This window comes from Abramis brama, assembly GCF_963993115.1.
Source record: "Abramis brama genome assembly, chromosome: 5".
In the NCBI taxonomy this organism is placed as follows: domain Eukaryota; kingdom Metazoa; phylum Chordata; class Actinopteri; order Cypriniformes; family Leuciscidae; genus Abramis; species Abramis brama.
The window spans coordinates 40,880,776-40,944,137 of record NC_139967.1 but is presented as its reverse complement, the minus strand read 5'-3'; the positions used below and the strand labels follow the sequence as shown (position 1 = coordinate 40,944,137).

The 63,362-nt window shown below is 35.2% G+C and overlaps 5 protein-coding genes across 10 annotated transcripts in view; all 5 read right to left on the bottom strand.

The window, feature by feature from the left end:
- The window catches only part of oafb (OAF homolog b), a 17,382-nt gene extending 15,868 nt beyond the window's left edge, over positions 1-1,514 (bottom strand). The window contains exon 1 of the mRNA XM_084115479.1: positions 932-1,514. Within this exon, the coding sequence (XP_083971605.1) occupies positions 932-1,156 (225 nt within the window). The 5' untranslated portion in view covers positions 1,157-1,514. The remainder of the gene's footprint in view (positions 1-931) is intronic.
- A 4,913-nt stretch (positions 1,515-6,427) lies between these two features.
- Positions 6,428-19,010, bottom strand: pde9ab (phosphodiesterase 9ab). 3 transcript variants are annotated; one of them, XM_084113187.1, is made up of 20 exons: positions 17,995-19,010; positions 17,687-17,812; positions 16,177-16,247; positions 15,527-15,604; positions 15,374-15,417; positions 15,178-15,232; positions 14,979-15,049; positions 14,783-14,870; positions 14,460-14,541; positions 14,268-14,342; positions 12,715-12,801; positions 12,530-12,634; positions 12,355-12,437; positions 9,614-9,770; positions 8,224-8,337; positions 8,033-8,137; positions 7,577-7,705; positions 7,396-7,491; positions 7,229-7,298; positions 6,428-6,925 (listed from the first exon to the last, which is right to left on the bottom strand). In XM_084113187.1, the coding sequence occupies exons 1-19, from the start codon at positions 18,007-18,009 to the stop codon at positions 7,248-7,250; spliced, it is 1,632 nt and encodes a 543-aa protein (XP_083969313.1). In that variant the 5' UTR covers positions 18,010-19,010; the 3' UTR covers positions 6,428-6,925; positions 7,229-7,247. The 3 variants fall into 3 exon arrangements, with proteins under 3 accessions (XP_083969313.1, XP_083969314.1, XP_083969315.1); XM_084113188.1 differs by having other exon boundaries at positions 17,687-17,809; XM_084113189.1 differs by having other exon boundaries at positions 17,687-17,760.
- Positions 19,011-19,720: 710 nt separating this feature from the next.
- slc37a2 (solute carrier family 37 member 2) lies at positions 19,721-31,584 on the bottom strand. 2 transcript variants are annotated; one of them, XM_084113191.1, is made up of 18 exons: positions 30,929-31,584; positions 30,119-30,200; positions 29,850-29,940; positions 29,175-29,253; positions 28,960-29,095; positions 28,442-28,518; positions 27,040-27,206; positions 26,898-26,935; positions 25,839-25,976; positions 23,676-23,766; positions 23,526-23,588; positions 23,362-23,447; positions 22,841-22,889; positions 22,598-22,671; positions 22,330-22,408; positions 22,026-22,123; positions 21,775-21,887; positions 19,721-20,091 (listed from the first exon to the last, which is right to left on the bottom strand). In XM_084113191.1, the coding sequence occupies exons 1-17, from the start codon at positions 30,982-30,984 to the stop codon at positions 21,819-21,821; spliced, it is 1,473 nt and encodes a 490-aa protein (XP_083969317.1). In that variant the 5' UTR covers positions 30,985-31,584; the 3' UTR covers positions 19,721-20,091; positions 21,775-21,818. The 2 variants fall into 2 exon arrangements, with proteins under 2 accessions (XP_083969317.1, XP_083969316.1); XM_084113190.1 differs by having other exon boundaries at positions 21,823-21,887.
- Positions 31,585-34,276: 2,692 nt separating this feature from the next.
- ccdc15 (coiled-coil domain containing 15) lies at positions 34,277-46,152 on the bottom strand. Of its 2 annotated transcripts, none has more exons than XM_084114662.1 (10): positions 45,665-46,152; positions 44,673-44,822; positions 43,461-43,643; positions 42,943-43,059; positions 42,678-42,854; positions 41,562-41,666; positions 39,520-39,623; positions 38,172-38,366; positions 36,752-36,900; positions 34,277-34,593 (listed from the first exon to the last, which is right to left on the bottom strand). In XM_084114662.1, exons 1-10 carry the CDS (start codon positions 45,920-45,922, stop codon positions 34,475-34,477), a joined length of 1,557 nt encoding a protein of 518 aa, XP_083970788.1. In that variant the 5' UTR covers positions 45,923-46,152; the 3' UTR covers positions 34,277-34,474. The 2 variants fall into 2 exon arrangements, with proteins under 2 accessions (XP_083970788.1, XP_083970789.1); XM_084114663.1 differs by having other exon boundaries at positions 43,467-43,643.
- Positions 46,153-46,753: 601 nt separating this feature from the next.
- Positions 46,754-59,077, bottom strand: hepacamb (hepatic and glial cell adhesion molecule b). 2 transcript variants are annotated; one of them, XM_084114320.1, is made up of 8 exons: positions 58,765-58,983; positions 54,315-54,656; positions 53,919-54,200; positions 53,689-53,782; positions 53,509-53,594; positions 53,032-53,130; positions 51,005-51,075; positions 46,754-50,676 (listed from the first exon to the last, which is right to left on the bottom strand). In XM_084114320.1, the coding sequence occupies exons 1-8, from the start codon at positions 58,844-58,846 to the stop codon at positions 50,347-50,349; spliced, it is 1,386 nt and encodes a 461-aa protein (XP_083970446.1). In that variant the 5' UTR covers positions 58,847-58,983; the 3' UTR covers positions 46,754-50,346. The 2 variants fall into 2 exon arrangements, with proteins under 2 accessions (XP_083970446.1, XP_083970447.1); XM_084114321.1 differs by lacking the exon at positions 53,032-53,130 and having other exon boundaries at positions 58,765-59,077.
- Between the last annotated feature and the right edge of the window lie 4,285 nt (positions 59,078-63,362).

Sequence of the window (63,362 nt, the reverse complement as noted above, 5' to 3'; positions counted from 1 at the left end):
AATTAGTGTAATTAATGAATGTACCACAAATGGTCAATTAATTTATTTATATTGTTGTATAATATATAATTATGAAGTCTATGATTCCCAGCTCCCACCCAGTTCCCAGCTCTGTGTTTCATTGCCTGCTTTGCATAATGCCTGATGTTGCCCCATACAGCCCACAGCATGCATTTGGCTGCATTACTTTCTGGCAAATAACAGCTTGATATCCTCCAACTTTCCATGGATGAAAAAAATCAAACAGGAAAAAAGTCCTGATAAGTCTCTACATTTAAGTATGTCTAGTGGGGAAAAAAATGCTGTGAGTGATGAAAGTCTAACAACTGTTTTTATTTTATTTTATAAGACTCAATACTCAATACTGCAATACTCCTATATGGAGGTAATCATCTTTATTGTGTTTGTTTGTTGTAGGTTTATACTGTTCTTCATTTACTGTACCTTCTCAAAGTCTATGGTAGTTATGCTATTTATGGTATTGCCTACTTTGATATTGTACCGTCCCATGATAGAGAATTATGCTAAAGATTTTACCCTGATTTTAGATTTTAGAAATTAGTTTACCCTGATACTAAAACAAACAAACTAAAAATGCTTCACTTACAAAAACTACCAAAAAGTATCATGGTACTACCATGTTGTTTAGAATGTATGATGGGTATTTGGAAATACCTTGGTCCTTGCATGGAACAGGCATATCATGATACATACTCTGATATAACATGAAAGTTGTACCATGTATGGTATTTACTCCAAGGTGTTTCCAAAGCACTACAATGGTGCATGTCCCAAAAAACACATAATTGTTACACTCTTGACTTCATGTTTTCTTACCACACAGTGATCCCCTGCACTGGTATTTAAAAGTGCATTATTTCAGTTAATTTACAGCTGTGGTTGAATTCTGTTTAGTTGGATTTGTACTCACGCGCTTGAAATCAGACAGGAATGTGATGAGAGTCCCGTCTGCCTGCTTGAACTCCACTGTTATAATGTCCTTCTCACTATCCGCCTCTAACAGCTCCTCCGTTATTTGACCATCGTTAAGACGAACAAAAACCGTCAACTGTGAGCAAACACTTACCGATAATACCAGAGTAAACACGACAAACGCTATCTGGACTGAAGCCGGTAGAGTCACTCTCGCGTTCATTACAAAAGGCACTAAGGATGCAGACTCATTTAACACAACAATGGGACATAGCGTCAAAGTAAACGACTTTAAACAAAACTGTGGACAGCGAATGCAAACTACTGTTTAATGTCCGTTAATAAAATAAGCGAGATGGTAAACTAGGCTACAGGCTCTGTACAGCTCGATGATGACCGCGAACAAATTGCGCTTCTATCAAAAATTTAATTTTCATCTTTTTTTTTTTGCCTAGATATTCGGAAAACACAATTAATTATACACGAAAAGTTTTCTTCTAGAAATTCTCCACTGCGTATAGTTTTTTTTTTAGTAACTCTTAAAGCTCCTGTATTCCCCGTCACTTCCTCTGAACTTCAGTAATTTGGCTGAAGGCGCCTCGGGCTCCCAACACTACATGGGGCCACTTCTTAAAGACACAGGCTCAGATTTCAAGACTTGCCACCTTTAACTGGATTCACAAATGTGGTGCATGCACATTGTATGCACATTGTTTTATATTGTAATAAAGCACAATTTTAAAAATATTATTCTTTATTTCTTTATTTAGTTTAAATAAAGTAGGTTTTTCATTTCGTTTTTTCATTTTTTGCATTACACACTAAACCGAGTTCAACCAGTTAAAGTAATGTTATTAAGTTTAGCATCCTGTAATAAGGGGACACAATGGGGAAATTTTTATTTTTTTCCTTAGAAGAACCCATTATGTTAAGCTTTTGTTTAATGAACAGTCTCATTTAGTGCCATTATTCAGATTTCATAACCAGTAGAAGCTTGACCCTTACTAATAATAATATCATTATTATTTTTATTATTTTTTATCAAGGTAATTAGCTCTTTTATCTATTAAAATAGCTATTTATTTTCCAATATCTTTTAAAATCATGATAAAAAAAATCTAATTCACAGACTTGCCAACATTAAGACAAAGGACATTATCAATTTCTTTATACCACTTACCACTTGCTCCAAAAACTATTAATTCTGTCTTAATTTACTCACCCTCATGTCGTTCCAAACCCACAAGACTTTGGTTAATCTTTGAAACACAAATTAAGATATTTTAGGTTTCTGTCCCTCCATTAAAAGTCTAGGTAACCAAAACTGAGGCATTTTACACATAAAATGTAGGCTTGTATTCACATATACACACACATACATAGAGTGCATCACATATGGTAAACACAGAAGGCAGTGCGTTTCATATGCGTGCATCATTCACTAGAACAGTTGGTGCTCGTGCATCACACACATGCAGGTTTTAGCTTCCATGTTTACCATATCTGATGTGCTCGATGTATGTGTGTCAGTCATTGTTTAGATGGAAAATAAAAGCCTAAATGAAATCTGTTTGCCATATAAAATAATCATATCTCTTCACAATACTTGGATTAATCCGCTCGATTCATATGGATTCGTTTTATGACGCCTTTATGACCTTTTTGGATCTTCTAATTTTTGGTTATCTGGACTTTCAGTGGAGGGACGGAAACCTCACAGGTTTAATTCAAAATGCTGTAATTTGTATTTTAAAGATTAACCAAAGTCTTCTGGGTTTGGAATGACAATATTTTTTGGGGAACTATCCCTTTAAAGTCACCAAAGTTTTTTTTTTTTTTTTTTGGTAATCTTTAATCAAAATCTGAAAATTTGCTTCCGCTCTGGAACAGCATTCCTTCACTGATGACATAATTTTGACGGCTTGGGTTGAAAAAAGATGAACCGCTCCCCTCCAAACACTCTAGAAGAAAGAAATGTTTTGAAATTAAAGTTGCAGTCCGTAACTTTTTTGGGTTAAAAAATTATCCAAAATAAATGTTTGAGCAAGTACATAACCAGCCAGTGTTCAAAACTATCTGCTTGCTGTAGCTCGATTCAAAATGGTAAGCTTGTAATAATGTTTTTAATTCCAGTGGTACTGGTGGATTTCCGCGGGAAATTCGAGCATGTCTTTGCGTCATTACGTCACATCTGCACACATAAAGAAGGAGTCTCGGCTAGTAGGCTATATTGTGTGTGAGGATGTTGGAGGTGGAGATTTATAGCCTTTTCTCATAGCACTTGATATAATTAAACTTTTCTATTTGATGGCGGATCCAGAAAGGTTTAAACGACAATCACCAGTGACAACTGGAGATTCAACCGTTGTAAATTGCGAAAGACTTCGGAGTGGCTACTGAAAAAAAGAGACTGCAACCGGGCCACTGCAATGCGAAAACAAGGATAATATCGGAAGGGCTTTTGAAAGGTGGCGTGAACTCTGTGTTTTGAAGGGGTTCAAAATGGACACAGAGATGTTTTTTTTTCTGCTGGACAGGTAAGACATTTCAGTTGGTTCAATTATGTTACAGTAGCGCACTTGTTCGCTTAATTCATACAGTTACGGAGTAGGCTACTGAACTACAGGTAGCCCTAATACACATTAAATGTAGTCACGCAATGCTGATGTTGTTAACATTAACAATTTGGAGAACAAAGTAATTTGTACAGTTTGATGTGATATGATAGGCGATCGTTAGATTTAATCGGCGCAATTTACTGCAATGATTTTTTCCCCTTAGTTGGTCAGAACAAAAGTGGATGTCACTTACTTGTTCAGATGACATTTTCCGGTGAAAATTGGTCATACTTCCAAAAAGTAGAATCTGTGATTGCAAATGACAGTATCCACACCGGCGCGGTGACTGACAGCCGCACATTCTCCACAAAACATATTCATCCACGCTGTGCCGAGGCACAACCCACGTAAAGTTGATAATTCTGCGAATAACTGCAATTGCAGATTTTGAACAGAGATGGCGACAAAGAGGAAAAACTACGGACTGCAGCTTTAAATGTTTTTTCACACTAGAAAAATATTTACTTAACTCTAACCTGCACACGGGCAACAAAAAAATATGAATTTCTAGTGTTAAAAAGGCCTGAGCCTCACATCAGATGTGGGTGGCAGCAGGAAGAACACAGACCCTGAACTTTCACCTTTTGATCTTCTCAACACTTCTTGTAAGCTTGCATTAAACACGCATTCCTGGAATGCACTATAATTCACTATAATAATGTGTAAGAAGACAGCAGCACACAACTGATTAAACACAAGATTAGATTAAAGATAAGATTTAAGATAAAACACAGAAAAATGACTAAACTTCAATGGAACCGTTACAACACTAAGATTAAATAATGGCCATATATTTTTTGGGTCCAGTTTTGCAGAAAGCCAACTTTTATGAGCACTATAGCATCAACTCCTTCTGATGATTTTCCACGCACAGGCTCACATATTTAAATCTGATTAATCTACAGCATACCTCTCTATTTATAACATAACATCATGATAACTAGAGCTGTGAAAACATGCCCTGGCTTGTAAAGTGCTCCCACTGAGCCACTTATGACCTGTGACCCCAGCAAACTGTGAGGTTTATGGAGATATTTATCCTCCCTCACTACAGCCTCATGAATTCGTGAATCTCCAGACTCTCTGGAGTCATTCGAAATGAGGTTCCCCTCAGAGCAGAGACCTTAACTGCTGGCAGGGGGTTCAGACAAGTGGCCTGAAACTAAAGGCATGAATCACTCAATGAAGAATGTAATTCTTCAGTTTATCCAATTCAAATGCTGTCTATTCTAAAAAATAAATAAAAAAAATTCCTCTTGAGGTGAGATACGGGTACGGTTAGGGACAGGTTTGGTGATATGGTTAGGTTTAAAGGGGCTATATGCTTTTTTCTGAAATTTAAACTCGCGACTGACACCTGTGGCCAAAAAACGGAACTGCTCTTCCTTTCTGCTCGCTCTCGTACGTGCACACTTCACAAGTCATCCGCTGCAAAGAAGTCAACATTATGTTTACAGAGGTAAGAACAGTCAAATACATATATTGTTTGAGAAACTAAGTTTGTTTGCTGACTAGCGGTGGTGGCAGAGTGATCTGAAACGTTTAACATGAACGCGCTTGACGTCATATCCGCAGACAGCGCGCGAAAAATCCGACCCGACAGAAAATAGGAAAAATAGGATACAGGCTTATAGGTGCACCCACTGTGAGCTGACAAGGTGTCAGTATGCTCATCAGGAGATGTTTGAGTCATACATGGTCAAATAAAAAGGCTATTGTTACGTTTATTTTGGGGAAACAGTTGCATATAGCCCCTTTAAGGGTGGATGAAGGTGTAAGGGATGGTTCAACAGTGTAATTACAGATGTAAATACAGAAATTAATTACAGTTGTAATTACATGCAGGCATTTTTAAATACAAGTAAAATGTAAAACATGTATGTACACAATAAGTGCATTGTATCAATCTTAGTACATAGCCTATAGTCAAAGACACTTAAAGTGGGACCGATATTTCTGATGGTTTTCTAGTTAATTTTTTTCCTAAAATCTAAGGTCTAAAAAACCCTTTTGTATAATCAGGTCTCATCAACTTTGACACGTCTTATATATTTAATTGCATTTCTTGTTTGTTTTTCAAGGCAATAGGAAACATCATAGTGAGTACAGTATTTGAAAAGTATTTAATTGCTTCCTCTGCTGGGCAATTAAGCATTTATTGTGTTGAAAATCAAGCTTTTAATGTTGTTTATGTCTATGTGGTGATTTTAATATGCTTCAAGACAAACCATGTGCAAATTCATAAGTCAACACCATTGCTGAGTATTTTCTCTTTAAAACTGCAGTGATCTAAAGACAGTCCCAAAAACACGGTTTGAAATCGCTGGTGTTTCTGATGTCACAAATAACCTTGTAACCAGTCACGCTAATTAGCATATTCATGTATCTGCGTATATTAAATGGAGCAAGAGTGTATATTCAAGCTATTTTAAGGCATGAAGACATTTTTTTTTCCACAGGAAAAAACTTTTAAATATGTCATTTTGGTGATCAAAGATTTGAAATTTTAAATGAGGTATACATTTATATTGACTACAGGGGGACTTTAAGTAAAGCTGTAAACCTGTGAATGACTCTAGCTGTGTAATAACTGTCACATCCAGATCCAGTGGGGACAGAGAGCAACGGACGTGTCTCTTGCACCTGCAGCCCTCAAAAACACCTGTCTTTAAACAGAAGATGTGCCTTAGTAAAGGCCTTTCTTGAAACATGCCTCACTTTTTTTTACGGATTAATTTCTTTTTAAAGATGCTCATCTAGAAATTAATTTTTAATAGTTATCTAATTTTAATGCTGAACATTTTTACATTCCCATCAAAAAGTAAAACACAACACCAATTTAGACAAGTTTCAAGATTAATGTATATTTTATTGATTTGAAATATTTTTTGTTCATTCTTTTGGAACTTTGGTGAAATCAGTTCCTGCAAAATTCACTCAGTGCCAGAATTAAAAACAATATGTACCAAAGTACAAATCAGTTTGTGTTTTTATATAATGCCATTATTTGACCAAGCATCTTCAAGTTACAAATCTTGACTGCGCCTTCTTAAAGGGATTTATTTTAGTCTAGCCTGTGACAATACATCAATATTTGAGGGTCAAGCACTTCATTTAAAGTGAAAACTTCATACTAAACTTCATTTACTTCATTTAGTACAAACATATCTGTGAAGAATAACTAGACCACCAAAATCAACATAATCAGTCATTTTGACTCCCTCACTACAGGTGACTGCCTTTTCTGGACATTCTTGATGTCTCAATACATAGAAGGTGTCCAACACTCTCCTTCAGAAATAGGGTGCTTGGAGAGCCCAAACAGTTCAAAACCTCAGTTTCAGGAAACTGGGAGCTGGATCAGCCTGAGATCCCTAGAGGAAGAGAATGGGATAGTGAGTCAACAAGGTCTCAGGTTTTTTTTTCCATGCAAACAGTCTGCTTCAGTATATGGACAAAAACAGTTGAAACACTTGTCAAATTATCTTTTTTTGTGTGTTCCAGACAAAATTTTACAGGTTTGGGACACCATGAGGGTAAATGTGCAAATGATGACAGAATTTAAATTTTTGAGTTCCTATCCAATGAAGTTACGCAAAAGCAGGTCAGGAATCTGATGCAAGAAAGACAATTTTCTGTTTTAATAAATGGCGAGATTGAAAGTTTGTCCTGCATACCATTAAAGAAGCAGATTGCCTATTTCTTCTTTCCACCCAAAGACATGCTCTCTGTTTTCTTCTTCTGTGCCTGATGCATCATACAAAGGCAAAATAATAGTTAATCTGCATTGCATTCTGAAGGCTGTTTATAAAGTTTTAGGACTTCCTCTACATGCTCTTGTTACCTCCGACATGGCATCATCTATCTGCTTGAGCTCTTCATAGTGATCACGGGAGTCTCTCAAAGGTTGAACCATGAGCTCCTCAATCTGTGGAAAGAGCTGAACACAGACACAGTTTCCATGTTATATCATTTCAGTTCAAAGATCCAGTTCAAATGTCAGTGGGTATAATGGCTGTGCAAACCTTCATGACAGTCTCAAACATTGGGATGAGGACGAATTTAATGAAGCCAATTTGTGCCGTTGGTTTGGTGACTTTTTCACGATCCATAAACGGAGCCACAGGAAGACCTTCTGACTTTTCTCTGTCACTCTGCCAAAACAAACCAAAAAGCAAACTATAATGAGGCCAAAAAAGGTGAGTTTTGTGATTGTAAAGCAGAATTTTCAGCATCCTTACTCCAGTCTTCAGAAAACAATCTAATATGCTGATTTTAACAATGCTTGTTTTATTTTGTTTTATTTCAGTTATTGTTTATTTTATTTCAATTAATGAACGTTTTTTTATGGTTTTAGTTTTAGTAAACATAAAATCCTTGATAAAGGTATTAATTTCTTTAAAAAAACAAAAGCTTAATAAGCTTTTGACCACATTCATTTTCAAAGCACTTGCATGAAACGGCTCGTATTAAAGAGATACCTGCATGAAGTACTCCTCCAGGAGACAGTCCAGCCACGGCTCTGCCACCTCAGTGGGTCTGACCTCGTTGGAGATGTCACAACACTTGATCAAGACCATCTTCAGCTGGAAAGACACAGAATTGAATATACAGTATAAAGCCAATAAATACTTAGAAAGCTATTTCAATCATAATAGCAAGAAACACATACGCATTTAACATGCTCCTCATTTGTAAAGTCAAAGTTGTCCACTTTCTGTTTGAAGGAGTCCAGTATCTCTCCATGCCTGGCCATATCCGTCGCCAGAATAAGAGTAATGATCGCCTACAGTGGACACAGAAAATACATTCAGGATTGTTTAAAACGGTCAGCAGAATTTTGACTAAACTCTTTAAAATAAAGGTTCCAAAAGCTGGTTCCAAAATATCCATTTCGTAAAGAACATGTAAAGAACATTTGAATAATCTGAAGAACCTTTTTCCACTTTTGTGCAATGGAAATGTTTCATGTATGTTAAAGGTTCTTTAAGGAACTACTGATGCCAATGAAGAACCTTTATTTTAAAGAGTGTACAATGCAAAGAAGCAAATTTCTACAGATTGATTTAAAAGTGCTGTACTGTGAATATACTGTGAATGTAATACTGTAGACTGTCAGCAAATGTCCCATTTGTTATGTCCCACTTCCAAATTTAGAAGAAGTGTTGAAAACGAAGTTGATACTTAAATGAAACATACACTATAGTTTGGGGTCAGTAAGACATTTTACTTATTTTTTTGCTAAATAAAACATAATACCTTTTTACGCATGTGCTTAAAGGCCTTAAAGTGCTTGAACCCCGATAATTGCTGCTCGCAGAATACTTTTGTTCAGTGAGGATGCATTTAACTGATCAGATTTTTAATTTGTTTCTAGAAAAATTATATTTCAAATAAATGCTGCTTGTTTGAACTTTTTATTCTTCAAAGAATCCTGAAAAAAATTAAACATGGTTTGGTATCCACCAAAGTAATTTACAGCACAATGTTTTCAACTGTGATAATAATAAGAAATGTTTCTTGAGTAATAATTTCTGAAGACTGGAGTAATGATGCTGAAAATTCAGCTTAGCCATCACAGGAATAAATTACATAAAAAAAAAATATTGAATTGGAAACTGTTATTTTAAATGGTAATAATATTTCACAAAATGACTATGCTTTCTATATTTTTGATCAAATAAACGCAGCCTTGGTGAGCATCTTTCAAAAACATAAAAAAATCTGCCAACACTTTATTTCGATGGTCCTCCAACAGACATTTGACTGATAAGTAACTGCAATTACATGTCAATTTAACCTGAACCCATACCTAACCAAACAGTCTACTAATACTAATGAGAGTTAGTTGACATGTAGTTGCAAAGTTACTTCTAGTTAGTAGAACGTCTAAAGTGGACCATTTAAATAAAGTGTAACCGAAAATCTTACCAGACTTTTGAATAGTGGCGTAACTGGTTTCATGAAGCTATGAAAAAACAACCTTTGAGCAAAACATTGTTCCTCTGGATAAAAACTGCATCTGCAACATGATGTGGATGTGTGTGTGGGATCAGAGGTACCTGTCGTAACTGTTTGAAGGAGTCAGGCTCTATATTGGCGAATATGTTGCACTCGGGCATGGAGAGGATCTGGAAGGCCACAGCACAATGATGGTTCTCCAGTGGAGAGATGTCATTATAGCGCACAGCCAGCTCAGTGCGAGCATTAATCTGATACCTGATTACAGAACCATAGAGGGCAAAACTTTTATCACTTCCTACTGTATAAAAAAAATGAACACATTAAACTACCAAGCTAACTGGGAATGTTCTCAGAACTTTCGCTAACATTGTGGCAAGGCGCTCTCAAAGTTATGAACAAATGTACTTCCAGTAACGTTAATAAAACAATAGTTCAAAGTTATCTGGTCTATAAATTTTTTTTTTTCTCAAAATGTTTGAAATGTTTCAAAAATGTTTTTTTTCGCCAAACGTTTTTTAAATGCTACTTGTTTCAGAATATTCAGAGAACATTCAAGAGTAACATTCCCCATTTCACTGTAAAAATCTTAACTCATCATATATATTGAGAAAACATTCAAAAGTAACGTTCCCATTAACACTGTAATTGCATGACAAATATTGTATTTAGTAGTTTAATCACATTACATTGCACATTTAAAGCGGTGGTATAAGGCCCTTTTCACAAGATGTAAAATATGTCTTAGATGTCCCAGAGTGTGTCTGAAGTTTTAGCTCAAAATACCCCACAGATATTTTATATAGCATGTTAAAGTTGTCACTTTTTGAGGGTGAGCAAAAACGCACTGTTTTGTGTCTGTTCCTTTAAATGCAAATGAGCTGCTGCTCCCAGCACAGAGGGCGGAGCTACAACAGTTTGTGTCCTTTTACCTCACACAGACATGCACTGGAAATTTCAAAAACTTTTAGCCTTTTATGTTCAAACCAGAGTCAGATGATGTCAACGGAGTCAATGATGGATAGACTCAAGAAGAAGTGACAACATGTAGGATGCAACAGGACATTTCTGAATGGTTAGTTGATGAATTTATGTAGCTGTTCTGATGTGTAGATATCTTCTAGTCATTGATTAGCATAGTCTGTCTTGATAATCTATAAATCGTGTTCCGGGGGCGGGGTTTATGTAAATTCTAGGGTTGTCTTGTAGTCTCCACCAGCCGTTTGTTGTAGTCCTTAAAGTCCGCGTGAACCGGAAGTTGCAAACGACTTTTCTCCAGTGTTGTGACGTATTTCCCAGTGAAAAGGAATATTGAACAGAGGGCAGGGTTTTACTCTAGCGCTCCTCCTCTCCATCTCTCGCTCATAACAGACTAACGGTTTGAGGGGAGTGGTTAAGCGTTTCCCAACCCAAGTCCTCAAACCTACGTCATCAGGGAAGGTCCTCCAATGCAGAGGGGAGGGGCATTTTCAGATTTTGATTAAAGATTACGAAGCCAAAAAAATTTTTTGTGTGGATTGACTTGCATGGATGAATTGTTCACCACAAAACGATCAATTTAGGCAAACAGTAAATATGGTCAATAGTAAATATAGTAAATATGGTCAATTTTGATTTCATGTGGACTTTAAAAAGCGATTTCTTTAAAAGAAAATATTTCCCTTTGCTTTGAACTTTGAGCGTTGTAACTTTGAATTTGTTGTTTATGCTCAAACAGCAACATTACACACTAACTTAAGTTAGAAAAGTGAAATCATAATCAACCACCCCTTTAAGGTAATATAATCTGACTAAATTTTGATTACTTTTAGATTACTTTTGTAATTATCACATTGATTTGAATAGGATAATCTTGAACCATATTGATCTAAAAATACAAAGAGAAAGAAAATATAGTCCATTCTTTGTTATCAACAGTGCATTAAATATTACATTACATGTGGGTTTCATGATGGAACTGCAGGGCGTTTGTGAGTTTAATGAAAAGCTATTAAGTATATTTTTTTTAAATAAAATAATTTAAAAATAAAAACAATCAGAATAAAACGCTTACTAAAGTAAAATATATTTTATTTGTTTGCCTGCATGTCATGTGACCATTAACCAACATCAGAGAGCCGTGAACTTAATTTTTTATTGATTTAATTTTATTACTGACCTAACTTATTAATATATCTACTTCAAGTACCCCCTGAGATTTTATGTCAAAAATGTTCAGGTGACAAAATATTTGGAGATTCCCTGCATTGCATGTAAATATGAAATTACGTAAATTTGTACATTTTAATATGTTTGAAAGACAAAAGCCTTCCAAAGACAGTAATGCATGGTTAAATGACTCACTGAGGGATTATTCAAATAATAATTAATGTGTTTGTCAAGAGCTGATTAGATATGCAAGGTTTCAATGTTGAGAAAACACTTTGAACTGAAATGATTTCTCATTTGAAATGATCAAAAGCTGTCTGGGTCTTAGATTTCAGTGATAAGCACGACTAGTGGCTGAAGTAGGGATAATCAATGAATAATTTACTGCCATTGTGAGAATAACATGCAATCATGTAATCAGTAAAAAAGTAACTGCAGTCTGATTATGAGTATTTTAAAATATAATATAATTACAAGTACTTAATTTTTGGAATCTGATTATGTAATCCAGATTACATGTAATCAGTTACACCCAGCACTGTATGTATGTATGTATTTTTTTTGCATGGGCAAACTTTTTTAAGTTTAACTTCAAAACACAGTAAATTAAGTTTAGTTTACAGTTGGCAAAATACACAGAACAGTGTTGTCAGTGGTATTGTTCTCTGAGAGGGTTCATATGTCAGTGACATACGTGTTGTTGTATCCCGGGTGGTCCAGGTCATGACACACTGCTGCAGTCACCAAAATACACATGTCTGTCATAGTCAGCCTCTCCTAGAGAACAAAAAACAAGTAGCATGTTGATCTGACAAACACACACAAGCACTGTCTCTATAGGACAGATACATGTGTCACCATGACCTCACCTTAAGGTTACACAGATGGATCATTCCATACATCATCTGGCTCACACAAAAACAGTGACGGAAGTTGTGGAAAGGGTTGTCGCGGTAGTTTTCTTGAATTGCCAGCTTTGATTGGGCAGAGACACAGCAGGTGAGTTTTGAGGCCTACTTCAGTTAATAAGCAGGTCACAGAAAGCTCATCTTACCAGCCATCTTTTGAGAGTTATGGGGTTCATGTTAAATTCCTTAACCAGCCCAAGGTCATGATACATATACTCCAGACAGCTAAGCATCTGTAAACAGCCAATGAACAAACAAACAAACAAACAAACACATCACTCCATGTGACCTGTAGGCCTATGTCTGATATAAAAACTAATGCTGATAACCACAAACTTCATTTTTATTACAGAGTATGACAAATTACAAATGAAATCTCATTTATATCTCAGTTGTTTTTACTAGAATGCACCATTGTGATTGCATGTGCACTTGTAGTGTCTTTCTAATCTTAAACTGTAATTGCAGATAATATTAATTCAATGAAAGTGCACTTAAAAAGAGTACACTTTCACAACTATGTTTATTAATACATTTAAGTACACTTAAAATTGCACTTTGTCATAATGCTAAATAAAAAGTTTTAATTTAAATCATTTTCAATAGAAATGACATTAAAGTATGTGGTTACACTTTATTGTAAGGTGTTATTGTTACAGTGTAATTATATATTTAAGTTCTGAGTAATATTAATTAACAACATGTACTGTACTTATAGGATTAGGGTTTGGTTGAGGGTAAGTTGCATGCAATTATGCATACTTACTGTTATTACTATGGTAAGTACGTAGTACAAGGACACTATAAAATAAAGTATGTTCTAGTTTACCATAAATGCTTGTCAGTACATTCAGCAGTACACTTCAACCATATTTAAAGACCAAAGACTAGAAGTAATTATGAGATTATATATAAAGATGTACTTAAGTGGGTCAAAAAACCCTCTAAATTTTAGCTAATTACATTTAATATAAATTTAACTTATAATACAATTTAATTTAATTGCAATAAACATGCAATTCAGTGGCAAAAATATATATTACAATAAGTCTTTATTGTATTAAAGCATATTACGAGTTCAGTCTATGTTTAGTATGTTTACAAAGTGACCGCCAACTACTGGCCTGGCATGCATAATACAACGTTTTTATGTGAACGGAGATTGTTTTGACAACGTTGTCTTCTGTACGCAAAAAAATGGGGCAAAGGAAAAACTTTTCAGTTTCTAGTACATTGTTGTCGTGTAAATGTACCCTAAGTCTGTTTAATTGTGTTTTGGTTTTGTTTCGTTTTCATTCTGTTCCCTGTTCTGCTTCGCCTGAGATCTGTTTGCTAGTTAGTTTCTATGGTTTCTGACTGGATTATGTTCACCTGTTGTTCATTATTTCCCTCATTATTGTCTTGCTTATATTTGATGGTTGCATTCTATGAGTTTCTCCTTGGATTCATTATTAAATACGATTCGTCTCTCTGAATCTCCTGCGTCGTGCGTATTACTGCAACCAAACGTTACATTTGTCCTATTCAGTTTGAATTAAAAAACAAACAAACAAACTGTTACTGCAATGAAACACAACTAAGAACTTCGTTAAGTCTTCTGAGCCATGAAAGAGTAATAAAACGGCAAAAAATATTTCTTGTATAAAAATCAAAACAATGCATGTCTTAAGGTATCTTAACACAAAAATAGATGACAGACCTCATTGTGTTCCCAATGCCATACATCAAAGGTGGGCTTTTTCAGAGCCTCTATGGTTTCCTGAGAAAGAGTGTACTGCACAAACACATAACAGAGTGATAAAACACAACATTGAAACATCATTACAATGATTTTACATGGTTGCACTATGTATGCCAAAATACAAATGGTATTTATTTTGTTTGTTTTTACCTTTGGGTAGTTTGGGACATCTCGTCTGGGAGAGAGTTTCTTCCCATCATCAGTAAAGTTGAATTTGCAATTGCAGTTCACTCTGGTTGCAAGAGATTAACAAACAAATAAAAATTCCTTATGGAATTACTGCAATAAAATAATAAAATAAAATAAAATAAATTAAAATAAAATAAAATAAAATAAAATAAAATAAAATAAAATAAAATAAAATAAAATAAAATAAAATAAAATAAAATAAAATAAAATAAAATAAAATAAAATAAAATAAAATAAAATAAAATAAAATAAAATAAAATAAAATAAAATATAGGCGTCCATACCTTACTCCTCCTCTAGAGGTAATTTCATCTCTTAATTTCTTAAGATCGTTCTTACACTTCTCAATTTCCACCACTTTCAGTCCCTCGACTGTAATAATACAGAGACAATTAGCTTACAACATCAGGTTAGAGACCTTTCCCTCCACATCCAGATAAACAACACAGAGATTGCATTAGATCCCAGAGAATCACTCACGTTCCACTTTCTTCTCCAGCATGGCCAGCCTGTTGGTCACTTCAGTCTTCAGCTCATTGATCCTGAAAGCCCTGAACATTTTTTCACATTCGTGACAGTGCACACGTAATGTAATTTCACACACTGATTTGAATCATCATAGCATTTACTTTACAGCAAATGCAGACAGTTTGACAGAATATGACGTGTCTTACTGTACCTGCTGAACTGCTCAGCCACTTGTGACAGGACGTTCTGGAACATGTCTTCCTTCTCTTTTAAAGGGAATAAAAAGTTGTGTATTTATAGTGTATGCTACTGTCGGTTGCCTCATTTCTAATCTATTTTTAGACACATGTAATAGCCATTGCCTTTGACTAATTATGTAAAATTTCAAGAGTAAAAAGTTTTCTAACCTCCTCCTTGGTTTGTGGAATGGGGCATAACCTTATATAAGTTGCTTGAAACAAACAAAGAAAGTAAAACACAAATTGCTTCTGAGTAACTGTAATATATAATTTTTAGTCTTTATTAAAGTTGTCACCATTATCCCAATTTTGAATTCTTACTTTGGAGTGTTTGCAGGCATGGTAGGGTCAATAGATATCAATGCTCCTTCTGAGTCAATCAGAAGTATAGCTGTGTTTCTGAAGAGACATGAGCACAACATATTCCAGTCACTTTTGGGACAATAATCCGCACAAAAAATTTGATGGAAATTCATACACTGCAACAAAAAAACAAAAAAAGTATGCTTGCTAAGTATTTTTTGTCTTGTTTCCCATTAAAAATGTCTAGAAACTAAAATATTGAATCCAATATTTGGTGATAATATAGCATAACGAGATTTATAAGCTATTTTTGTATACCATTCATTTTTGACTGGGAACAAAAGTGACACAAGGTGAAAAAAGTCCCAAAAAAGCACAAAGATTATCCTAAAATCTTTGGGAAGTAGTTATACGCTGTGTGAGCAAAGCCAATAAGTTTTAGTCCAATGCGATAACATTTTCGGGAAAAAGAAAATGATCCGAACACAACATGAAGGTGAAGAACACACTTGTTTTGATACATTTTTCAGTAAACAAGACGTAATTATCTAAAGTCATTTAGCTTCTCAAGCATCTTGATTTAAGAATGTTTCGATATTTGTACTGGAAAACAAGACAAAAATACTGAGTCTGAAAATCACTTTTTGCAGTGATACAATGATACTGACCTGGCAATATTGGATGATGAACAAAGAAGCTCCTTAATGTCACATGGACTACAGTGTCGACTAAAAATCACCTAAACACATAAGAATTCATATTAAGGAAAAAGTAGAAGAATCAAAGAACATTATTTGTCATAACCCCATCAGTCATGTTAGCTGTGAGGTGATGATATATAATTTGCCCTTGAGTCACCATGTGTCACCCACAGTGACCCTCAATATATATTTTTAACATAAGCAGTTTTAGTCAGTAAAGGTGCATTAAATTGATCAAAAGTGACAGTAAAAGACATTTATAATATCAAAAGATCTCTATTTAAAATAAATGCTGCTTTTTCAACATTGATAACAATAAGAAATGTTTCTTGAGCACCAAATCAGTATATTGGAAATTATTTCTGAAGGATAATGCGACACTGAAGACTGGAGTAATGATGCTGAATATTCAGCTTTGCCATTACAGGAATAAATTACATTATAAAATATATTTAAATATATTAAAATTGCTTATATTTCTCAATATTACTGTTTTGATCAAATAAATGCAGCCTTGGTGAGATTAAGAGACTTTTCAACCCTAAACCTTGAAACGATATACAAACAGAAAACACATTATTTATTCTGGAGAGGTTATTTGTGTCCAAATAAAAAAGTTATTTGGACACTTGAGCCATTTAAATAAAAAAATATTAGATACAAAAATATCAAACCAGTTATCTTAAAGCAGGACAGCAAGAATTCCACACACATTTTTATAGTTTTTAAAGTATAAAACAACAAACAGTGCTCAAAATGAAGACAAAACGTGTTGTGACAATTTCTGGTTGTCAAACATTAGTGGGTCATGTTCATAGTTAATGCAATGAACTACACTTGGTTACTGAAGTTGAGGAGAACTGACTTCATACATCCACTACAAGTCATTGCCACGCTAGTCTATTAAAATAATTGCAAAAACGACTCCAAGAAGTGAAGTTAGCCCTGAGAAGCTCTAGCGTTCAACATTTTTCCATTTTCCATGACCTAATCTAAAGTGAGAATTATTTACAGTTAATAAGTTGTTAACAAAGCATTATCTAAATCTTTACATATGAGCTAATTAAACTATAATAATTTGGTTATACAGTGACAATGAATGAGACTGCAATATATTAACTATGAATTACCTAGTTTGCAAATGATTTATAATACTTTATTGCTGTATAATTATTATAAAGTGTTACCACTTTGGGAAATATATTTTAAAGCATCTTTTTTAATGTTAGATACAATTGTTCATTGTTTGTTCATGTTATTTCACAGTGCATTAACTAATGTTAACAGATAAAACTTTTTATTTTAATAATGCAAATATTAATAAATACTGCAAAAGTATTGTTTAGCGTTAGTTCATCATTTTGACCACACATACAATTAAATATTTGACCATAAAATTAGCAACTGCATTAGCAATTATAATGCATCTCATTATAATAGTATCTTAATCCTTTATGTTGAAAATCTTGAGACTCACCCTTTGCACCTTTCCATCCACATCCAGATAAACAGTTTTAGGGGCATAAGATGAGGAACTCGACCCCATGACCTCTGATGGTGATGATGGTTTTGCAACAGATACACAATCTATAGTTACCTCCTTCTCTGAGCCAGAAACAAAAAAACACTTAGAAACAAAATTTGAACATTAAAATGAACTCAGTGTTCTCTTAATTCACAAGTTACATGCACCAGCTGATTCATAGGATATAAAGTGGATCCATGGCACTTAAACAAGCATTTGCAGAATATTTGACAGCACATAAATGCAAGCTGTTGCCCTACCTCAACATGTGCCATCAGTTTCCTGCAGCCGCTCACTCAGAGATGCTGATGGAGGTGTTGGATGCGGTGGAGTCACAGCTCTGCTCTTTAAGTAGACTATCACTCACTCCCCTGCTCTCCAGCGTTGCCAAGGAACTGTTCCAGCTCTGAGCTGACTATGCACTCCATGTCATCTACTGCTTGGAGGCGACACACGTACCCGTTACAACACTGCTCCTTTTCATGACACATGCAATATCTACCCAAACATACTCAAATAAAGAATGTTATTTTTGATGTTATTTTATAGACACAATTTTCATTTTTCTTTACATTACTGCAAGTGTCTTTAACTATGTGTACTACAAACCTAACCATACCACCAAACCTGCCCCTAATCTTACCTGTATCTTACATCAATAGCAGCTATAGTGTTTTGCAATACAACATGAACATTATAAGTAGATGTACCTAACTAACTTTTTTTATTTTTTTTTATGATGTAAGTACATAGTAATTAAAGACACCTAATATAAAGTGGAATCTAATTTTCTACCTTATGCTTCATCAATTTTTATTTTTTGTTGGCATGAGAAACATACAGGGAAAACCCGGGGCAAGTTGTCACAAGGGCTGTATGTCAGAAACTATAAGGTTTTGGTCACTAGGCTGTCCTTGTTTCAGTGTAATTATACATTTAAGTACTGAGGAATATTAGGGTCAGGGTTAGGATTAGGGTTTGCTCTATAGTGAAAAATAAATATGTTTAAATTAAATGTTTTTGAAATATATTTATTTCTATAAGTATACTACAAATACATTTACATATGTACTTAAATATCCTGCAATTACACTTTTAGAACTAAGCTGGTGTACTTAAAGTCTGCTAAATTGTAACAACTAATTTGAACTTAATGCACTTTCGTAATCCGGAAGTAGTGCTGAGGTCTTACTAGTGCTAAAAACTTATGGACCGCAAATTAATGGTAGTGTAGATTTAAAAAACAAAAAACAAAAAAAGGTTCATTTTCATAAATTATGATTTTATTTTCATACTATTACAAATAATTATTTAATCTATTAATTAATTACAGAAATGATTGCAATTTCTGTTGCCCAAAACAATGGTCTCATACGTTTGTATGTCATCTTGTGCATTTTCGATGTTTAATAATTTTTTTTTTTTTTTTTTACTATTTAAATTTATTAAAAAAAAAAGCCGAACAGGCTGTTTGATGGTAAGGTTGCATTGTGACAAATCACCGCATATAGTGTGAAATGACCTGCACATGAACTTAAAAAAAAACAAAACAAAAAAAACAATGGCATAGTTTACTTTTAAACTAATGTGCAGTCAAGAATCATCAGTGTCCAGAAATGATTTATTACAGAGCATTATTCTGCAGCTATGACTGTTTGCCTTTCACATGTGGTTTCATTTTGACAAAAGCTGATAGTATCTGGACCCTAAAGCAAGAAAGCCAGCTAGCGTTCTTCCGCACATATGGAGCCTCAGGGAATAAAGCCGAGAGGTTCTCTTGGGATGCTCAGATCTACAGTACCTGCTATTTTTATAAAGTTGACTGATTAGGTGTGTACGTACATAGATACGACCTCAGTACCTTCTGCAATACTTATTCAGGTCTTGTTCAAACACACATACTGCAGGAACGATTCAATCGCACGGAGAGCCAGGCCAATAACAAACATGAAGTGAGGTTATGAATAATCACAAACACCGCGCAGATAAAAGGACTGAGCACTGATGGCATATTTTAATGCAAGAAAAAAGGTACATTTGTATTAAGCATCAGTCACTAAAAACATCCTGTATTAAAATGAAGGAGCTTAGTGATTCTCTTGTGTTCATCTCGCTCAGGTGACGTGTGGACGAGGGAGTGTGTAACTCTCCTCCTCCTTCACTGCAGAAGCTGAGCTTTGTTCCATTGTCAGTATAAAAGGATGAAAGTCTCACGTTACAATTTTCATATAAAATAACCCTGGGGCTTAAAAAGGCTTGGCGTGTTGGTTCAATCCTGGGTCCCTTTTTGTCGTTATGCTGCAGGTAATTTTCCGTCGCAGGTGTGATATTCACTTGTTCCTCAGATCTCTTTGAACCTGAAAGAAAAGAACAGATGAGACCACTGCAAACACATGGTGCAAAATTAAACGCTTCCCTAATAATCAGCAGATTCACTCAATGTAATAAAACAAAAACCAGATCAAATAATCACCACCTGTGGATTTGACGAGTGTCAAAAGTGGCTATTGGAGACCATTAGTGGAATGAATGTATGTAGTAAAAAGCACAAAAAAAGGCTTAGTTTAGCCTTTTTTGTTTTAATTGAAAATTCATTACTGGAATTGATAATTACAAGGGTGTTAGAGACATAATGATATGACAGTTGAAGTGCATACATCATTTTCCACCTCAACACACACATTTCTGCTAGTCATTTGGGAAAACAGTAAAAACTAACAACTCCCAAGACGGGTTGCAACCTCTTGGAGTAATTGTGATGGCCTTGCAATCTCCAAAAATAGCCTTCACTGAATTATATTGAAAGCAGGAAGGCCCAATTAGTTCAAGTACAGAATTGCTTTGGTAATGACGATATGTATTTTGGGCAGCCACTAATATCAAGTACATGTAATGGCAATTAGCCCAAGCAGCATCATTCTGCAGATTTAAAGGCCACTAGTTAAAATATTGATGGTTAAAAATAAACCTTAATAAAGTCATCTGCCAATGATGTCATAGCATGGAAGATTTAGCAAAAAAAAAAGTGCTATTAAAGATGATGAACTCCTATTGAAGAATAATCTAAACATTTCTTAATCAGCCTATTAGAATGATCTCTGAAGGATCATGTGACACATGAAATATTCAAATAAAATATTCAATATCTTCATTACAATCTTAAGGTGAAGAGAGAGCAAATGAAAAAATATATATAACAGAGAAATTCATGCATATATACATGCATAAATTTGAATTAGGGCTGTCAACATTACTGCATGCAATTATTTCAAAATCTTTAGCACGTTAAAATAATTTAAAGCAAATAAATTAATGAAGCATGCAAATTTATGACATTAAAGTAATTTACATCACGCAGTTATGATCTTAGAAGTAAGGAGTTTATCACACACATCTACAATGCTGCAAGAACTTTCTATTCTAAACCTTTCGTTTCTCTGTTTCCAATCAGATCATTTTAAGCAGCAAAACTGCAGGAAAGTTTTCAGTCCAGTTCAAAAAAGCACTAATGCAAAGAAAATCAGTCTTAGGCTATAACATCTGAGATGGCAGAGAGAACAGTAACGCAGCCAGTTGTCTGTTTAGCTTTAAAACACGAACATATAGAATACAATGAATTCTGAAAAGTTTTGGTCTGATTTTTTTTTCTTTCATGTGAGCTTTGGTGTGCATAACTGTATGAATTATATGGACTCCTTATATCATTTGGTTATTAGGTGTCATGATTTTGGAGTCTCTAAGGGTCCTTTTTTGGAAAGACATCTAAATTTACTTTGAAAAAAAGCTTGCAGAAAATACCGTTTAGTGAGAATCATCCTTCAATCTGATAGTTTACTTTACTGGATAGCAAATGCTGACAAAATAATCACGTTAAACAAGATAAATGATGTATGCTTAAAATTTACGATAAGTATGTAATTAATAATACTAAAGGGTGCAATTAATCACAATTAAAAATGTTAATCTATTGACAGCCCTATATATACAGTATATATATATATATCAATATGTTTACATTAATATATTCAGGATCTCCTTACATATTTCACCATAAACGCAAAGAGCAAGAGTGAATTAGGGATATTCACCCTCTCTGCCTTGTAGTGTATCCGCACCATCCTCTGACCTCCTTATAGACGAGTCTGGACAACAGCTACAGAAATAAGAACAAGGGGAGACAGTGAGAAACTGGCTTGAAAACACACACCCATCATGCTATTACACATTGGATAATATTACAGATAATATTGGAATAAACAATCATTATGATAAACAGCAACTGAAGTCTCACCAGGCAGGCCAGTACATCAGCAGTAATGAGCATATAGAAAACATTGTTCCAACCGGTGGGAGAGATCAGACCAGCCAACAGAGGCCCAACAGCGGCACCTAGAGGTCATTAAACATTACACAATATGTAACATTTGTGAAGTTTTCAAAACAAACATTGGTTTCTTAATGTTACATTTACATTTACTGTCAATAGCCTTTTAAAAACATTGCTCGATTTTTAAATGCCAAGAACAAAACGTTTAAAATTCACTGCCAGATTATAACACAATAAATAGAAAAAAACCCTCACATTCCCTGCATACCTATTGATCCAGTGCCGTCAATAATGGCGGTCACAGTGGACAGTGCCCTAGAGTTCCCTCTCAGACACTCGTGGGTTCCCTAAAAGATAAGAAAAACATTATGAAATTTACAACACATAAAGCTTGATACATTACAAAACAGTTTATTGATCAGTTATTGACAGCGAGATTTTAAAGGTCAGTGTTGATATATCTGTTTTGAGTCTTTATTTATTTTTTGAAACTTTACAAATGTCCATGTGAAGAGCACATGGAGGAAAACGCTTACTAAGTCAGCTGATACAGCAGTGGTGATGAGGGCGTAGGGTCCATTCACGAGAGCACCACACCACAGCAACATGCCTGCGGGTCAGAAAAGGGCATAGGAGGAGGTGCAGACACAAAAGAGACATGCTGTTATTTGTGGGAATCAATATTCACAACATAACTGTTTAATTGATAATTAACAACATCATTGGACTGTTATGGTGGATTCAAAGGCAAACTTAAATTTAAGGTACTCTATACTCACCGATGGTGGTTGCCAAGCCATTCTGGCCGATCTTATTAAACAGGAACAGCTTGAGAAAGAAAAGCAAATATGAATAAGCAGTTCTCTAAGGAAAGATAAACCTGTCCATCCATTTAGAGAGGTTCACAGGTAAACTCGAGCTTGAAGGCGTTGTGTGTACAAGATTTCAGTAGTCTGTAAAAACTGTGAGCAAACTTTGACAACTTGTTGCGAGCTGGCCAGTTTGACACTTTTCTCTAGGAAGCACAATCTACTATGAGGAACATTTACAGACAGAATCAGTGTCGCTAGACATAAACATTGCACATTATATCTGAACAAATCTAAATTTTATGGTCCATAAAACTAATGGATTAGCTTTAGTCAATGGATAAGGGAACATTCAATGCTTTTACATCCTCTTAATAGTTCAAATCAATTTGCAATATCTCGCTAAAACAGAAGTTTGCATTTCGTGTTTATTTTGTAGACATTTTGCTCAAAGTCTGGGCAAAAAAGACAAAAGAACAACTGAGACTCACCATAGGAGCAGCAATAATCAACATGGCACAGCAAGTCGTGGCTCGGCCCCCGCTGTAGTCAGATATCAATCCAGCCAGTATGCCACCTAACACAGAAAAGAAAAACACTTAGATATTTCTTATGGCCAAAATAAATCCAATATTTATCATATCCACTTGCTTACCCACGATTCCTCCAACATCAAATAATGTAGATAGGTCCCCAGCTTCTTTAGGATCAAAATGAGCTAAGGAATAGAGCAGACTTTTTTTGACTGTTTATTTGTGCATAAGAGCCGAAGGAAATCTGAGAGCATCTGATAAAGGACTCTTACCAATATTAGAGATGTATAAAGGAAGCCAGTAGAGGAAGGTGTAGCTGACCAACTTTGCAAAAAGCAAACACAAGGAGAACTCCACCACACCCTGCAGAATGAAAACAGCACATTTTTCAACAATGACATTATGATATTTACTTCTGTCCTGGCAACAAATGAATGTAGCTGTTACTGTTCTGTACTAACTTGTACACATTTGCAACATCATATTTCCTTATTTCTGATGTTACTCAATAGGGTGAATCGCTTATTTCGTAGCATTCGTCATACAAGTTACTTTACATGAAGCATCTGCTAAAGGTAAAGGAATAAATGTAAATCCATAAATGGAATTAAATAAGACTTTTTATTTTTGCATTTTACACTGTAAAAAAATATTTTCTTACTAAGTATTTTTGTCTTATTTTCCACTACAAATTTAGAAACATTTTTAAATCAAGATACACTAACATGAGAAGCAAATTTACTTAAGATATTTAGTCTTGTTTGCTTGAAATTTGATTAAAATTAAGGGAGTTTAGAGGTAAGAAAAATAATCTTGATTTCCCTTTGAATTATTTTTTTTAAACATATTTTTCTTGTTTTAAGCACAAACTTACTTAATTTTGATGATTTATTTTTATTTATTTTTTAATTAAAATAACGTTTACTTCAGTAGAGGTATGGCCACTACTACAGATATAAGTCAGCCAACTTATCAGTCTTGTAACAGCTTTGGATTGGCCATGCCGTGGTTTCCCACATACACTTATCTAAAGTAACATTAAATTAAAACACACCCAGATTTAGGTTGGTCAAGCAGCACTTTTGCTGCCCTATACAGAAATTCACTTCTTGTCTTTACAAAACACGTACACTTGAATTAGTGCCAAATATTAGTCGTCACTAATCTGACGCAAAAATTGCGGTAACACACGAATCCATTTAATCTACTTGGGAAAACAATTTCAGAGTTAGTCGGAATAAAATCAAATGTAACAATTTATTATGCCAGGTAAGAGTATCATGCCAATTTCATAATCAGTTCAGAGATAATAATAAATAAAAAACATCAAATGCTCTGGAATAAAGAGGGAAGATGCGAACCTGACATTATAAAATACATGATGCGAAGTGTTTTGCATACACTCACCATCACAGGCTCATTTGAGTTAAATCGCCCTGAGCCTCTTGTTGCAATTCATTATATACCCAGACCAAGACAGAAACTTCTTTCACATGGAAACATTTGCTAACAATGGGAATTTGCATTCAGAGTTTACACCTTTTGAGAGCAGGAGGCCATTTGCCTGGAAGACGCACCCTCCTCTGTATGCAAGTTATCTCTAAACTCTTAAAAACTTTATTACCTTTTGTTTTACTTCTTTGTGAATGAGACCTTTGTACCAGTCACACTGAGACATTTCAAATGATACCAAACATGTATAATTACTTATTGTACACATTTAACTTTGCATAGGTTTTTAGTGAGTTTTAGGTGAGAAGGAGAAGAGAGGGAGTAGGGGGAGATGATGAGACTAAAAGAGGTGTGAGCTGCACTGTGTGGTGCATCTCGGATGTTGCTGTTACATATGCAAGAGAGAGTTCAAATGTTAATTCTCAGGAGAGCCTTTTGCTTTCTCGCGGGGTAGCCCTGACTTACTGGCACACGCCTTACACAATTTATTTATTTTTTTAAAGATTGATGCTGGTCACTATTCACTGCCATTACATGGACGAGCATGAGTGGGGAGCATTTAAAAAAAAAATGTATTCTCCTTTTTGTGGTCTAAAAAAGATAGGGCATACGGCATTAGAACAACTCCAGGGTGAGTAAATTATGACATAATTTTCATGTTAGGGTGAACTATCCCTTTAAGTCATTTCGCTTCCCCTGTAAATGTACATTGACTTAAGAATGTTTAAATATTTGTTTTATAGAAAACAAGACAAAAATACTAGCAAGAAAAGCATTTTTCTTTCAGTGTACACTTTAGCAAAAAAAATATATTTAGATTGGGAAAGCAAAAAGCATGATTTTTTATTTTTTTTTACACTTGGCAGAATTGGCTCATCTACAATAATGAACAGATCAGGTCAACTCCATCTCTTAAAAATACATTCTTTACATAGACTGACTAACAGCTGTGGGAGTAAAACTGTGAATAACAGGTCACTCACAGGAATCTTGAGCGCTCCGCCAAAGCTGATGGCTTCTGTGTGATCTTCCACCGGCTCCACGGCTGTGGAGGTGTGACTGCTGAAGATCTCCTCATTACTGGACGAGTTCCTCAAGAGAGGCTCCTGCTCCACACTCTCCTAAACACAACAGAGCCTGTTAGTGTTATATAATGGAGGAAAAACTGTCTGTTAAAGGAAGAACAGTAAGAGACAATACTTAAAGTACATACTGTATACTTAATGGTGGAATACACTACATGACTTTTGCACAGCTTTTCCTCCTGATTTGCAGTCTGGAGGAGTCAATGCTAGTTGCTGGAAATTATAGCCAGTCTGCAGATTTTGGTTAGACAGAGTTGACAGATTTCATAGAAAATCAGTGTATGATGGGCAGAGACTCCCATTTTTCTTTCTAAGCTTTCTAAGCTTAGAACACATACTGTTTTTATTTGATCATGTGTCTTTTAGCAATGAGGCACGTTTCTGTGTAGATTTGTTGTGTTCGGTACAACTTGAAAAACTGGTAGTGTGTGATTCTCAGTCATTTAGTGTATGAGCCCAGTTTGTCCTATGTAACCATTTACAAAGTCAACAAGTGTTCTAAAATGTTCAGATTGTAAAAGTCATGTAATGAATTCCAGCCACTGAGATCAACTTAGATAATAACACAGTTCAACAGACAGCTTAAAACTCATCCAGATTGCATAACAAGCTATTTTCTCTCTGTTCACGAGTGCTTCTGCTTTCAATTCTCAGGTAATTTCTCAGCCAATTCACTAGTGCTGTGTTGCAAATGAGAGGCTAAAGGTAAAGCAAATACTTTAATTTGTCAAAAATGTTTTATTTGTTGTAATCTAATGGCAGTCAAACAAGCGTCAGTAAGCCTTTTCACATTAGTTTGCAACTCAGCTCACACATGAAATGGCTGTGAACTTCTGTTTTGCTGGTCATTCAAGATAAGCAAATTTATGGTAGAGAACCTAGCTTTAAAGTTTCATTGAGTAGATACCTCGTCAAATATTTTGCAGCAGGAGAAAAGTCATTTTTAAATGAACTCACGTGGTGTTGTGGTGGAGTACAGTTCACATCTTCAGGTTCTGTAAAAGAGAAACCGCATGTTGTGATTCTGTTCCTGTCTTTTGTTAACAACATGGATGCATAAACATGCCAATTCCCCACCGATATAACACGTGTGACTTACTTTCAACCAAGAAGAAAAAGCAGATGACTCCAGTGCAAGCGATGATGATACCAGGCACAATGAATGACATGCCCCACGCGGACGACACATAGACACCAGCAATGAGCGAACCAAGAATGTTTCCCACTGAGGTGTGAGAATTCCAGATTCCCATGATGAATCCACGCCTGCATGAACAGAGCATCAGGAGGACTGAACATACAGAGCAACCTGGCACTTTGAAAATCTTAAGATTCAATTACCAATTAATTTGGAGTTATATTGAATTTGGAATTTCAAGGTCAACATGACATCAAAATGGACCCCATTTACTTTGTTAATGCACTGCCTTTCAAAAGTGTGGTGTTAAGATCTTTGAATGTTTTTAAAAAGACTTTTCTGATCACCAAGGCTGCATTTATGCGAAACACAGTAAAAACAGTAATATTTTAAAATATTATTAGAATTTAAAATAACCGTTATCTGTTTGAATATATTAAATAGGATTTTTTTAATTAAAAAGAAAGTTCAAACGGACAGCATTTATTTGAGACATAAATCTTTTGTAATATTATAAATGTCTGTACTGTCACTTACATAAAATAAAACAGAAAATAAAAAAATAAATATAAAAATAATCGTACTGACCCAAAAATGATGAGGATAATATTTAAAGCATGAAAAAAAGCCTGGTAACGCTTTACAATAAGGTACCATTTGCTTACATTAGTTAATGCATTTACTTACATAAACTAACAGTGAGCATTATAATTTAGTTCACAGTGTGTTAACTAATGGTAACTGAACAGATAAAATGTTTGATTTTAATAATGTATTAGTAAATGTTGAGATTAACATTAACTAAGATTAATAAATGCTACAGAAGTATTGTTCATTGTTAGTTTATGTTAACTAATGTTAACAAATTAAACCTTTTTTTAAAGTGTTCCCAAAAGTTTTTAATCAAAATGTAATAAAATGTAATAACTTTGTCTGCCTCTGGCATAACTTAGGCCATCCAGGTTATTGGATAACGTTAATAAATAGCTTATAAATAGTTATTTGGAATTGTTTACTAACTCAAAATCATATCTGGCTCTTTAAAAAAAAACACTTCACCATCCAATCAATTCCTGATGGATAATGATGCATTTTCTTGTTAAATATCCTGTTTCACCCTGAAATGTGTCATATTATTGAAGTAAAATGGTTTGCAATTGAGGTTTAATATTGATTTTATGTTTTATGTATGATTTTATGTTTATGATTTTATGAATTCATGTTAGGCATTGTGGGATTGTAGCAGCAGGTATGGACTGTGGAGATCTGCATTTAGTTGTGTTAGTGGAAAATGCAGATACAATTCTGCACTGTCAACAACACATATACTGAGCAAGCAGCACAGAATATGACAGTCACTTACTTTCCCTTCCCAAACCAGTTCCCAACACACGCTACCACTGCCGGCCAGCCTGTTGTCTGCACCAGCCCATTTAAGGCCTGCAAAAGAAAAACGTATCAATCAGCAAACCTAATGAGCACATGGGACATGTTCAAGAAGCAGTATAATCCGCACGGTTCGGTCATGTGCTAGCCGTGTGACTCGTACCAACATGACTCAAGGTTTACTGTGAAATAACTCAACGAATAATGCTCAACGTGATATATTTCTGTCTGTCAAACACTTTTTGAGTGTTTTTAATTGACAATATGTTTTTAATTGACAATATGCCAAATGCTTTTCATTTAATTTCGAAAAATCACTCCTTGACTAGAAACGTGCCATTGGGGAAGAATCACTTCTGTTTTTTTTGGTTTCACAATGAGAAATTCTGGGACTCTCTCTCTCTCTCTCTGGCAAAGTTGAGATTTAGATGAATTTTTCACTAAGCAACACACCTTTTCACATTGGTTTATATTTATAAAATATATCTAGCTTACCTGAACTAAGCAATAATACCACAAAGAGTGGATTCGCCAGTAAAATCCCAGGCCAAAAAGAGCAGTGAAAAGGCCACTGAGAAGCATCCCTGAGCTCAGGTAGTAACGCAAAGGCAGCCGCTCTCCAAACATCCCACTGTCAAAAATATTTCAAAAACAGGTGTTATACCTCAAGCAAAACACACCAGTCTAACAAAGAAAATCCAATAGCATACCTAAAGAACATGCCGATAGCATATGCAACGAGGAAGCAGTTGTCCAACACTCCAAATAGGTTCTGGTAATTGTTCTGGTCTGAATTGAACACAGAGATTGATGCGTTAATCAAAGTTACTACTGTTTAAAAGTTAAGGTCAGAAAGACTTTTCTTTTTTTTGAGAAATTAATACTTTGATTCAGCAAGGACATATTAATAGGTCAAAAATGACAGTAAAAGTCAAAAAGATTTCTTTTTCAAATAAACGTTGTTCTTTTAAATGTACAATTCATCAAAGAATGCTGAAAAAAATCTGTTTCCACAAAACATTAAGCAGCACGACTGTTTTCAACAGTTTCTTGAGCAATCAAAACACCATCTTTGAATGATTTCTGAAAGGATCATGTGACACTGAAGAATAGGAGTAATGATGCTGAAAATGCAACTTTGCCATGCATTACTTTTTAAAATATGTAAAAATAGATATTGTACGTTGTAATAATATTTCACAATATTTTTACTGTATTTTAAGCAAATAAATGCAGCCTTGGAGAGCATGAGAGACTTCTTTCAAAAGCATTTATTTTTTTATCTTACCGACCTCAAACTTTTGAAAGTGTATGGATGGAGGGATGAAGTGCAGATCTTACTTTATTAAAAACTCAATCAAACGAAATCAAAATATCAAACTCACCAAAAGGAGCCCAATCACACCAGGTGTCATTGTCAGTGATGTTGACGTCTGCTGGGTGAATAACATTAGAGCAGTTTCTGTGCAGCTGACTCTGTCAAGAAAAATAAAAATAAAAATTATTATTATTATTTAACAAATCATACACATGCAACTGCAATCATGTGATTTATCTGTATAAAAAAAAATCTGTTTGTTGCATGACCTCTACAGATCAGGCCTATCACTCAGCTAGTTAATGTTTAGTTTCCAGGTCTATGAATTTTTATTACCTTGACAATACTGATAGGCTTTCGAGAGAGGTGGTAGCTGGTGTAGAAGACAAACGTTAGGATGAGGATGGAGAATCTGTACCTAATCAAAAGGAATAAATAAAAGGAACGTTTTTAAATAAAATTATTTACAATATTGGTGAAAGCAGAATGTGTTTGCCTTATTACATAAAACAGTCAGCAGTGATAGAAATGAAACCACATTTCGTGACGCACAGGAAGACACTTCACCTAAGGCAAACACATACACACACTGAATGATCTATATGAATTTTTTTTACACATTTCCTGTGGGGGGGAAGCATGGTTAACACAGCGTACATCAGTTTGAGGGTTATGCACACTGCAAAAGAGAAACCTCTCTGCTCTGTGCTCTGCTCATACGCACATATGAATAAGCAGGTTTAAACTGTGATGGAAGATTCTTAACAAATAAAACAAAACAAAAATAATAATTCGAAAAAATTAAGTTTTGGATTTTTAAACAGTGTTTTGAGTAAGTAAATTAATTTATATGGTGCACTGCATACTTAAATTGTGGTTAGTGATTTTTAATCAGATAAAACAAATACATAATTAAATAAAATTGTGTATTCAACACGTTGAGATGTAAGTTACATTAGCACTATCTGAAAACATTACCGATGATAAATGAGGGACTTTTAAGCAGCGTCAAAAATTAATAACATTACCAAAACTCAATAATCACGTCTGCAACAATACAAAACACACATGATGGGATAAATTTAACATCATAAAGCATGTTATCTGTACAGAAGTATGATGTGTTTACATAGGGCTCTTACTCACCAGCTGTCTCTGGAGAAAGAGGTAATGAGTTTGATGCCCGGGGCAAGAGATCTCATTTTTACAAGGTTGTTGGTTTCGTTGTAAAAAAAATAGCTTTACTAAAGATTAACCGACGTTATAAACAATACATTAAAAATCCCATTTCTATTAAAATTTGTAAAAACGCAAACTTAAGATTAAAATCGTACCCATAAAATCAAAAGCAAGTAACGTTAGCCTAAAACAAACATAACTTACAACGAAACTAGCTGACTAATCGTGTTTTGTAAGTTAAGTTACCTCAGATCAGCTTGCGTTCATTTCTCACGACCTAAAACTACAAGCCCATCTAAACATGTTCATTGGAAGCCGGGAATCCTAAACCAGATGTAAATGTTGCCTTTAAAGTATCGGAGACGTACTGTCATTTCCTAATTCCAGAGGTGGAAAAACCTTAAAGCGCTCTGAATTTCCAAAGATTTCCATGGTTGCATTGACTGGTGGTCCGTCTACGTTTTAAGCCGGGTGCTATTAATACCCGTTAGTCTGGTCTACAACATCACATGAGAATTCATTGATCTTTAGCTCAGGCAGTGCAGTTGTACCGTCGCCATTCCTGTTTTCAATTTCCATCCCGGATTTGCGGCACACTGGACTCGATCTCACGGCGGAGTGAACTCGTGATAACCTGACGTCATCGGAGCCTTAACCCTTCATTATTCGGTTAAACTGGCCCCATTGTCTATAGCAGGGATTCACAAACCTTCGTCGGCCGAACCACTTTGACCTGAAATATTTACTTAATTATTTAGTGAATATGTATTAAAATGTTTTAAAATGTTCAATATTTCAACAATTTAGCAACATTGTCACATGTTCACGGTTCTCTGATGTCGGTCAATGGTCACATGACATGTATGTAAAGAAATAAAATATTGTGTTTAATATATGTGTAAAAATATTTGAATTGTTATTATTTTCAAACTATTTATTCATTTAAATGTTTATCAATTAATTATTATAGTTTAATTAATGTAAGAACCCCCTGCTGTTCCCACAGGAGCCGCCAGGGTTTTGCAGATCCCAGTCTGGGAAACTTTGGTCTATGGTTGTTTTGGTCTTTATTTTTAATTTTTTAATTTTCAAAAATCAAAAATACAGAATTCAACAGCAAGTTCTTGACATTTCTTTTACACATTTTCACATTTTGCAAGTATAAATTGAAACACAACAATAATTAAAAAAAGAAAAAGAGAAAAGGGAACTTAAAATTAAAGGGCATCAGAAACTTAATGTTAAATTCATTTAGCAGGGATACAGTTCTTTGAGCTTTTCTGTTTAAAAAAAAAAAGAATCTAAATTTACAGAATTTACAGAATCTAAATAAATTTTAGAAGGCTGTTCCTATTTATTTATTTATTCCTAATTAAATTTTCCTAATTACAAAAACAAATCGATAAGTGTTAAAGCAATACACCAGTTACAGTGATTTTAGTAGGAGTAAATAAATAAAACATAGTGCATGGTCCTGCTTTCTTTCTTTTTTATTTAGGCAACAGTATGATATTTGACACATTCAATACTTTATCAAAATAAAGTACAATAGTTCCTTAGTTCCTGTTTTACTCATCCACTCAGATTTAGGTATCAGATTTAAATCATTTTAATATTACAGTGTTTATTCAAAATATGTATGTTGCTTATCCTGCACAAATCTTGAGCATAGGTTGCACTGACAATACAAATGAGTTATGTAATATGCCAAATAAACCCAAGATTGTATGTATCAAAACTAAACAACTTACATTTGACTAGAAATGAGGATGAAGCTTTCTGTAATGGAAATAAATACTTCTTATTTCCATAGACACAGACAGAAAAAAAAATGTGACTGCTATTCATTTACTGACTTCTCAACCAGATACTAAAGCATATATTCAGGGATTTTATTTGCATAATGGTTGAATAAGTGTATAAAGGTCACATACAATATATATTGCAATATCTTGCAATATAAAATGTATTTATAATATATATATATATATATATATATTTATTTATTTACAACTATGTACCAGAGAACTGGCTTTTGTGTTGATCAGGAAAGAAAATATATATACACTATACATTTTCTGTCCAGGCAATAGTATATACTGTATACAGTGCACATATATAAAACAAAATAGCGATAAGCTATACTATTCTTATGTAATAAAGCAGCAGACCCAAACCGCTTCTTTTGCCAACCAGGTGACTACATACAAGCTAAATTTGAGTGAAATAATGACACTATAGCCTTTTAGAGCTGTTTTACAACGGAATCAAAGTTTCCATAATTGACTCTGCTATTTTCCTGTTTATCACTGTTTTAACTCAACCTGTATTGTATGAAGCACTATAGAAATAAAAGTGACTTGACTTGACATAAGGCACTTGAAGACCGACAAAAAGCATGCAACTTCAAAATACATTGAAATGTCTCAAAAACATTTAAAATAATCCGATGGGCTTCTAAACTCACTGGAGGGTCTCACTGTCAGATTCAGCTGTGGCACAGGAATAATTATTTCATTTCTCAGAATGCAGTGATAAAGGAGCAGTCAAAAAAAAAAAAAAAAAAAAAGGACCTTCAATTATCTGTTTAATTGATTTCATTATTTTATCTTCAGTTACAAGTGAAAATGTCACAATTCTAGCCTTACTGATCAATGGTGCTCACTGTCCTTTGCGTCACCTGGTGGTGATTTTGCAAATGAGTTTCACATAGTTTCACATGGCATGCATGATCATTTTGACTTTATTTTCTATACATTTAAGTTTTATTTATTTTTAAAGTTCACAACATAATTAGTTTTGATGACTTTGCAATAATTATACAATGTGAAAAATAGTAATAATGAAAGTAATAATGAGTGCATGTTTACAATTTATGCAGGTAAGGAATACATGAAGTGGATAAATATATTAGAAAGATAGAGAGAGAAAAGTCTTTCCGACTCCCAAGTGGAGGTTTATTATTCTCCATTTTTTCACTAAAGTTAGCTTCACCGGAGCGGTGCCAGGCAAGCATAATGTGCCCTTAGCGGTCTAAGATGTAGGGGCGTTTACATTTTAAAGAGACATGAAACAGACTTCAGTCACAAGAATGATTGTAAATAATTAATTCACGGAATTTACCGTATCCTAACTGCATGAATTTAATCAGATTTGTCTTTATCCCTACTAAAATAAAAATATATGGCAGAACCACTAAGACAATTTTTTACTTTGTATGGGGGGTCCCTAATGCCTTATGGAGGGCTTCAATTCGAGCACTGCATTTAGGTGCTCTAAGAAATCCAACCTGTGACACAATAAACGATCAAAGAATTGAATTTCTCAGTTCATTAAGGTTTATTAAAACAGTAAAAATATTGGTCACATTGAGGTATGTCAGTTTATTTAAAACCATCCATGAGTACAATAAAAAAAGATCACACCATGTACTCATTAAGTTAATAGAACATAACACTTCAGGCTGTCCAATCTTAAAACACGTTCAATAATGACTCTTAAGATGAAATACAATCACTTCCTTTGAGAATGAACATCCATAGAGGATGCCTTCCAGGTGGACAAATACTGTCCAAGACCTCCTTCCTTCAGATCACAGCTAAGCAAGACAGACTGCAGAGCCTGAGCATATGCTGCAAAAAAAAGATAACATCACATTTATGCATTTAGCAGACGCTTTTATCCAAAGAGACTTACAAATGAGGAACAAAGAAATTCGTCAAGAAGCCAACAATATTCTTAATATACAATGCCAGGTTTATAGTTTATTTCATAAAGTAAAATTAAACTTTTTAAAGTAAATTAAATAAAAGTAAATTAAATCATGTTTTAACCATTTTTAATCACGCTTTTAAGAAGTACACTTATTTTCATGTGCTAACTTACTAAAGCACATGTAAAGGACTTGTAGTGTTATTTGACATTACATTTAAAGTTAAAATTGCTTAAATACATTTTCTGAAACTATGGTTTCATTTTTCGAAACTCTACACACAAAACCACAAAAACGCGCACAGCATGCAAAACGTCACATCTTTTGCAAAAGCAAACACTTCATCCAAAACTATTTTAACTCTTCTAAATATGGTGTTTTTGCAAAGTAACTCTACACACAAACCATCAAGTAACTAGTAATATACAAGCCAAACTACACACGGATGTGAAAAATGTAAAACACAACTGTGTTTTTGCTTGATCAGTGTGCAGTGGAGTGTACAGGAGTTTGTCACATGTATGTATGTGCACAAATACACTGTATACAACATGCATTGATAAACTCTACAGTTATTGAACTGAACTGAATTAACACTAAAGTGACTTGAACTGAATAATGACACTATTGGCTCGTTAAAGCTGCTTTACAGCAGAAGTTGAATTTGCTACTATTGTGAAGCTGCTTTGAAATATAATAAGTATAAAGAACTATACAAATAAAGATGACTTGATTCACAAGGATATTCCGTATATATTTAGAAAATAAACAGATATGCAAAGATGAAAAATGTATTCGTTTCTCAAAACATTGAGTTTTGAGTGATCAAATTAGGTATATTTACACTATAAACAGAAATACAAGGGGGTGAAAATACATTACTTCTTTCTCAAAACAACGAGTTTTGATTTCAGAGTGAACAAATTATATATAAGTGTTTTCATACATGATCACTGGGTGTAGGTAATCGGTAAATGAGTGTTAAATGGCAGTGTTTTCTAAATTAAACACAAGAGCTGTTAGTTTTGAACAGCATGCGTCTATTAATGTGTCTAATGTAGAGAACCGTGTTTAGCATTTTGCAAAAGGTTTGCTTTACAGATAAAAACTGAGTGTAAAGCAGATAATGTGCTTGCTGTTTTTTTGTGTGAAGATTAGCTAATTGAATGGTTTCACAGAGTGGGCCTCAAGTACCACTTTTAGTGCGTAAGCAATTTTAAAAAACTGTAATATGTGCTAAATTGGAACTTCATCTTTACAAATGTTTACAAATATATTTAAATACATGACATATAAGTTTCAATAAAAATGTCATTAAAGTATATCTAAGTTTACCATAAATGCTTGTCATTATATTTGGCAGTACACTTTAACCATATTTCAAAGACAATAGAAAAAATTATGAGATTACGCAGTTGTACCTAAAGTAACTTAAGTGGGTCAAAAAAGCACTCATAAGTACATTTAATTTAATTTAAATATAAATTATACATTCCATTTAGTTATATAACCGTAAGTACCCTTTTAAAAAGTATGCCAAAGTGTACTTCTTTTTCATAAGGGTATTTAAAACTTGTTTTCATCTAGTTATATAAGGCTGTTCCTATGATTAACTAAATCCATGATTAAACTTCACACTGTCTGGTAAAATTATCTACAGTTATGACAGGTCATGGAAAGTGGAAGAACAAAAGATGTCAGTTGTGACAGAGGGCCCACATGCACCGTCCGTCAAGTCACGATACTGTGAGTAAAACCATTTTCTAACCAGGCACGATGTGACAAGGTTTCCTTTCCAGCAACACAATCAGAACACTCCTGAATTTCGTTCTACAGTTATGAGGAAGCAGGATTTTGGACGAATTATGTTTCACTGTGGGTGGGGCGCTGTCTCACACAACACCACAGATATAGGAACCAAGCAACCAACAACATGTTTGTCACTTGTTTGTCACTTGAGCAAAACCTCAATACACAGTGTCATAGGACACCCAGATTATTTTCATTTAAGGAGCAGTGAGATGTTCTATCCTTATTCTAAAATATAAAATGAAACGGATACAGAGTGAGCAGTTTACCTTTTGGATTGTTGTAGAAGATACAGTTGTTGGCGCAGGTATCAGGATGGCTGTCCCAGAAAGTGTCTCCACAGGAACACAGAGGAGGCAGCTCTACTTTGTCCTTCTCCAGTTTCTCCTTCAGCAGCGCCTGCATTGCCTCAATGTACCTGTCACAGAATCATCACATGCCATGACAGCTCTTTACATGTTAACAACACAATTCTGATCTACTGAATGTGAAACAATAGATGTTATGGTGCATTTACGGTTTGTTTATGGTTATGGTTTTTATGGAATCCTAGCATTTATGGGTCATTCGTTTTTTTTTTAAAGCAAGTACTTTTATTCAACAATGATGCATTAAATTGATCAAATTTATAATGTTACAAAAGATTTCTATTTCAAATAAAAACTATTCTTTTGAACTTTCTATTCATCAGAGAATCCTGAAAAAAAACAAAAACAGCCATGGTTTCCATCCACCTATGTTTATGCCAATTTTGGGATATTACATAAAAAATAAACGCTGGATGGAAATGCTAAGATGCACATCAATTCTAAAAATGTGCACGCTTAATTGAGTCATGAAGACATGCGCATAAACTATGCCGGAAACACATTTACAGAATAAATAACAAAACAAACAAACAAAACTCATGTGACTTTGCCTAAACAGAGGATGTGATTGGATAACTGGACTAAACAACGGATCAGTTATATTGAACAGCATCTCAAATGTTGTTTTAGTTATTCTAAAATGCCTGAACAAAAGTCTGTCATCAAAATGATTTGGCATAATGACCACAATCACATGATTGTGTTCCCAAACATCAGGCATCCAAACGCAAGATGAATGACAGCATTTATTGCATTTCATCTGCATGATCTGAGAAGTAAGTCATTTATGATGGAGGAAAAAAAAAATCCGGTTGCAGCCATTTCCATTACAGATATTTTGAGTCAATTTCCCAGGAAGTGGCAATTTTGTTCTCTTGAAAACATGGCATGGAGACACTGCTTTATATCGCAAATGTTTTATGCGATATTCCAATTTTGCGTACAATTTAAATTCACAGCTTTGCATGGAAACATAGATAATGTTGCTTGATCAGCAAATCAGCATATTTAAATGATTTTTGAAGGATCATGTGACACTGAAGACTGGAATAATGGCTGCTAAAAATTCTGATTTGCCAAAAGAGGATTACATTTCATTTTAAAATATATTAAAAGAGAAAGCAGTTATATTAAACGAATAATATTTCACAATATTATGAATTTTACTGTATTGTTTGATTAAATAAATGAAGCCTTGGTGAGCATAAGACTTTTCTCAAAAAAAAAAAAAAAAAAATCTTACTGACCCCAAACTTTTGAACAGTAGCGTTTTTATGGTAATAATAATGAACATAGTCATACATTTATTGGCAGTATGTACCGTTTACTTTCTTTGATCCATTTTGTTCTTTCTCGTCTCTCTACCTTCTCTGCTGCCTCCTCCTCATCAAGCCTCAATCGCTCCAAAATCAAATACTCCCTCTCAGCCATGTCTTTTCTTTCTTCCTCCAGCTGTCGCTGCCTTTCCATCTTCTTCTCTTCAGCTTTCCTGAGTTGTTCTTTTTCATTCTTAATCCTACACATAGCAAAGAGTTCGCTGGGTTTATAAAAGAAAGTACAATATAGAGCGCAACATGAAGTCTTTTGTGTTCTTGGACAACTTAATGAAAAGAAAATTATGTGTGGTTACTTGCTTCAATAGAGCAAGAGACATGCAGTAAAGCGTAGGGACAGGTTTCTAAAATGAATTTTTTTTTTTTTTTTTATTGTAATAAAAAATTACATCTAAAAATCATTTTTAAATGATAATATTTTCATATGTGCACATACATATACATTTTGTTAGAATCTATTTACTTTGACCTAAATTCTATATCATTAATAGAAAACCTACATTTTGACAATGTATATGTTTTTTCTGGGAATCAAAAGGAAACAGCATAATGGTTATGGGAGTGATCTTTTAGAATATTAAATCATGTCTTTTTCACATTGGTCTTTGTCACAAAGACATGGCAACCCTGCCCAGTCTTATTTTAAATTCAGTATTATTACTATTTTACATGAACTAATCAGTCATGTAAACTATTTCTCGTAGCCTGACTACAGGAGAGAAATGTAAGAAATTATAATCTGCCTCATCCCAGATTACACTCCAAAATACATGTTAGAAAGAACTCGTCCACAAAATGGCTTTGTTATCATAGAGACCGTTTGCTCTGGTCTCAGTAATATGAGAATAGTATCACCGGAGTAGTATTTAATCAGTTATTGCATGGAAGCGCAGGACATCAAGAACTATCCTGTGACAAAGTGACCGTGATTACCAATCATAAAGACAGATGTCTTTCTGAGTATAATCCTATCACACCTTTACCAACATCTGTGATGTGGGAACGGAAGGTTATCACTTAATTTACATTTAAAACGAAACCTTGTTTACATGATGCAAGGGAGGACTAGTGTAGAAACAGTATAAAATGTTTGAGCCTGTATTGTTCAGGGTTCATTCTGACTCCATTTAACCCAAGGTGCTTCGTGTACTTTGTCACTGCTATGCTGCAATAAACTGCTTAATCGAGATCATCATTTTTTCTTACAGAAACTAAAAGAGAAGTGAGCAACCATCACGTGGAAAGGAATGAAAATAGACATTCTTTTCAGTAGCAGTCAATTTATGAACATGCAGCGCTAGAAAAAAGACTTGTGAACATGTGGTGAGGTTCAACCTTGCAGTTCTCTTCAGATGTTTCCTGTGCCTTTGGTGCTCCTTCACTTGCTCTCGCTCAGTATCCATGAAGTGACGTCGATACATGAGGAACTGAGACTGCCTCTGAAACAATACAGTGAGCACTTTGAAGACTCCACCTAAATCAAGACTAAACGCTAAATACACTATAGTTAGAGTTGGTATTTGTTTTCTTTTAAAGGTGCCATAGAATGGATTATTTTATTATTTTATAATGTTTCCTGGGGTGCCCTTATAATGTTAGTATGTTTTTTAGATCAAAATTTGTTATAATTTAGAAATAAAAGGCATATTTCCTAGCCTGATTTCATCCATTGATTTGAACACTCTGTTTGAAGGGGCGTGTCTGCTGTGAGACTTCAGTGTTGTTGCCCACTGCTGTGATTGGCTGACATGCTTGCATATGAAATGTCTGGCATTACATGTAGAGCTATCTGGAAAACTTTTACTATTACAGCTTTTATATGTTTTTACTATTACAGCTATCGGGATTAACGAATCATGAGAAGTTTTTTTTAAAGTATTTAGATCTATTCCCATCACATAAAAGGTTTCAGTGATGAGCACTGAGCAGATGACAGCCTGTTGATCGCGTGAATGAAGATCTTATCACTGCAACGCGATATACTGATGCATAAACAGTGTTGAACGACTTTGAAAGAAAGATTATCTGTCTGAATTTGAACAATTACACATCAGAAATTCACATAACCCACTGGTTCTCCAGAGGCTCGGATGAAGGAGCAAAAAAATATTTTTGTGTTCATTTGTACAACCAAACACTGAGCAACTGCCATGCTTCGTTCGCTCGTTTGCAAGCCATGATGTCTCTCGAGGAAAAAACAATATCGCGCTGGATCTAGATAACACAATGTAAATTATCGTAAATAAAATCCCTACTTGCCGCTTGCGGGAATATAACGTTAGTTGAAATTGCCCCCTTCGTCCGTTTGAGACGCCGAGAGAAGCCTGGCTGCTTGATATTGTTGTAACAGTCCGTGGTGAAATGGGCAGAGCAACTAAACAACTTCGAATTAAACTGTAGCGGTATCCGATTATAGATAGATAGATTATAGATAGATCTGCCATTTTCCCTATGATCCTCCTCCTGCTTGTTTCTTCACCTGCAGAACTTCTGATGATTCGGCTGTGCAGTTTCGCCTGGCACTGAGCATGGGCTGGCATATGCAAATTTTTAGAGGCGTACATATTAATGATCCCAACTGTTTCGTCACAGTTGGTGTTATGTGGAGATTCGCCCGTTTTTCAGGGGTGTTTTTCAAAAACGAGATTTAAATAAGAAAGAGAAAACTATGGTGTTTGAGACTCACTGTATGTCATGTCCATGTACTGAACTCTTGTTATTTAACTATGCCAAGATAAATTCAATTTCACATTCTATGGCACCTTTAAAGAAATATTACTTTTATTCAGCAAGGATGCATTCAATTGATCAAAAGTGACATTAAAGACATTTATTCAATATTCAATATAATTTATAAATGTTAATCTTTTGAACTTTCTATTCATTAGAGAATCCTGAAAAAAAATAATATCCGTTTTCACCTTAATATTAGGCAGCACAACTGTTTTCAACATTGATAATCATAAGAAATGTTTCTTGAACAGCAAATCAACATATTAGAATGATTTCTGAAGGATCATGTGACCTTAAAGACTGGAGTAATGGCTGATAAAAATCTAGCTTTGACATCACTGGAATAAATTATATTTTAAAATATATTAAAATAAAAAAGTTCTTTTAAATTGTAATAATATTTGATAAGTAACAGTTATTTACTGTATTTTTGAACAAATAAATGCAGCCTTGGACTTCTTTCAAAAACATTAAAAAGATTTAATGACACACTTTTGAACTGTAGTGTACATTTGAATTATCTATATTTTTCAGTGTAATATGCTTACAATCAGACATTCAGTTTTATAAAAATCTACATTGATTTCCCTAATAAAAAGAGCCTAAAGAGGAGACTTTACTCAAAATAAAGTGTGATTCCTCACCTGCCTCTTCAGCTCCTCCTGATTCACATGAGGCCAAAGCACTCGGGAAGCTCTGTAGTCAGTAGTGAAGCCTGTGCAGGAAGCCGTGGGATCTGGCTCATAGACCTAAAGAGACATCAAAATATATACATGAAATAATAACATATTGTGTTGAAAATGTAATAAAAGGCCATTTGGTGTAAGACAGCTTGAACTGTACAGATTCAGAAAGTATTCTAAAGTGTCCACTTAAAAACAGAAAGGGGCAATCTAAGGTATATGTAAAAAACACCAACCAGTTTTTAAGGAAAGGTGAAACTAAAAATTATATTACAATCATAATTAAGTATGCAACAAACTGGTAGCTGATTCCAAGATGCAAAAGTGTTTTGTCTAAAACATAAAGCAGCTATATATTCTCATGTATTAAAACACATTCATACTACATGAGAAGAATACTATGTGTGATATTACAAAGACCAGAAAACTAAATAATTTGCTTTTATATTGTCATAGATTAAAGTCAATTACTTTTTGTTAACTTTTTCCCCACAAAGCTATATGGACATTTTATGTTTTTCTTCGTGTTAAAACTAGTGTTGTTAATAGAATAAAATGATCACAATGATAGTTAGAAGCTAAATGAAATAGTAATATTATCAAATCTGGAGTATATGAATGTTAAAAAAGTATATGCCAAAATATTGACAGCCCTCTAAGAGTACAACACTTTAGTGAGAAGAAAAAGACTTGATAATGTAGCTTAACAGAAACTCAGTATTTTACAATATATTTTCATTTATAATATACATTTTTCAGTTTAAATTGGGTCTTTATACGTGAATACACATATCAACATGAATCAACATAGTGCACAAACAAGGATATAATGTTGTTATCAATGATACCTTGTTTACTCTCCATGTCTTCCTAAGATCCTATGCCAAAAACCTCACAAACTTTGAAAAATACAGTGTTTTTCCTCAGAAGCACAAACTTCAATGTAGCAGCACAGACTTTTGTAAGCAAAGCCTTGCTTTCCAGCGGACTGACAGGCAGGACTTTTTTACACGGTATGTCTGTTAACGTAGGTGTGCCATCTGGGACTAAATTTAAGGCCAAACAAGATCTTCTCACCATATCGTTCTGAAAAGTTACAGCCTTGCTTCTGTGGCGATGCAAATGAAGAGGTTGATCATGTTGCCCCAACAGCATCTCATCTTTCGAGTCAACATCCTGCTCGTTTTCCTCTCCTCCATCATTTGAACCTTCAGTATAATCCTTCTGATCACTCAAAGTATGTGATTCAGGTTTCTGTATACAACAAATGTGAAGATATTAATACTACAACACTGAACGTTCAGGTCTCAGAAATGACCCAAATGCATCATGCATGACTCACATTTCTAGCTGGGGATATTTTCCATCTCCCACCAGGTAGCTGTGATAGTTCATCTCCATCTTGCACTACTTGACGAGCAGCTAGTCTGTGTCTCACCTGCTTCCTGACTTTACTGACCTGGAAAAAGTGTCCAGAAACACTCCCTTACATGTACATCTAGATTCTGACAAAAACATGCAAGCAAAATGATCCAGATAGATACAAAAGAATCATGCTCTGTAAATACAGTACGCACATTCTGATTTTGCAAAGTTAGACGAGTTCCTGGATCGACTTATTTTGTTGATCATGGAACAACATTCCAGTCTGAAAATTTAGTCTACCCTTAAACCTAACCCTACTCATAAGTTCTTCCTAAAATCCGAAGGAAATGATAGGTGAATAACACTGATGTGGAAGCACTTAACCCTGGTTGTAAGCCTAAACTTGTCCCTCAAATCTGATTGGTTAATTGGAATGTTGCTCCAGGATCAACAAAGATGTTGCACTTGGTGAAATCAGGTTCTGCCTGTAAATACCCGTACATGATGTGTGTGCTGACTGGAAGAAATGGCCTCTGTCCCCTGAGCACTGACCAAGCGAGAGCTGGGACTGCAGATAACTCGCTGCCCATGTGTCCAGGAAGGGAATAAATTGGTTTGAGGTGTAAGGCGATGGGCTGCTTTGCTGGGTTGTTGCAATACTTTGTCCTCACATTCAACCTGAAAAAAAGAAAAGAAGAAAAGTTCACACAAATGACTATTTGAGCATTTGTTAGAATAAGGTGTCATGACTTTCCACACAGGAAACTTATGGTTGTTGGTGACAATAAAATACAAAAGGCACTTATCACAAATAGTTGATGAGTTTAAAACTAGCTAATTTTTTATGCCATGTTTACTACTGTTCGAAATGTTGGGGTCAGTAAGATTATTATTTTTTAAATAATATTGTTAACTAAACTAAAATTATTAGAAATTGTTTTCAAAAAAGAAAAGTAAAACTGAAATAGAATATTAATATTAGATGCAAAACTGGTTGTCTTGGCAACTTACTGGGGAAAAAATGTACTGAAGTTGAAGTACTAAATTTAGTCAAACTAAAACTGAAATAAGTATAAATGAAAGCTAAATAAAAAATATTTGAAATAAAATGACAAAAGTGCAACAAAATTACAACATCAACTAAAATGAAAATGAAAACTGAAAATGTACATATTAATAAATAATCGAACAATATATAAATACTAAAAAAATACTTTATTCCGTAAAGATGCATTCAATTGTACAAAAATATGTTTTAATTAAATCAATTTTATCAAATCATCAACAAGCATCAAACAGCATATTATAATGATTTATGAAGGATCGTGTGACACTGAAGACTGGAGTAATGATGCTGTTAAAAATTCAGCTTTGCCGTCACAGGAATAAATTACATTTTAAAATAGAAAATAGAAAACTCTATTTTTGAAGACTAGCAAAAATATTTCACAATATTAATGTTTTTACTGTGTGTTTAATCACATAAATGCAGCTTAAGTGAGCATAAGAGACCTCTGAAACAAACATTAAAAATTACTCTACATTTTTGAACAAAAGTGTTAAGTTAATGCAATAGTTTAACATGGTTCTATTTCCAAAGAACACATGATTTGTGCCTTTATTGCTTATAATAGTCAATGGACAAATTGTGCCCTACTCAGGGAAAAAAGTGCAATCCTTTGTTGCTCATTAACAGACATGTCTTACCGTCTCATATGATTTCAGTAGCTGCTGTTGTTTGCGCAGATGGACCTGCTGTGAAACACGTTTACGAACAGCATCCTGAAACCGGCGCAGACTCTCCTCTTTCTCTCGTCGGGTCTCCTCCAGAAGCTCTTCCGTAAGCAAAGCCCGGACCTGCCCCACACACAGGGTGAGATTTACGTTACATGACTGGCTAGTTGACACTTTCCACAAATAAGGTACAAAATAGGGCCCTGAAGTATTTTTTCTTTTCTTTTCTTCTTCTTTAACCTCAAGAGGTCATTTGATGATCCCATGATTTCATGATCCCATTTATTTGGTGTTTGCAAGTTTTGCAACCCTTTTATGAAAATTTGGAATGTGTCTAAAAACAGCTTAAAATAATAAATAATATATTATTTATTAAAAATCACATTATAAATAAATATTTTTTTTTTTAATTCACATTAATAATATATATATATATATATATATATATATATATGCATATGTATGTTTATAAATTATATGTTTATAATTTTACATTTTAATATTAGTTTTAGTAACTTAACTGTTGTGTTTTTGTTGAGTTTTATTATTTTTTGTTTCAGTTTTATTTATTTTAGTAACTTACTTAAACTAAACGAAAATTCGAAATGCTGCCTTGGCAATTAACTTAGCTTAGTTATATAATATAATAAAATTATTATCATAATATAATAACCCTGGTAATATGGAAAGTTACAGGGGTTTGCAGCCAGAATTTAGATGTAACTCAGTGGCAGCTAGTTTGGGCCTAGATTTCGGTTTGTAATTAGTTACTGTTATTTATTTTCCAAATAAATTAAAGGAAAAAAAAAATGTGGGAGTGTTTCTTGACGCGTTTTCCAGGTCAATAAAGAATGTGGGACAGACTACACTAAGCGCGACACCAACGTGTATCGTATTAGTGTAAAGTGTCCGTCAATGAAGCCCGTTTTTAACTAAATCTCTACAGCTCTCAGATCAGTTCTTACCGCGGGATGTTCCTGACACTCATCTCCACTCTCCACCCAAACACCCACAGGCGCCACAGCCGGGTTCCTCTCGGCCAACACTCTCACACCTTTGGTCTTTCTTCTGTTTCCAGAGGTTATCCTTTTATTTTCTTTTAATACATTCTTTTGCGTTATCGAAGAGCAAACTCTTTCTATAACGTTAGCTGTTCTTGCTTGATTCATTTTCGTATAACTTCTTCTGGTAGATATGAATGGGTATAACAAGTTAACTAGCATGTATGGCTTTTCGGGAGTCACTGATGTTCTGACCTTATTAGCAAACACAACATTGATCCTTCGAGCTTCTTTACTGGAGTCTTTTTAAAGGACAGCGATTCATAATGTTGTTACCGTCCTCATACAAATAGGGTTAATATTTCAATTCCTGTAACTGACTGAATTAAAACTCCGTTGTCAATGACGCTAACATAATCACAACCGCTTTAGACACGCCCATTTATGATGCTATTGGCCACAGTTTTGTAAAGGTATGATTTTATTTGTCGAAAGTAACGCCGTTCAAAAGCTGTAGCGATTTGGTCACGCCCGATGTGTTCCTAAATGTACGTTCGATGGGAAGCAGACTACCTGCTCGTTTTAGTTCCACGCATATTATACTACTTTTTCTCTAGTCTAGACCGGTCTACCTAACCGAATTTGCAGCGACTAAAATTAAATATAGTAGGTTTTACACAGAATTTCATAGCTCTGATTTTTGTTATTGTAAATCTAATGTATATTGTGTAGCAATTTAAAACAGAATATGTATGTATGTATGTAGACTATGTATGTATTTATTTATTTATTTATTTACAACCTCACTGCAAAGATGTAACGTTTTATTTTTAATGCGCATTTGAGAAAGAAAATGGTAATTTTATCATTTTAAATAGCCACTGTTGTCATGTAATGTCCTACTTATGCTTCTTTTTAAAACTTGTAGGCCCGGTTTCACAGACAAGGCTTAGATTAAGTCAGGATTAGGCCTTAGTTCAGTAGGGGCATTTAAGTAGCTTTTATTAATGTGCCATAAAAAATAAATAAATAAAAAACACCATGACACCGGGAGGTAGGCTAGTCTTTTAATATTCAACAATATTATTGATCTGACTGTCCTGATACTGTTGTATGAGAACTGAATTGAGCTCTACGATTAGCTACATCATTTTTTTTTCAAGTACTTTATAGATGAACTGAATCAACACCGAAATGTATAATTTTCCTGTTATCACTGTAAAGCTGCTTTGAAACTATCTGTATTGTAAAAAGCGCAATATAAATAAAAGTGAATTGACCTGACTTTTAAATACCTGAAACTATTTTAGAGTGATTGTTTTTCCACAGGGTAAGCTATTTGCATTATCTGTGCTTATTTGGGTTTCTGTCTCCAACTTATACATTTATGCATGGGTATGAATCAACACAACATCAGCCTGCTCCCTTTACAATGCCTGTTCTCAACGGCCGTGCCCATGCATAACAAGGAGCCTACTGTGTCTTTTGTGTGAATCAGCATGCACATTGTCTCTCCCTTTTCAGGGACAGAATGAACTTCAACGGGAGAGACACGATTACATAATGCTCAGATTATTAGCGGGTGAAACACTGTGCAAAGTCTCATCAAATATGTGAAAGATTGCATTTAGATCTTTCTCAATATTTTATTTAACATCTTCTTTACAGATCAACTCTACTTGTCATTTACATTCACCAAAATAAAAACAGGCCTGTTCATGTTCTTTAAGTGAATGAAGAAAAAAAAACAATAATAGAAAGAAAAAAGGAAAGAAAAACATTCACTGTTGGCTTGACAAAGCTATAGCCTGGAGTTCAATTAAGTAGTTTGAATGCAGATCTTACTAGGGGGTTGCTAGGGTGTTCTGGGTGGTTTGTAGGTAATTGCTTGGGACATAGATATGTAGCTATACGTAGGATCCACATTCCACCGTGAGACATGTCAGCGAGCCCGCCATCTTGCAACGCTCAGCGTGTTGTCACTCACAGTGAGAATCAATGATGCCACAACATTGCACAGCTTATGGTTTTGAAACCGCCGAGATTTAAATTCCTGAAGAAATGGGATAAACTTTCTCAGGTGAGAATGTGTTTTTTTTTTTTATATATATGTATTAACTCAATATTACATGTTTTTACTTTTACTATGGTAACTTTTTAACGTGTTAGCTGACGCTTTCGTCTTGTTGTATTGTGTTAGTTTAGCAAAATCATCTGCTAAAGTCTATTTCATATATAGATATTTATATATGCGTCTCACTACGGTTGCAGTCAGTCAGTCAACTTGCTCTCGAATGCTCACGGACCGCTCCAATATGGCTGATGGCTTACATGTAGCAGCCCATTGAAACAGCTGCCAATGCGGAATATCTAGAATAGTATGTAGATAGCTCTATGGCTTAGGAATTCTGGTTGGTTACTAGTGTGTTGCTATGAGTGCTACGGTATAGACTTTAAGTAATTTTTATTATGTGCCTTAGAACAAAACAATGGCACTGTCATATTTTAAGATATATTTTTACATATTTTATTCTGGGACTTAAGCCTAAGGTATAGACCTTAGCAGATGATTTTGCAGGTGACGTTTTCCGGGTTGGAAGACTAATTCACCAGTGGATCCTAGATTTTCCAATAAGGTTTTATAATGTTTTTTGTTTTTGTTTTGTTTTTTTTGAGTAAAATAAAACCTGTGGTAACCAAAACTTGACGATATTTTGAGGTCTTGTTCTACAACGTAAACTACACACATGAAAAGTGTGTAAACGTGTGACCCCCAAACTGTCTTATTTAGTTACTTATGAGAAACATACATTTTCAAAAATAAACATAACTGCTTCAAAATTCACATTTTCGGTGTGTGTAATTTACGTTGTAGAACAAAATGACGAAGTATCGTCAAGTTATGTTGTCGGTTTTTTGCATCCCTATTTGACCTCAACGCATATAATTCCCACACCCCCTTTCACATTGCAGTATACCAGACATCTCTGAGAGTGAAGAGACCTTGGGCCAGATTTACTAATCAGGACAAATTAGCATGAAAGAGTAATAAAAATAAATAAAAATAAAAAACGCAATGGGAGTGCAAAGTTCAAATGCATAAGATTTTTGTTCATCTTCAGAACACAAATAAAAATATTTTTGATGAAATCTGAGCTTTCTGTCCCTCCGTTGACAGCTACGCAAAAGCGTTTTTGACGCTTCAAAAAGGTCATAAAGAGAATGTAAAACAAGTCCATATGAATTGAGGGGTTTAGTCAAAATTTTCCGAAGAGACACGATCGCTTTATATGATGAACAGATTGAATTTAGGCTTTTATCGACATGGTAAACGGAAGCTCAAGCATGTTCGCTTGACGTGCGAGAACCGATGAGGTTAATTCTAGTGTGTTATGCAGCACGTTTGAGCTTCTGCAAGAACCAATGAGTTTTGTTCTCGCGCGTCAAGCAGGTTCGGTTGAGCTTCTGTTTATGTTCACTGATTAATGTTTAAATGTGTATAAAAGCCTAAATTAAATAAGTTTATCATATAAAGCAATCGAGTATCTTTAGAAAATATTGACTTAATTCATATGGATTAGTTTTACGATCTCTTTATGAACTTTTTGGAGTGTCAAAGGGGTAGTTGTGTATGGAGAGTACAGAAAGATCTTGATGACAAGTAGGCTAATTAATGAAAGAATTTCCCTTTTCAGGTGATCTATCTCTTTAAATAATGGCGTAAATATCAGTAAATTGACTAGCGCAAACCTTAGTATATATCAGGGTTCCCACGGGTCCTTGAAATCCTTGAAAGTTTGTGAATCTGAAAAGAAAAATTCAAGGCCCTGGAAAGTTTTCGAAAATAAACACATACAGATACAGGTCCTTTAAAAGTTTTCTAGATAAAATTCCATATTATTCCCTCTGGTCCGCTAATGTGTTATTTCGCCAACACTTCGTGGCCTATGCGCAGTAGCTTGCTTGATTTACGTTAGTTACACACATTTACGCATTACGTACTGTAAGTGTTTTCCGTGTGAGGTACTTTGTGTTGTACATTGCCATAATGTTCACGCACGCACAAAACTACTACGATGGAACCTCAACGTTTGTTGTTGGACACAATAAGTGTGTCCCCACATTAAGTCCTTGAATTTGAGGGTATTTGACCTGGAAAGTCCTTGAAAGGTCCTTGAATTTGAAATTAACAGAGGTGTGGGAACCCTGAACACTGCTTGATTTACTTAAATACTCTACTCCCATAAATTTTGCGTCTGAAAGGGAAACTCCAACAAATGCATATGCAATTAGATCAACCGCAAAAATAACCTTGTCCACGCCTTTCCAACACTAATTTTTCACTGCGTGTCTTTACTAAATCCTGACAATAGATTTTAAACGCTAAAAGAGTTTGCACTGGCACAAGCTGTTAGTAAATCTGGCCCATACATAGTGTGTTAGATCAACTCAACATTCACAATATGCTTTGAAATAAAATGTGTCTTAACATGATGAAGCTAAACAAGTTTGAAATGCAGACTTTTGGAGCATAGACACATGTGTATTTACATATTTACATACATTAATGCAAAAGTATTTGTGCAGGTCATTATCTGACTTTTTGCAGCATGTGGGCTTGGCAGACGTGGTCAGTGCATCAACATCTATATTTTTGGGGAGCCTCTGGGTTCTTGTGGAGAGGTGGATATATCCTCAGGCCTCCTGGCTGGAGACGAGGACTCAGGGGGCTGTGAGACTCGACTGGACTCTCGAATATACGGCGAGGAAGGGGCTGGTGGGCTTTGACTGTGTCCCTTCCTCCGGCGATGGTGGGGTGGGGATTTGGTGGAGGTGCGAGGGTATCTGCGAGTGGAGCGAGCTGGAGGCTCAAGCAAGTCGGATGGAGGAGGTATTGAGCTGCAGTAGCTTGGAGGGCTGCCGCTAATGGAGCTGCATGTTTCGCATGTTGACGCTGGTTCACCAGGAGGAGAATCCTGAGGATGTCAAGTACAGGAATTTACAGTCTTCACACGCCTACATCATTGCACTTTCATATTATCAAGACATGCAAAACGTCTAACACAGGTGTGATAACATCATAACCTATTCTGTATATTAGAATATGTGGTGAAAACATGAATATTAATGTGTAATACAAAGAAATGTTTCTGAAGCAGTCAGGTGTTTGCGGGTTCAACCTTTGCTCTCTGACTCACAGACAGTTCTGCTGAGATAATGGACCACTCATCCACTTGAAAGACTATTTTTAACTATAAAGTGGGTGTGCTGGGAGAGGGAAATTAAATAATGATGTCATTATACCTTCTCTTTTAAGATGTAGAGTGATACAGGATTCCTCCGCTCATGATCAGTCATTATTGGGATGATATCATCTAGATATATAAATTAAAAATGTAACATGAAATATAATATAAAGTTAATGCTCCATCATCCCTACGTAGGACAAACGATTTGGAGAAATATATAATATAATATAATATAATATAATATAATATAATATAATATAATATAATATAATATAATATAATATAATATAATATAATATAATATAATTAATATAATATAATATAATATAATATAATATAATATAATATAATATAATATAATATAATATAATATATTGCCCCAGCATCCTGTACTCATTATCAGCCATTATTCATCTAAATATATAAATGGACAATCGCACATGGCATAAATCTAATATAATATAATAAATATAATATTGTCATGGTATCTTGCTGATAACAAAGAGTACGATGTAGGAGATAGTTAAAATAGTCCTTAATTGTTGGTCCCACCAAGGAAACACACAGGAGATCACTTGAAGAAACAGAATAGCACACTAACACTGACAAGACAGGACCATGAACTGAACAAAACTGGAAGTACATATACTAGAACTAAACAAGGGAACTAATGAGTTAATTAATAAGGGCCAGGTGAATTAAATGAATCAAAGAAACACATGGGAAAACTGGGTCAACTGAAAACGAGCAAACAGAAGGGGAACAATGAAAACAAAGACAGAACAGACTCTGACAGTACTCCCCCTTCCCGGAAGGCGCGGCCTCGCATCAAAACAAAAAGGGAAAAAGAGTCCAGCGGGGGAGAAGGGGTGAGCATCCTGGAGGCTGATGCAGGCCTGTAGCAGGGAATGACCAGGATGGCGCTGGCAGGATGTGAAGCCTCCAGGGCGGCGCTATTAGCATGGGGTGCCAGGAGGAGTTGGATGCTTAGGAAAACACCAGGGTAGCGCAGGTAGCTCAAGGAGCCAGGAAGGTGCAGGCAGTCCCGGGGGCCAGGGAGGTATCAGTAGTGCAGGGAGCCAGGGAGGTACTGGTAGTTCAGGGAGCCAGGGAGGTGCAGGTAGTGCCGGGAGCCAGGGTGGTGCTGGTAGCTCAGGGAGCCAGGGAGGGTGCAGGTAGTCCTGGGGGCCAGGGAGGTAATGGCAGTGCAGGGAACCAGGGAGGTGCCGGTAGCTCAGGGAGCCAAGGAGGTACAGGTAATTCCGGGAGCCAGGAAGGCTCGGCCTCCGTGGCCTTGCCACGGGAGCTTGGCTCGACCACTATAGTTAGGGACATATAGCCCCGCCCCCCAAAACAAAATTTCTTGGGAGGAACTATGGGGTTGTGAACCGGAGCAGACTCTGGAGCAGGCTTATGGGCTGGATCCATCACTGGACTCTGGCCAGGGGCTGGAGTGGATGTGTGTGTGGCCCAAACACACATAATAACAGCAACATAAATGGTAAGGACCACCTATTCAATTACACCAGGGCAGACAGGAAGGGCTGGCTCTGGAATTTCACTCACTAGAATGGACAGGGGAAATTTCACTCACTGGAACGGACTCTGGGATTTCTCTCACTGGAACGGACTAGGGGATTTCTCTCAATGGAACAGACTTGGGGATTTCTCTCACTGGAAAAGACTCAGGAATATCTCTCACTGAAAAGGACTTGGAACAGACAGTCTCAGGAACGGACTTGGGAGTGGACTCTGGAGTGGAGGTCCTGATGGTAAAGTCCGTGGAGGGCTTGGACGCAGGCTTGGGGTTTGCTGGAGTGCCCAAACATTTTCGGGGTGGGACTGGATGACAGCTGGAAATGTCCTCATTCATTTCCTCAATAATGAAATCAAATCAGAACCATTCAACCAGAGGACATAATTAATATATTCAACCAAAAAAGAGCTGCTTTTACCAGGAAAAAGAAACTGATACAGTTCATCATCCAGTCCCTCCTGAAAACAAGCCTAGAGCATGAGTGCTCCAGCTCACCAGATTGTAACAATGCAAAAACTCCTCAACATATTGTTCCAGGGGCCTACCGCTCTGTTGGAGGGAGAAGAGAAGGTGATCTTCAGCTAGACTCTGTAGCTCAGCCCATTTCATTGTCTTTTGGTCCTGTTTTCTGTCACCGTATGTGGCTGATAACAAAGAGCACGACAAAGGAGATACTCAAAACAGTCTTTACTTGTTGATTCCACCAAAGAAACACACATGAGATCACTTGAAGAAACAGAATAGCACATTCTAACACTGACAAGACAGGACCATGAACATAACAAAACAGGAAGCATTTATACTAGAACTAAATGAGGGAACTAATGAGTTAATTAACAAGGGCCAGGTGAATGAGATGAATCAAAGAAACACATGGGAAAACTGGGTCAACTGAAAACGAGCAAAGAGAAGGTGAATCAGTAAAATAAGCTTGTTAGCCCAGAGTGCATTTACTCTGATGAACATTTGATATGGACAGCAAATCAATATTAAATAACAACATAATTACACTGAATACATACCCTCGGGCTTGACGTCATGATACCTGATGTGGTGGTTTTGTGGAATGGATCTTGGTATAATAGTTTTAGACTTCTGTTTTTTTGATCTGGCAATGAAAGGATTTATGGTGACATGTTAATTTACACTAATATTGTTAACTTAATGATGGATGAGTGAAAAAAAGAAAAATAGGTTTATACTTTTTTGATGGCCTCCAGCAAGCACACACAGTTACAAGGGTGACGAGGACGAAGATGCCGACTGTAGACAGTATGATATAAAGGGAGCTCCTTTCTGGAAACGAGAACATTTTCAGCCATTTTGTTTCTTAAAGAACTGCAAATATTACATAAACATATCTATAAAGTATATAATACAGTATCAGTGTATTTAAAAATGGATCATTATGTTCAAATGTTCCCATTCTTACTGTAAACCGTGAGTTTCACTGGCAGACTTCTCATGCTACTAATTGGGTTCTCCACCATACAACTGTAGACATCATCATCAACCATCTGAACGCGTGTGATGGTCACGACCTTCTGGTCCGTTGACAGCACCAGACGGGTCTCATTTAATAATGGATGGCCACCTTTTGCCCAGCTATAGGTAGTCTTTGTGCCCGTGTCATGGGTGCAATTTATCGTGAAGTTCTCTGTCAGTTCCAGAACAGTGGAAGTGACCATGTGGACGTGTGGCTTAGAGATTGGCTCTGGTAAAACATCAACCAAGATTTTATTGGTATGATTTAATGAGATCATAATGATTCCCAAATATCTACAATGTCTGATTTTTTCCCCAAAATTTTCTTAAACTAGAGTCTTACCATCTACCGTCAGGTCGATGCTGCCCTCTCCAGTGAAGGTGTCATCGGTGATGGAGATCTCTACTTCATAAGTGCCCTCATCAGACAGCCTGAGGTTATGCAGCAGCAGTGTACCATTCTCAAACACAAGGATACGGTCTCTGTATTCCGGCCGCAGGTTACCAATGATCTCCGTGCCAATGGACTGGACCACTGTAACAGGTTTGTCCCTCTTCAGCTGCCATTTGATTACAGGAGGATCCAGACTTCTGCTTGAGTATCGGACAGAGAGCAGAGCTTCTCCACCTACAGTCCCTCTGATCAGGTTCTCAAAACTGGTAATATTCACCCCCTGAACACATGCTGTGAAATGAACATCTATTAAACATCTGATTTATGAGATTAATGTTAGTTTGTCAAAATGTGACGAGATCAAGTCAGCTGCTGTGGCATCATTATCAAGTTCATAAACCTGATCCTGTGCTGACTGCAGTAATATTAATTAACAATATGTACTTACTATAGAGTTAGTTTTAAGATTTGGGTTTGGTTTAGGGTTAGTTGCATGTAATTATGTTTCATTTACTGTTATTACTACAGTAAGTTCATGTAACATATTTAACAAGGACACTGCAAAATAAAGTGCTACCAGTAAAAAAAAAAAAAGTGTTTGAATTGCATATAAAATGTCCATTCATTTGGATTACACATTTTTTACAAAAACAAATAAATAAACTTAAATGTGATAGTTGTCGGTCATACACAAATGGAACAGGTAAGAAACAGGTTAAATTTCTACACAATAACCATGTTTATATATATTTATCATTAGTAAATCTAATTTGTTTTTATTCATTTCAACTAATTGAATATTGCTTGTTCTACAGCTAGCATATTTTAACCATGTTCATACTTTTTAACTAAATAAATGTAATTGTATTCCCAATGAACAGATTTATGCTGACGGCAATTTGAATAAATGTATTAATCTTACCTGTTTTATTTATGACTGACAAATATGCATCATATTAAGTGTATTAATTTGTTGTTAAAACTGTGTAACCCAAATGGATGGAAATCTCATGTGCAATTCAAATACAAAAATCTTAAATTTAAAGTCTAGTTACTGTACTGGCATAGTGCTTTTTTAACTAAAAACAAAACAAAGACAAACCCACAAGTATTCTGTTCAATTAATCAAAACATTTTTGTTTCCCCCAACATGCATCACATGCCACAAACTTTCTTGCATCCAAGTAATGGTCATGTGGTGTAAAAGTTGTGTGGTGGGTAAAGTTCAGGTTTCGTAATCAGAAGATTAATGGTTTGATCCACACAAGGAGTGACCCATGCCATGAGCCATTATGCTTTTGAGCAAAGCACGTCACCTCAGGCTCCTCCAGAAGGATTGAACCTGTAGTAAGTGCACTGTAGGACACTAGGGATTAAAGTGTCTGATATATGACTGATGCTATTTAACACAGTTGTGAAATCATGACATTTTAAAGTAAATTCAGCATTTCAGTCTTTAATGTCTTTAAAGTTGCTATGCAAAGGAAGTAGCGACATCTTTGTAGTGACATCTGAGTGAAATAGATTATTGAAAATAAATTAGGACGGGGACTTGGTTCTATGCATTGAGTGTTGATTGGTTGGAAACATAATGCAAGCTTGAGGTCGACTGCAAGAAAGGGGCAGAGTTTTGGACAAAATGATTGGAGAAGTCCAACATACATCATCAGAGAGAAGTCTGTCACTTCACAGAAAGATTCAGTTGAGGACATTTTGATTAAACATTACAAGCTATTTAATAATAATAATAATAAACCTTCATAATAAGATAAATAACATGCATTTAACAATTTGATGAATTTCCATTTTATTCAGACTTTAAGTTCCATATGTGTTCACTTTTGATGATTGTTCATTAGGTCATGTAGATTTAGCGTTCCCCTTATTATTGTTTCCACACATACAGGGAAGATACACTTAATGTGTCAGTTTGTTAAGGCCTCTCCCTGCCTTCTGTCTAACTTCACTGCAATCATGTGCAAATGAAGCCATAATAATACTCATCAGATCCCTTTGCCAGACAGAAAAACCACATAACCTTCATACAGGACACTTACACAGCTTAAAACACCCTTTACAACTGAGCTCTATCAGATATTGATGAGTCAAATCACATATGTAATAGCAAATGGCCAGGTGCAGGCCAAAAATGGATCACAAGTCTGTTCTGATAGGCTCATAGACAGATAACAAATAACAAAATCCAACTAGTTATTGTAGCAATATACACTAGGCCTACTGCTTAAAGGTTTGGGGTTGGTAAAATTTCCTAATGCTTTTGAAAGAAGTATTCTATGCTCACCAAGGCAGCATTCATTGGATTAAAAAAAACAATAAAAATATTGTGAAATATTTGTTACATGTATGGTCTGTCTCCTATGTTTCAATGTGTTTTTGGTTTAGTCCTCTGACCTAGTTTTCCCCAGTCTGTTTAATTAGTTATGTCATTAACATGTGCCCTGTTAATTAACTAATTAAGTTCCTTTGTTTTCTTTGTTTACTGAAACCCTCAGTTTTCTGAAAAGCCATTACTTCAGTCTTCAGTATCACATGATCCTTCAGAAATCATTCTAATGCTGATTTGCTGCTCAAGATATATTTTTTCATTATTATCAATGTTAAAAACATTTGTGCTGTTTAACATTTTTGTGGAATTGTTTTACCTGATTTGATGAATAGAAGTTTTAAAAAAGCATTTATTTGACATAAAAATCTTTTGCAATATTATACAGTATATATCTTACTGTCTCATTTGACCAATTGAAGGCATTCTTGCTTAATCAAGCATTCATTTCTTTGAAGGAGCTTTTGTATTTTGAGCCATGCAAACAACCCAGACTACTTTAAATATGGGTTCACATATCAGTTTTCCTTATCAGCCTGTCATTTATGCCATTCATGATAATATTAATAAATATCAATGCTTCATAAAAAAAAAAAGTGTTTTACTTCTGTACTGTACAATAAATATATTTTTAGTGGATCACCTTTTAAAGCCTTAAGTAATTTAATTTAATGTAAACTCTGATAACCAGCATAATAAAGCCTGTGTGGAAACAGCCCATCTCCCTGGTAACTGCTTACAGTGTGAAAGGTCTGCCAACGATGAGAACACAAAAGCTTGAATTGTTTGGCCCAATTTCCTGGAATGAAAAGGGCCCACAGAGCGACAAACAATCCATGTGATGAGATGAAAAGTGACACACGGGGCTCCTGTGGCTTTGCTGATGACAACATTGGCCAATTGTACAACACAAACAGCTTCTAAAGTAGTCATGATGTGAGGATAGAAATGGGGTTTCATGATGTTGTAAATAGGAATATGAAGTACAGTAGTCCATACATCTTTGTCCTTCTAGTAACTAATTGTCTCAATCTGCTCTGACGGTAGATCCGGATAGACAAACACTCACAGAGCACAGAAACCTATAGAAACACAGCATCTTTTATTTTACTCTATTTTTTTTTTTTTTTTCATTTCCATGGTAGCAATATTCCAGGAATTTTTCAATAAATCAAGTCACACTTAAAATGAATGAATGTCATTGCATTATACATCCAGATTTCAAACCATTTATTAAAGAAAGCAGAATATATATATATATATATATATATATATATATAAACATTTTCGGGTAACACTTTATGTCGACGGTCCACTTTAGACATTTTACTAACTATAAGTATCTTTGCAACTACAAGTCAACTAACACTCATTAGAGTATTCGTACTGTCTGCTTAATATCAAATACTTTATTTTGATGGTCCCCCAACAGACTATAAGTCTGTTATAAGTTCACTGACAATAAGTAACTCTGCAACAACATGCCAACTTATTCTACTAACCCGAACCCTAAGACCTAACAGTCTACTAACATTCTACTAGTCTACTAATACTCTAATGAGAGTTAGTTGACATGTAGTTACAGAGTTACATAGTTATAGAATGTAGATCATCGAAATAAAGTGTTACCAATTTGGGTAGCCAACCGTCTATCACAATGACACCAGTTATTGTTTACGAAATAAAAAGCTAAAAACGTTGACTAGTTAAAAAAAAAAAAAACTAGAAAGCTTTAGAATTATTTGTTTGCCGCTTGGTTTCATATTTTGTTATCTGCTATGGAATTCATACACTAGAAGTGTGGCAGAAGTGTCCGAATTCTGTATATTGTGGTCTAATCAATAGTATGGTGGTTATTTTCTGGTTTCTACTCATTACAACACATGCAATAACATTGAAGTCCTTGACATATCTTATACAAAATAGACTATATAAAACTAAAAAGAATTTCTGTCATTTTTTTTAACCTGCAGCCAGCACTACGCCATAAGCTCTCGGTCAAGGCCAACAGTGGAGCGTTGTCATTGAATATAAATTTACATTTGTCCCTCTTACCTGAGTGAATCAGAAGGATCAAGAGGAGAGGTGCTGCAAAAGCAGCTGATGCCCAAGAGAAAGACTCCTTCTCTGCCTTCATCTTGGGTCCAACTTTCACAGTCTTCCCAAAACAATTAGCATGATTTGTTCACTCTGAGCCTGTCCCCCAACTCAGAGTCCTGCCATTCCTTCCGAGGCTGGGCTATGCCATGCAGCTGACAAACGCACACGCAAAAACAAAAACACGCACAGACGTGCAGTCACACACACACATGTGCATGTGTACATGCTTTCACACAACCAGTGCAACACGATAGCATGTTTGTGAGTCATTGAATGGGTCTGTTTGTGTAAGGGGGAGAAAGGGGTGGTAATATATGTGTGGGGAGGTTGTTGTTGCTTCACGGCCTGACTGTTTATTGTATTTTACTAATGCATTTTCCTTGAGTAATATACAGTAATTATTATAATAAAGAACTAGATTCTTTAAAAAAGATAATTGTGCAACAAAACCATAACTAAAACTTAGATGAATGAAAATAATTGGAAAATAACAATAACAAAAGGAGCAGTGACAGTACTGTAAGACTTTGAGTATATGCCTCTCCTGATAGACTTTACAAAAAAAAAAAAAAAATTCATAAAGAAATCCAAATAGACATTATTTTTTGTATTGTTGCTTCATGATCTCCCTCCCCCTCATTGTTCATAACATCAATAGGAAGGGGCAAAATAAGATAAGGGAAGAAATTCATATTTAAGTTGATCTGGGATCTGACTTACCATTATAAAGGCATATCAAGAAACAAAACCAATGATTTTAGATTGTGCAGATGGATAGTTGGCAAATATCATGGATATTTTTTGTCTTTTAAGATATTGGATTAAAATGTACTTGAATGCAAAGGTAGTTTGCATAATTTTAGATTCTGTGACTAGTTGCAGTTTTCTTTAGTTAGTAATTTTTTTCTGAAAAAAATTTAAGTATTATACCGTATATATATGTGCGTATATGTAATGTGTATGTATAATGTACATTATCCAAGTAATCCATATGTCTTCTATGAAACACAACATTAATCTGAATTTATACCAGCCCCCTGGTAGGTTTAACTCAATTTAGTTCTGGAGTAGCTTCCTCCAGTTAACCAGCTTATTAAACTCTATAGACTAAGTCTAGGACTATTTATTTGTTTGAAAGATTCTGTTAATCTGGTTTAAAAGGCCATTTTAGTCTAAGATTAAATCTCTATCCGGCAAACCTCCCTTTTTTAAATTTACTGTCAGTGATTTGTCATTTATTCCCAATGCTTTATTTCATTGAATTTATTTTATATGAGCTTATATAAGTTTCACCTAAATAATTTGACCATCAGACATAACAAAGACACAGTCTGTTCAACGTTTGCTGATTATTAGTCATTCTCTTAAAACCTTTGTATGATACAAATTTATACATTTGTCCACTTGTCTCTATAAAACTGTTTTTTTCTTTTGTCTGGCTGCATTAATCTCTTTGCTTGTGTTTTATCAATCGAAAAGATTCTGATTGGCACAATTCCCAGCAACTTTACAGATGCTTTTCAATGACAACAACTTTTTAAGCACTTTACGGTATGTAGACAGCTGGGGTTCCATAGGGCATGTTTATACAATGCTGCCCTCCACTGGCTTGAAAGCACCAAAGTGACCCCTCCTATTCTATCTCACTACAAAATGGACAGTGTCCCTTCAGGGTCTCCATATTGACTTTTACTGTATCTCTAATAAAATACATTGATTAAACAGGGCACGGAAGACACTTCAGGCAAGAAGCCTAAAAGTGAAGGGAACCTTATCAAAAATGACATTCACATCTATGTTCACATTTCACTTTCATTAATACACATACAATAAAGGGAGTAATTAAGCCAGCTAAGCGACTAATTCATTTTCCGTAATATAAGTCATTGTGGGTGTAATGACCTCTTGTCATTAACAGGCTTGTACTTGTTAGCATGAACATGGTTTCTGTACTAAACAAAAGGCATATTTACCAACAAAAGGAGAGATGCAAGGCGAACATATGAGCCTACAGAAGCAGGAGGCAACACTGTGGCAGATTTTGTCTGTGTTGCCATTGGAAACCTGAGTGAAATTCATATTTCATAACTCTCCCACCCCCGGCTGAGTCCCTGGACGTGTCAGAGTGAGTGGGAGCCGACGTGGGTGTAAAGTGGGCTCAGAGGCTCCAAAGCAACTTAAGGCTCTCATCCCACAGCGCAACACAGAGCAGGATATTCAGTTACTGCTCATGGATTCAGACATGCTGGGGTTGTTGCTATGCTGAATTCCTTGAGTTGCGATTTGCTTTGATATGAACCATTTGCCCTTAAGCGCCTATTTTTGAGAATGGCTCTTGAAGAGATATTTTTGGAAAATAGTATTTCTTAGGTGTGTCATTATGTGAAAGAAAATGATAGGTTTCCTGATCACACTTCTCTGATTTGCACAAGGAAGTTTTGTTCATTTCTTTCGGAGATGAAATACCACAGCACACAAAGACCAACTCTCTCAGTTCTACACTGTAAAAAAATGCCATGTAACCTAAATATGTGCCTAATGTGGTAATATATAAATGAACAAGTTTTATGTAAAAAAAAAAAATATATACATTCACACATACATACAAACAAGAGACTGAATCACCCAGAGCAAATCTCTCCAATTGATCTGCAAGATTCTAGTAGAAATGTGGCTGATCATTGACGTGATCATGGACAGCAGTACAAAGTTGATTCTGTGCTAATTTTATCTAATATTTTATAGTTTTTTAAATTGTTGTAGATTTAATTAGCAAACGTGAATCGCTAAAACTATTGAATATATTTTGAGACAAAGGTCTTCTTAATGATTTTCAGTTTTGTTCAAGGTAAATGAAGCAACAGTCTTTCAATAACAGAAGAATATGTAAAAGTATATTATTTGGGGTGAAAGGCACAATACTTGATATGATAATAAATAGCATGGCAGACTTTTCCAGTTGTTGACACGACATGATTAGATTCAGATGGTAAATATCATATATTAAGTTGGGTTTCCACCTTAGAGATAATCACCATATTTATAATGAAACCATCATATTAAAAAAATTATAGATATTAATCATATCATATAATAAATTAGAATTTATTGCTACTACTGTAAATCTAGATTAAATTGATATGGTATGCCCTTCAATGATTTCAGAAGTAAAGTATTTGTATAAATGTGTGCTTTTTGCCCCATGCTTGCCACCTCATTCATTTATAAGATTTTTAAACAAAATAATCCACTTTTATGATTTATTTTAACACAAAATCTGTTGCTCTATCAATACTCAATTCAAACAAATATATTTTTTTCTGCAATCATACATTATGGGAGCAGTGAAAAGGACATTTTTCTTAAGGTGTGCCTTTGACTCCATTGTACCTTACTATTTAAATACCAATAAAATGGGTCTTTTTGTAATCAGTGTTATTTTGATAAACATGACACAATATAACATTCTGGTTATATGAAATGATTTTTTACTGTTTTAAAAACACGGATTTGTGAGCATTAGTGGAACACGAAACACACGTCATTGTTGTCGTTGGTGAATCCGGCCAATCGTGAAACAGCTGTGTCGTCATCAGAGCTTGTGTCGGCTGAGTCAGCCGTCTGCTCTCGAATCATTCCTGTGGTACTTTGATGCCATGCGTCAGTGACGTGGCATTGGCGCTGTCTCAAGTCGGATACAATTTCTAACTGGCATGCACTGCTTCAAGTCAGACAGCAATTGGTCTGCACAGTGCCACATGAAGTCAGACACACCTTTTGTCTGAGTAAACTCTGCCCCTTTCATACAGTCGACTGCAAGTTCACATTCAGATCTGGCTCCAACCCATCAACAAGCGATGGATTGAACCAAGATCCCGTCCTATTTTTTTTTTACTAGTCAGTGCACGAGAATAAAAGCGAAAGTGATGAAAGCAAGCAAAGAAGACGGTATAGACAGAAGGCTTTTATAATATTATGTATGTCATAATAGTATGTCATCTTACCTCAGCATTCGAATGCATGAATATTTTCATAAAAACATGGACCGACTACAATGCCGCCTAGAATTAATATAGAAAATGATCAGCATGATTGATATTCAGAATGGCAAGCAAGCGTTGCCTTGTTTACATTTGTATATCTGCAGTCCTAGTTATGATGAAATGACGAAAACAGACAATTGATATCTGCTGATATAGACAGATATTTACTTACATGCAGGTGCAGATCGCACATGCTAGTTGACAGTCGCCTTTAGTCATTTTGGTGTGTTCAAGCACAGCTTTTTGGCCGATATGCAGCCGAGGAGAGGCGACATACAGCTTTCGTCGCCACTAGTTGTTTGACATTGGTTTGGTGTGTCCCGTGCTTTACAGATTCCTGGTTAAAGTCACTGCTACGTCAAGTGCGTATCCTTATTAAGGTGTTGTGAATCCTTGAATGCTCTTACTATTGTTTCTGCTCTCCCATAGGATGAGTAGTAGCACCTATTGTTAATCAGCGCTCCTGAGTATCTCCTTTTGCTGATTCGCTCTTGCAGTCGTGTGCGTTGC

Excerpts from the sequence above, each read along its gene's own strand:
- pde9ab (XM_084113187.1), bottom strand. Across the intron at positions 15,050-15,177 it reads GTGGCTGAGCAGTTCAGCAG|GGCTTTCAGGATCAATGAGC; the intron begins GTACAGTAAGAC and ends AAAAATGTTCAG. Across the intron at positions 7,706-8,032 it reads TGGAGGAGTACTTCATGCAG|AGTGACAGAGAAAAGTCAGA; the intron begins GTATCTCTTTAA and ends TTGTTTTGGCAG.
- slc37a2 (XM_084113190.1), bottom strand. The coding sequence starts at position 30,984 with ATGAGATCTCTTGCCCCGGGCATCAAACTCATTACCTCTTTCTCCAGA. Across the intron at positions 26,936-27,039 it reads CTTTTTCTTCTTGGTTGAAA|AACCTGAAGATGTGAACTGT; the intron begins GTAAGTCACACG and ends TCTCTTTTACAG. Across the intron at positions 21,888-22,025 it reads CTGATGTACTGGCCTGCCTG|CTGTTGTCCAGACTCGTCTA; the intron begins GTGAGACTTCAG and ends TTATTTCTGTAG.
- hepacamb (XM_084114320.1), bottom strand. The coding sequence starts at position 58,846 with ATGAAGGCAGAGAAGGAGTCTTTCTCTTGGGCATCAGCTGCTTTTGCA. Across the intron at positions 54,657-58,764 it reads GATCCTTCTGATTCACTCAG|CATGTGTTCAGGGGGTGAAT; the intron begins GTAAGAGGGACA and ends TTCATTTCACAG. Across the intron at positions 53,131-53,508 it reads TCATGACGTCAAGCCCGAGG|CCACATACGGTGACAGAAAA; the intron begins GTATGTATTCAG and ends CTTTGTTATCAG.
- ccdc15 (XM_084114662.1), bottom strand. The coding sequence starts at position 45,922 with ATGCTAGTTAACTTGTTATACCCATTCATATCTACCAGAAGAAGTTAT. Across the intron at positions 38,367-39,519 it reads CATCTGAAGAGAACTGCAAG|GATTAAGAATGAAAAAGAAC; the intron begins GTTGAACCTCAC and ends TGCTATGTGTAG. Across the intron at positions 34,594-36,751 it reads CTTCTACAACAATCCAAAAG|CATATGCTCAGGCTCTGCAG; the intron begins GTAAACTGCTCA and ends TTTTTTTTGCAG.